Source organism: Cervus canadensis, chromosome 6 (assembly GCF_019320065.1).
Source record: "Cervus canadensis isolate Bull #8, Minnesota chromosome 6, ASM1932006v1, whole genome shotgun sequence".
Lineage (NCBI taxonomy): Eukaryota > Metazoa > Chordata > Mammalia > Artiodactyla > Cervidae > Cervus > Cervus canadensis.
Genome location: NC_057391.1, coordinates 21,345,804 through 21,417,892, shown reverse-complemented (window position 1 = coordinate 21,417,892; position 72,089 = coordinate 21,345,804). Strand labels below are relative to the sequence as shown.

The window sequence follows — 72,089 nt, the reverse complement described above, 5'->3', positions numbered from 1 at the left end:
GTTCTTCACATCAGGTGGCCAAAATATTGGAACTTATAGTTTCAGCATCAGTCTTTCCAAGGAAGGTTCAGGGTTGATATCCTTTAGGATAGATTGCGTTGACCACCTTGCAGTCCAAGAGATTCTCAAGAATCTTCTCCAAAACCACAGCTCAAAAGCATCAACTCTTCAGCGCTCAGCCTTCTTTATGGTCCAACTTTCACATTCATACATGATTACTGGGTAAACCATAGCTCTGACTATAGGGACCTTTGTTGGCAAAGTAATGTCTCTGCTTTTTAATACACTGTCTAGGTTTGTCATATCTTTTCTCCCAAAGATCAAGAGTCTTTTAATTTTATGAATGCAGTCACCATCTGCAGTGACTTTGGAAACCAAGAAAATAAAATCTGTCATTGTTTCCACTTTTTCCCCATCTATTTGCCATCAAGTGATGGGACCAGATGTCATAATCTCACATTTTTGAATGTTGAGTTTTACTCCAGTTTTTTCACTCTCCTCTTTCACCCTCATCAAGAGGCTCTTTAGCTTCTCTTTGCTTTCTGCCATTAGAGTGGTATCATCTGCATATATGAAGTTGTTGATATTTCTCCTGGCAATCTTGATTCCAGCTTGTGAATCATCCAGCCCAGAATTTGGCATGCTGTACTCTGCATATAAGTTAAATAAGCAGGGTAACAATATATAGCCTTGACATATTCCTTTTCCAAGTTTGAACCAGTCCATTGTTCCATGTGCAGTACTAACTCTTGCTTCTTGTCCTGCATACAGGTTTCTTGGGTATTCCCATCTCTTTAAGAATTTTCCACAGTTTGTCATGATCCACACAGTCAAAGGATTTAGCATAGTCAGTGAAGCAGAAGTAGACATTTTTTAATTCCCTTGCTTTTTCCTGTGATCCAGTGGCTGTTGGTAATTTGATCTCTGGTTCCTCTGCCTTTTTTAAACTCCGCTTGTACATCTGAAGTTCTTCATTCATGTACTGCTGAAGCATAGCTTGAAGGATTTTGAGCATAATCTTGCTAGCATGTGATATGAGTGCAATTGTATGGTAAGTTGAACATTCTTTGGCATTCATTTCCCTGAGTTGAGGTTATTAGCAAGAGAATATCCTGTACCCAGTTTCAACACAAACAATACACACAACACCTGCAGTATTTACAGAGTTGTCTGCTCTGATCCACAGGACCATCAATAGAAGGAATATCTTTTCAGGAAGTTCTCCTCCTGGAACTTGCTTAGGTAGCAGCATTTCTGGAGCAACTAGAAGGGATGGAAAAGTACAGGAAAGAGAGAATAAAGCTCCAGTCACTGAAGATGGAGTGTCTGCAGGTGAAACTCAGCAGAATACACAATCTTGGCCTGAATTTTAAAAACCAGAGACTAGCTTCCAGGTCGCACAGCCATCCATCAACAATGTGCCTTGGAATTTTCATTAACACATTGTAAAACATTTCAGCATATTTCTGAATTGTCATCAAAGAGTTAATGTCACTTCAAGGGATTCTATGCGATCTGCGGGATTGTGGGTGGGCTGAAAACAGGCATTTCTGGAGAAAAGCTCTTAGGTTCCTTTTTGAACTGTCCTGCCCCCAGATTCCTCTCTGTAAGGCAACCCAAGAATTCCTAGGTCCAATTGGCTCTGAGGAGCAGACCTGGAAGAGCTTTGACAAGACCTCTAGCATAGCACACTGGAGAGAGAAACAACACCCCCTTCGGGTCTGCCCATGGCTGGAGCCCCATCTGCATCTGGGTTTGTGCTCAGCTCCCCCTGCAGCCCTCCATCACTGTGTCCCTCAGAGCACAGTAGTACACAGCCGAGTCTGATGCTTGCACTGCCCGTTTCTGCAGGTGGAAGGAGCTGTCCTTCTTCACAAGAGTGGCCTGAAAACCTTCATGCTCTACCTTCTTGTCTGCTGTGAAGCCCTTCAGGAGGAGTTGAGGAGCTTTGTTGTGATGCTGGACATACCAGAAAAGATAGGGAGCTGAACCAGCAGTCTGGTAAGTGCAGTTCAGAGTCATGAGAGCCCCCTCTGAGACAGTCACTGGGCCTTCTGTCTGGTTCACTGAGTCACCATTGGTCCCTCCTACAAGAAAATCACTTTGTTATGATAGAAATGCACAGGAGAGGAGTTTTCAGCCAGAGAAGAAAAACAAAACTTACCTACAGTTATAAGAAAGTGAAAAATCATTAAGTTTTAGAATAAAATGTTACTTACTGAATATTAAGATGATCAGAAGAACTGAGTGAGTGACTGAATGCCTGAATGCAAAAGAAAACGGTCCTTGTTCTCTGGAATACGCCAGTCTAACGAATCTAGTCTCCATCTGGATGTTCCAGAAGCTCCTCACTCAGAAACGGAGAGCCCCTTTCTGCACAGCAGCAATATTCTGTCTTCTGGCTGCAAAGTAGGCAAGTGAATCCAGCTCCTGAACACAAGGAGGAACCGCATCTGAAGGAAGCCCCGCCCTCTGGTGGTGATTGTGAGAATTGCACCACAGTCGAGTCTGACCTCTTCCTCCTGATAACAGCTTGTGGGGTTACATACAGGAGAATGGGACAGGACCCTAAGAAGAGAGTCCTAAACATAAGCGTGCTTAGGGAAATATTCTATTATTACTTCCATAATTTTTTTTGGCACAGGTGTCTCTAGTTTCACAAGAAACCCCAGTTACAATTTCTAGATGGAATAGTCAGAGGTTTCTCCCTTGCGTATGTCTCCGATTCCCGTGGGTCAGAGAAGGATCCCTCTGTGTGGAAAGTGCTTCCTTCTCTCCCCAAGTCATTTCTCTGAAGTAGTTATATTCATGTTGACTCTGTCAACATGCCATGGAGAAAATTTTATCTAAGGCAGGTGTCAAATAACGTGTAGTTAAACGATAAGGTTATTATCCTTTTATCATTGAATGACAGATTTGTAAAACACAATAAAAATAAAATACATGACTTCCTTTTCACTGATAACGGTAGAGTTGATCTTCCAACTACAAAACTATTTTTGGACCTTGAACATCAGGTAGCACCGAGATAAGGAAAACAGATGATATGACCACAAACATTGCCCAGCTTACTTCATGGAGGCAGTTTCTAGGCACCAGTGCATGAGGGATTTACCACAAATAGTGCAGCTGTCTCACTGTGGGATTGAGACAGAATAGGAAAACAGAGATCCTGAAATACCTAAAATTTGTGGACCTCTGTACCAAAGGGGAGGAATGTTGACAAAAAAGAGAGAAAGAGAGAAATAAGCGCAAGGCAGGGTTTGGGGGAGAGAGTCCCGGGGTAGGGGTGGGGACGGGAGTTGGACCATCCTGGATGACAGCAACCTTACACCTTTAGCCTCATGAGGCACAGGTGACCTTACTTCGGTAACCTGGTTCTTGAAACATCTTTTTACCTCTTGTCACATTCTTGCTTTAATTCAACTAAGTATTTTTTTTAGAATGTCAAGTTTAGATCCTTAATATATTAGCCAGGCACTCTTCATTCCAGAGGCATGTGTGTGGTATTTATCTGTCTTCTGTTTGTTTATTAGGGGTTCAGGAATCTCAATGGAAAGAACTGTTTGCTCAGTGTCTGTCAGCCTGTTTGTCTAGTTCCCTGTGCAATTATTTGTGCTAGTGAAGTGAACCCAGCAGAAGATTTAATGGGGTCATTTCATAGCTTGTTCTTTTCTCTAGGATTGAGTTTACTTTATGCAAAGTCTAACTGTAATATGGTAAAAAGTCAAAACATTGTTCTTTGGTGACATAAACCATTTTAAGGCTTGGGGACGTTGTGGCTGCAGACAGCTGTGAGGTTCCCTCACACGGGCTCTCAATGTTGTCAGTCCAGTAACAATGGCTGTGACTAAGTCAGTTGAACTCAGGAACAGTCTTCTTCAAATGTGCCTTTTTTCACTACTGAGATTTTCTCCCAAGTTAAAATGAACTTTGTTAGTTCTTACCAAAACTGGGATCATTTTTAATGCACATCTGATGCTGAGCTGTTCTTTTTGCTTGTTTTGTTCTTTTGTCTGTGCCAGGTTTAGTTTAGGCTTGTGGGATCTAGTTCCCTGACCAGGGATCGAACCTGGGCCTCCAGCAATGTGAGTGCAGAGAGTCCCAGCCACTGAACCAACGCTTTCCCTAAAATTAGAATCTTGAGTTGAAATTATCATGCTGGCAGGACTCTCTGGCTCTGCAGATCACCCACATTCTCTTAAACTCTTGTGCATTTTCAGGAATCCCTCCAGCATTCATTCTGGAAATTTACAGGGTTGTCTACAACGTGGAAACAAAAATGAGACACATTTCCTACCTCAAATTGCTTTCAGTTGATTGAGGAGCAAGTGAGAAAAAAAAAAAATCCTATGCCCTGTCTGTACTCCCACTAGCCTGGACCACAGTACGTGAAATGAGGGCTGAGACCGAAAGCAGAGAACTGAAGCAGTTACTACCAGGGAAATTAAACCTGCTAGAATACTTTTATTTTCCCACCGTTAAGATTTATTTTTGTTCCTTCATCTCCCTCTCCATTTCTATGGCCTCTTTATTAAGATGCTGAACCCCCAGGGCACAGGTGGCCAGCCCCCAGTGTGCAGGACTCTAGGATGTTAGGGAGGAAGGCAGTGCTCACCTTCAGGCGGGTGTCCAGACCCACCCTAAGTGACGATGGTGACTACATCTGCCAAGACCATAAAACTACTATAACTATTAAACTGCATTTGAGTAGTTGTGTCTATAAATTGAGCTTCCCAGGTGCTAAGTGATAAAGAATCTGCCTGCCAATTGAGGAGATGAGGGTTTGATCCCTAGGTGAGAAAGATCCCCAGGAGAAGGGAATAGCAACCCACTCCAGTATTCTTGCCTGGAAAATTCCATGGACAGAGGAGCCTGGTGGGCTACATTCCACGGGGTCACAAAGAGTCAGACAAAACTTAGCAAATCACGCACACCTATAAATTATGAAATGACAATGATTCAGTATTCTGGCCACAACTTCAGCTTCAGCATCAGTCCTTCCAATGAATATTCACAGTTGATATCCTTTAGGATGGACTGGTTTGATCTCCTTGCAGTCAAGGGACTCTCACGAGTCTTCTCCAACCCACAGCTAGAAAGCATCAATTCTTTGGCACTCAGCCTTCTTTATTGTCCAACTCTCACATCTGCTAGGGTCCAGCCTCAGCATGATCCAGAGGTACCCCTAGGATGAACTGCGTCGGAGGGAGGGAGAGAGAGAGAGAGAGAGAGAGAGACCAGACTGGGGTGTGTGCAGCAGGGTCTGGCATTGCTTTATATTTTATTGTAGCTTTTATACCCTAAGTTAGTACATTTCTAAGGGGAGGTGAAAGATAAGCATACAAAGTTTAGTTTAACGTTACCTCAGTTTGTCCTTCATGAAACCAGGGTGTTTTCTGCATGCTTCTTTCTTTATGAGAGTCTTCTTTCATAGTGGATCTTTGTAAATTATCTTCTGGCCTTGGGGCCTATTAACATTTTATGACCTAGGTGAAGGCAAAGCTGTTTTCCGTAGTCTATTCTTTATTGCTCTATTTTGCCTTGAGCTTAGCAGAAAACAGAAAAGTTGCAGTCTCATGGTATAGCAGGTTGCAACATAGTAGAAATACAATCCTGTTAACACAAAGGTCAGTCTTTTTGCAAAAGTTCTCAGCTAAATTTATCTAAAAAGTTTACCACACAAAGGCTCTGTGGTTCCAGTGAGGCAGCCTCTGTTTTAGCACTCTTGATTAAAATTAACAATCCTAAACTCTTATTTTTCTAAATCTTTAACCATAACCACATTTAGAATAATATTTTTGTGTTCTCTAATAGGGCCTCCTCACCCCCTGAAGGGCTCTGTGACCATTAGGGCCTTTTGTGATCAGGTTCTTTATGCTGTTTATGATTAAGGTGTTGTGAGCAGCCATGTGCATTAGTACGCATTTGCCAAACAAGCCAGAGTACCAGCAGAAGGGTTTTTACTTGAAACACTTCCTTCATTCCTGGCCCCTTCGTAGGGAACCCGCGTCCAGGAGATTTATTCATTAGGGTTCTATGTTGGTCTTTATTTAGTGAAAGAGGAGCAGGAGAGCTCTCGGCAGGCAACGCAAAGATCGGCAACAAGACGAACAAGGACAACAGCAAGAGGGGGAGGCTACAGGGTGGGGTAGAGGCCGGGGTCAACCTGGAGGGTCCCTTGTAGCCTGAACAGCCTTGCGTTTCAGGTCTTCTCCTCATGACCTTGTCATGGGTGGGATGTCCCATAATGGCTCCCGGCACACATCCATTCATGATTACTGGGAAAACCATAGCTCTGACTATATGGACCTTTGCTGGTAAAGTAATGTCTCTGCTTTTTAACATGCTGTCTAGGTTGATCATAGCTTTTCTTACAAGGAACAAGCATCTTTTAATTTCATGGCTACAGTCACCATTTGCAGTGATTTTGAAGACCAAGAAAATTAAATCTGTCACTGTTTCCACATTTTCCCCATCTATTTGCCTTAAAATAATGGGGTTGGATGCCGTAATCTTAGTTTTTTTTAATGTTGAGTTTTAATCCAGCTTTTTCACTCTCCTCTTTCACCTGCATCAAGATGTTCTTTATTTTCTTTTCACTTTCTGCCATCATGAAGAAGGAATTCATAGAGCCAGGACTCCATCTCAGGCCTATCTGTGCTGATCGTGCTCGGCTGCCTCTCCAGTGGACTCTGAACTCTCTGCTTAGTGCCTATGGGAACAACAATGGAAGGATAAGAGCCCCTCCGGACAGGGGAATCTTGAAGATCAATCCAGGTTACTCGTTGCCTAAGAGGAAACATACTGTAATCACCCCTGTCTCCGGACAGGTCATAAACATTTTCCGTATCTATCAGGATGTAATCACAGGCTTATCGATTATTAACTGGTTGGAACGTGACCACAAGCTTATTGATTATTAACTGTTTGGAATGTAACTGCAGGCTTATTGATTATTGACTGTTTGAACACATAACACGTGAATGATGGGGTTATTGTAGTTGTATTTACCCTACCTTTCTTTATGTAAGTCTCAAGGGAATTGGGGTACTGGGTTTGGACACGTACACATGGGGTATAAAAGATTTTCACAAATGCTGGTCGGGGTCCTTGGCTAGGAGGAGACTCTGCCTTGGACCCGCTGGTGTAATAAACTGTACTCCATTATCTGCATTGTCCTTCTGAGTGAGTTTGTTTCCTGGAAACCACGGCTATAACAATCAGAGTGGTGTCATCTGCATATCTGAGGTTGTTGATATTTCTCCTGGCAATCTTGATTCCAGCTTTTGAGTCATCCAGCCTTGCATTTCACCTGATGTACTCCACATATAAGTTAAATAAGCAGGGTGACAATATATAACCTTGATGTACTCCTTTCCCAACTTTGAACCAGTCCATTGTTCCATGTGCAGTACTAACTGTTGCTTCTTGTCCTGCATACAGGTTTCTTGGGTATCCCCATCTTTGTAAGAACTTTCCACAGTTTGTTGTGATCCACACAGTCAAAGGCTTTAGCGTTGTCAATGAAGCAGAAGTAGATTTTTTTTTTTTAATTCCCTTGCTTTTGCTGTGATCCAGCAGATATTGGATCTGCTCTGGTTCCTCTGCCTTTTCTAAACCCAGCTTCTACATCCGAAATTCTTGGTTCATGTACTGCTGAGGCTTAGCTTGAAGGATTTTGAGCATAATCATGCTAGCATGTGAAATGAGTGCAATTGTATGGTAATTTGAACATTCTTTGGCATTCATTTCCCTGAGATGAGGTTATTAACAAAGAGAATATCCTGCAGCCAGTATGAATACAAACAATACACACAGCACCTGCAATATTTACAGAGTGGGCTGCTCTGATCAACAGGGCCCTTGACAAAAGTAATACCTTGTCAGAAACTCCCCTCTTGGAATTTACTTAGGTAGCAGCATTTCTGGAGCAACCAGAAGGGATGGAAAAGTCAAGGAAAGAGAGAATGAAGCTCCAGTCACTGAAGATGGAGTGTCTGCAGGTGAAACTCAGCAGGATACACAATCTTGGCCTGAATTTTAAAAACCAGAGACTAGCTTCCTGATCACACAGTCATCCATCAACAGTGAGCCCTGGAATTTTCAAAACACATTGTAAAAATTTTCAGCATATATAATCTGAATTGTCATTGAAGAGTTAATGTCACTTTAAGGGATTCTATGCCATATGGGGGCATGTGGATGGGCTGAAAACAGGCATTTCTGGAGAAAAGCTCTTAGGTTCCTCTTTACACTGTCCTGCCCCAGATTCCTCTGTCGGGCAACCCAAGAATTCCAAGGTCCTTGGCTCAGAGTATCAGAGCTGGAAGTGCTTTGACAGCACCTCTGAGAGAGAAACATTACCCCCATCTGGGTCTGCCCATAGCCGGAGCCCCATCTGCATCTGGGTTTGTGCTCAGCTCCCCCTGCAGCCCTCCATCACTGTGTCACTCAGAGCACAGTAGTACACAGCCGAGTCTGATGCTTGCGCTGCCTGTTTCTGCAGGTGGAAGGAGCTGTCCTTCTTCACAAGAGTGGCCTGAAAACCTTCATGCTCTACCATCTTGTCTGCTGTTAGGCCCTTCAGGAGGAGTTGAGGAGCTTTGTTGTGATGCTGGACATACCAGAAAAGATAGGGATCTGAATATGAGGCCTGGTAAGTGCAGTTCAGGGTCATGAGAGCCCCCTCTAAGACAGTCACTGGGCCTTCTGTCTGGTTCACTGAGTCACCATTGGTCCCTCCTACAAGAGAATCACTTCATTATAGTAGGAATGTACAGGAGGAGAGTTTTCAGCCAGAGAAGAAAAATAAAACTGACCTGTTATCATAGGAAGATGAAAAATCATTTTAGGATAAAACGCTACTTACCAAGTATTAAGAAGATGACCAGAACTGAGTGAGGGGCAGAAAACATTCTGGCGACAGTCCTTGTTCCCTAGAAACATCAAATCTAGCAAAGTTAGTCTTCAGCTGGATGTTCCAGAAGCTCCTCACTCAGAAAATGGGGACCCCTTTCTGCACAGCAGCAGTCATCTGTCTTGTGGCTACAGAGTAGGCTAGTCAAACCAGCTCCTGAATACAAAAAGGAATCGCATTTGAAGGAAGCCCCGCCCTCTGGTGGTGATCTTAAAGATTACACCACAGTCATGTCTGACCTCAGTTCAGTTCAGCAGCTCAGTCGTGTCCAACTCTTTGCAACCCCATGGACAGCAGCAGGCCAGGCTTCCCTGTCCAACACCAGCTCCCGGAGCTTGCTCAGACCCATGTCCATTGAGTCAGTGATGCCATCTAACCATCTCATCTTCTGTCGTCCCTTTCTCCTCCTGCCTTCAATCTTTCCCAGCATCAGGGTCTTTTCTAATGAGTCGGCTCTTCGCATCAGGTGACCAAAGTATTGGAGCTTCAGCTTCAGCATCAGTCCTTCCAGTGAATATTCAGAACTGATTTCTTTTAGGACTGACTGGTTTGATCTCCTTGCAGTCCAAGGGGCTCTCAAGAGCCAAGGGGTTCTCTTTTGAACACCATATTTCAAAAGCATCAATTCTTCGGCTCTCAGCTTTCTTTTTTGGTCCAAGTCTCACATCCATACATGACTACAGGAAAAACAATAGGTTTGACTATATGGACCTTTGTCAGCAAAGTAACGTCTCTGCTTTTTAATATGCTGTCTAGGTTGGTCATAGCTTTTCTTCCAAGGAGCAAGTGTCTTTTAATTTCATGTCTGCAGTCACCATTCACAGTGATTTTGGAGCCCTAGAAAATAAAGTCTGTCACTGTTTCCATTGTTTCCCCATCTATTTGCCATGAAGTGATGGGACTGGATGCCGTGATCTTAGTTTTTGAATGCTTAGTTTAAAGCCAGCTTTTTCACTCTCCTCATCCTGACCTACTCCTGACCTAGTCCTCCTGATGAGAGTTTGTGGGGTACACACAGGAGAATGGAACAGGACTCTAAGAGGAGAGCCCTAAACCCAAACCTGCTTTGGGAAATGTTCCATTATTACATCCATTATTTTCTGTGTGGTATGATGTCACTAGCTTTGCAAAGAATGCCAGTTAACAATTTTTAGGAGGGATAGTCGGAAGGTTTCTTCTTTACATATGTCTCCATGATTCCCATGGGTCGGAACAGGACCTGTCTGCATGGAAAGTGCTCCCTCCTCTCCCCAAGACCTTCACCTGAATTAGCTCTATTCATCCCCAAGACACAGCCAACATGCTGCTGGAATGTTGGAATGTTACATAATGTTGGAAACATTATCTAAATCAGGTCTCAAACAATGTGTGGCTGAACGATCAGGTGAATGAATGATCCCTGTGCCCTGTGCTGGGCTCAGTCACTCAGTCGTGTCTGACTCTTTGTGGCTCTAGAGACCACAGCCTGCCAGGCTCCTCTGTCCATGGGATTTTTCAGGCAGGAATACTAGAGTGGCTTGCCATGCTCTCCTCTAGGGGATCTTCCCAACACAGGGAATGAGACAGAGTCTCCTGCATCTCCCTCATTGCAGGTGGATTCTTTCCATATCTGAGCCACCTGATCATTTAAGGCAGTTTTGATCTAATGTGTGGTTGAATGAGCAGGTTATTACTCCTATCCATCATAAATGTCATATTTGTAAAATTAAAAAATAAATTGCTGTTACTTCTTTTTACTGATAAAGGTAGAGTTGACCTTCCAACTAGAAAACTGGACAAAATATATGAGAGAAGTTGTGGATCTTGGACATCAGGTAGCACAGAGATAACAAAAACAGATGAGATGAGCCAGGACATCACCCAGATTTCTTCATGGAGGCAGCTTCTAGGCACCAGTGCATGAGGGATTTAACAAAAATGGCCCAACTGTCTCACTGTGAAATGGAATAATATTTTGGGGATCCTAAGGAACCTAGAAATTGGTGGACCAGTGTACCAGAGAGGAGGGACGTGGGCAAAAGAGAGAGAGGGAGAGAGATGAGCCTAAAGAGGTGGGGGGAGGAGTCACTGTGAATCTTGGACTGAATACTGATCTGTAAGTAAAGAGAGAAAACCCAATGAGCTTGGTAAACCTCCCAGAAGTGGCCCCCTTTGGGGCCTGTACCCTACTCGGATGACAGCCACCTCACACCTTTAACCTCATGAGGGACGGGTGACCTTACTTAGGAAACCTGGTTCCTGAAACAGCTTTTTACCTCTTGCCACATTCTTGCTTTAATCCAACTAAGCAGTTTATTTTTTAAATGTCAAGTTTAGATGCTTAATATATTAGCCAGGCACTCTTCATTCCAGAGGCATGTGTGTGGTATTTATCTGTCTTCTGTTTATTTATTAGGGATTCAGGAATCTCAATGGAAAGAACTGTTTGCTCACTGTCTGTCAGCCTGTTTGTCTAGTTCCCTTCGCAATTATTTGTGCTAGTGAAATGAATCCAGCAGAAGATTTAATGCGGTCATTTCATAGCTTGTTCTTTCCTCTAGGATAGGGTTTATTTTATGCAAAGTCTGACTATATTATGGTAAGAAGTCAAAATATTGTTCTTTGCTGACATAAACCATGTTGAGGCATGGAAACGCTGTGGCTGCAGACAGCTGTGAGGTCGCCTTACACGGGCTCTCAGGGCAGTGCTGTCAATCCAGGAACAATGGTTGTGACTAAGTCAGTTGAACTTAAGAACTGCTGCTGCTGCTGCTGCTGCTAAGTCGTTGCAGTCGTGTCCGACTCTATGTGACCCCATAGACGGCAGCCCACCAGGCTCCTCCGTCTGTGGGATTTTCCAGGCAAGAGTACTGGAGTGTGGAGCCAGTGCCTTCTCCGGAACTCAAGAACAGGCTTATTCAAATCTCTCCAGAGATTTTCTCACCAGTTAAAATGAATTTTGTTAGTTCTTACCAAAACTGGGATCATTTTTAATGCACAACTGTTTGCCGAGTTGTTCTTTTTGTTTGTTTTTTGTCTGCGCCAGGTCTTAGTTTAGGCTTGTGGGATCCAGTTCCCTGATTAGGGATCGAACCTGGGCCTCCAGCAATGTGAGTGCAGAGTCCTACTCACTGAGCCAACCCTCCAGCTAAAATTAGAATCTTGAGTTGAAGTTATCATGCTGGCAGGACTCTGGCTCAGCAGATCACCTAGATTGTCTTAAACTCTTGTGCATTTTCAGGAATCCCTAGCTTCCAGCATTCATTCTGGAAATTTACAGGGTTGTCTGCAATGTGGAAACCAAAATCAGATCCAATTCCTATCTCAAATTGCTTTCAGTTGATTGAGAAGCCTGTAAGCAAAAAAAAAAAAAAAAAAAAATTCTATGTCCTGTCTGTACTCCCATTAGGCTAGACCCCAATACATGAAATGAGGGATCAGACTGGAAGTAGAGAGCTGATGCAGTTACCACCAGGGAAATTAAACCTGCTAGAATACTTTTATTTCCGCACCGTTAAGATTTATTTTTGTTCCTTCATCTCCCTCTCCATTTCTAGGCCTGTTTATTAAGATGCTGAACCCTCAGGGCACAGGTGGCCAGCACCCAGTGTGCAGGCCTCTAGGATGTTAGGGAGGAAGGCAGTGCTCACCTTCAGGCAGGTGTCCAGACCCACCCTAAGTGATGACGGTGAGTGCATTTGCCAAGACCATAAAACTACTATAACTATTAAACTCTGCATTTGAGTAGTTGTGTCTATAAATTGGGTTTCCCCAGTAGCTCAGCAGTAAAGAATCTGTCTGCCAATTGAGGAGATGAGAGTTCGATCCCTGGATCAGGAAGATCCCCTGGAGGAGAAAATAGCAACCCACTCCAGTATTCTTGCCTGGAAAATTCCATGGACAGGGGAGCCTGGCAGCTACAGTCCACTGGATTGCAAAGTGTCAGACGCCACTTAGCAACTGAGCACCAGACACAATACACACAGGCCTGTAAATTATGAAATGACAAGGATTCAGTGTCCTGGCCACACCTCACAGACTGCCCAGCAGTAAAACATCCATCTCTGCCCACCTGCTGTGCCCACCACTGTCCTCCAGAAAGTCTGCTCCCAGAAGTTGCAGACAGGAGTTCAGCCTGAGAAGATGAGTGGCTCTCTGTGCAATGGGCTCGATTGTAGCAGGGACACAGAGCGGGGACCAGAGTGGCTCCGCATTCCGCTCAGAAGCCGAGGAGGGTGGAGATGCTCCTGCTCGCTGCGTGGGTGGTAATTTCTCCTAGTCTCCTGAGCAGGTGAAAAGCCCACTCCACTGTCAAGATAGCCTATTGTAAGAGAACATAAAGACATCCCCCACGTGTCTGAAGTATGACTGACTGATGGATCGATTTCCCCTGCTTGTGCTGTTGTTCAGTCCCTAGGCCATGTCTGACTCTTTACGACCCCAGGAACTGCAGCACATCAGGCTTCCCTGTCCTTCACTAGCTCCCAGAATTTGCTCAAACTCCTGTCCATTGAGTCAGTGATGCCATCCAACCATCTTATCCTCTGTCATCTCCTTATCCTCTTGCACTCAATCTTTCCCAGCATCAGGGTCTTCTCCAGTGAATCAGTTCTTCACACCAGGTGGCCAAAATATTGGAACTTCAGCTTCAGCATCAGTCCTTCCAAGGAACGTTCAGGGTTGATATCCTTTAGGATTGACTGCTTTAATCACCTTGCAGTCCAAGAGACTCTCAAGATTCTTATCCAAAACCACAGCTAAAAAGCATCAATTCTTCAGCACTCAGCCTTCTTTATGGTCCAACTTTCACATCCATCCATGATTACTGGGTAAATCATAGCTCTGACTATAGGGAACTTTGTCAGCAAAGTAATGTTTCTGTCTTTCAATACACTGTCCAGGTTTGTCATATCTTTTCTTCCAAAGATCAAGAGTCTTTTAATTTTATGAATGCAGTCACCATCTGCAGTGACTTTGGAGCCCAAGAAAATATAATGTATCATTGTTTCCACTTTTTCCCCATCTATTTGCCATGAAGTGATGGGACCAGATGCAATAATCTCACATTTTTGAATGCTGAGTTTTACTCCAGTTTTTTCACTCTCCTCTTTCACCCTCATCAAGAGGCTCTTTAGCTTCTCTTTGCTTTCTGCCATTAGAGTGGTATCATCTCCATATCTAAGGTTGTTGATATTTCTCCTGGCAATCTTGATTCCAGCTTGTAAGTTATCCAGCCCTGCATTTCACCTAATGTACTCCACATATAAGTTAAATAAACAGGCTGACAATATATAGCCTTGACATACTCCTTTTCCAAATTTGAACCAGTCCGTTGTTCCATGTGCAGTGCTAACTGTTGCTTCTTGTCCTGCATATAGGTTTCTTGGGTATTCCCATCTCTTTAAGAATTTTCCACAGTTTGTTGTGATCCACACAGTCAAAGGATTTAGCATAGTCAATGAAGCAGAAGTAGACTTTTTTTAAATTCACTTGCTTTTTCCTGTGATCCAGTGTCTGTCGGTAATTTGATCTCTGGTTCCTCTGCCTTTTCTAAACTCAGCTTGTACATCTGAAGTTCTTGGTTCATGTACTGCTGAAGCATAGCTTGAAGGATTTTGAGCATAATCTTGCTAATATGTGAAATGAGTGCAACTGTATGGTAATTTGAACATTCTTTGGCATTCATTGCCCTGAGATGAGGTTATTAGCAAAGAGAATATCCTGTACCCGGTTTGAATACAAACAATACACACAACACCTGCAATATTTACAGAGTGGGCTGCTCTGATCCACAGGGCCCTTGACAGAAGGAATATCTTTTCAGGAAGCTCTCCTCCTGGAACTTACTTAGGCAGCAGCATTTCTGGAGCAACCAGAAGGGATGGAAAATTAAGGAAAGAGAGAATAAAGTTCCAGTCACTGAAGATGGAGTGTCTGCAGGTGAAGCTCAGCAGGATACACAATCTTGGCCTGAATTTTAAAAACCAGAGACTAGCTTCCAGGTTGCACAGTCATCCATCAACAATGTGCCTTGGAATTTTCATTAACACATTGTAAAATATTTCAGCATATTTCTGAATTGTTATCGAAGAGTTAATGTCACTTTAAGGGATTCTATGCCATCTGGGGGCATGTGGATGGGCTGAAAACAGGCATTTCTGGAGAAAAGCGCTTAGGTTCCTTTTTGAACTTTCCTGCACAAGATTCCTCTCTGTAGGGCAAACCAAGAATTCCTAGGTCCAATTGGCTTTGAGGAGCAGACCTGGAAGAGCTTTGACAAGACCTCTAACATAGCACACTGGAGAGAGAAACAGCACCCCCTTCCGGGTCTGCCCACAGCCGGAGCCCCATCTGCATCTCGGTTTGCGCTCAGCTCCCCCTGCAGCCCTCCATCACTGTGTCACTCAGAGCACAGTAGTACACAGCCGAGTCTGATGCTTGCAATGCCTGTTTCTGCAGGTGGAAGGAGCTGTCCCTCTTCACAAGAGTGGCCTGAAAACCTTCATGCTCTACCTTCTTGTCTGCTGTGAAGCCCTTCAGGAGGAGTTGAGGAGCTTTGTTGAGATGCTGGACATACCAGAAAAGATAGGGAGCCAAATCAACAGTCTGGTAAGTGCAGTTCAGGGTCATGAGAGCCCCCTCTGAGACAGTCACTGGGCCTTCTGTCTGGTTCACTGAGTCACCATTGGTCCCTCCTACAAGAGAATCACTTTGTTATGATAGAAATGTACAGGAGAGGAGTTTTCAGTCAGAGAAGAAAAACAAAACTTACCTACAGTTATAGGAAAGTGAAAAATCATTAAGTTTTAGAATAAAATGTTACTTACTGAATATTAAGATGATCAGAAGAACTGAGTGAGTGACAGAATGCATGTTCGCAAAAGAAAACGGTCCTTGTTCCCTGGTATACACCAGTCTAACGAACCTAGTCTCCATCCGGATGTTCCAGAAGCTCCTCACTCAGAAACTGAGAGCCCCTTTCTGCACAGCAGCAATATTTTGTCTTGTGGCTGTAAAGTAGGCAAGTGAAACCAGCTCCTGAACACAACGAGGAACCGCATCTGAAGGAAGCCCCGCCCTCTGGTGGTGATCGTGAGAATTGCACCACAGTGGAGTCTGACCTATTCCTCCTGATAACAGCTTGTGGGATTACACACAGGATAATTGCATAGGACCCTAAGAAGAGAGTCCTAAGCATAAGCGTGCTTAGGGAAATATTCTATTATTACTTCCATAATTTTTTGCATGGCACAGGTATCTTTAGCTTCACAAGAAACCCCACTTACTGTTTCTAGATGGAATAGTCAGAGGTTTCTTCCTCGCGTCTGTCTCCTGATTCCCATGGGTCAGAGAAGGATCCCTCTGTATGGAAAGTGCTTCCTCCTCTCCCCAAGTCATTTCTCTGAAGTAGTTATATTCATGTTGACTCTGTCAACATGCCGTGGAGAAATTTTTTTTTTAAGGCAGGTGTCAAATAATGGGTAGTTAAATGATAAGGTTATTATCTTAATTTAGCATGGAATGACAGATTTGTAAAACACAATAAAAATAAAATACATGACTTCTTTTTCACTGATAACGGTAGAGTTGATCTTCCAACTACAAAACTATTTTTGGACCTTGAACATTAGGTAGCACAGAGATAAGGAAAAGAGATGAGATGACCACAAACATTGCCCAGCTTACTTCATGGAGGCAGTTTCTAGGTACCAGTGCATGAAGGATTTACCAAAAGCCCAAAATAGTGCAGCTGTCTCACTGTGGGATTGAGACAGAATAGGAGAATGGAGATCCTGAGATACCTAAAACTTGTGGACCTCTGTACCAGAGGGGAGGAATGTTGACAAAAAAGAGAGAAAGAGAGAGAAATAAGTGCAAGCCAGGGGTTGGGGGGGAGAGTCAGGAGGAGTTGGACCATCCTGGATGACATCAAACTTACACCTTTAGCCTCATGAGGCACAGGTGACCTTACTTCGGTAACCTGGTTCTTGAAACATCTTTTTACCTCTTGTCACATTCTTGCTTTAATTCAACTAAGTATTTTTTTTAGAATGTCAAGTTTAGATCCTTAATATATTAGCCAGACACTCTTCATTCCAGAGGCATGTGTGTGGTATTTATCTGTCTTCTGTTTGTTTATTAGGGATTCAGGAATCTCAATGGAAAGAACTGTTTGCTCAGTGTCTGTCAGCCTGTTTGTCTAGTTCCCTGTGCAATTATTTGTGCTAGTGAAGTGAACCCAGCAGAAGATTTAATGCGGTCATTTCATAGCTTGTTCTTTTCTCTAGGATTGGGTTTACTTTATGCAAAGTCTAGCTATAATATGGTAAGAAGTCAGAACATTGTTCTTTGGTGACATAAACCATTTTAAGGCTTGGGGACATCGTGGCTGCAGACAGCTGTGAGGGTGCCTTACACGGGCTCTCAATGTTGTCAGTCCAGTAACAACGGCTGTGACTAAGTCAGCTGAACTCAAGAACAGTCTTCTTCAAATGTGCCTTTTTCACTACTGAGATTTTCTCCCAAGTTAAAATGAACTTTGTTAGTTCTTCCCAAAACTGGGATCATTTTTAATGCACGTCTGATGCTGAGCTGTTCTTTTTGCTTGTTTTGTTCTTCTGTCTGCACAGGTCTTAGTTTAGGCTTGTGGGATCTAGTTCCCTGACCAGGGATCGAACCTGGGCCTCCAGCAATGTGAGTGCAGAGTCCCAGCCACTGAACCAACGCTTTCCCTAAAATTAGAATCTTGAGTTGAAGTTATCGTGTGGTAGGACTCTCTGGCTCAGCAGATCACCTAGATTCTCTTAAACTCTTGTGCATTTTCAGGAATCCCTCCAGCATTCATTCTGAACATTTACAGGGTTGTCTATAACGTGGAAACAAAAATGAGACACATTTCCTACGTCAAATTGTTTTCAGGTGATTGAGGAGCAGGTGAGTAAAAAAAAAAAAAAAAAAATCCTATGCCCTGTCTGTACTGTACTCCCACTACGTGGACCCCAGTACTTGAAATGAGGCATCAGACCGAAAGCAGAGAACTGAAGCAGTTACTACCAGGGAAATAAAACCTGCTAGAATACCTTTATTTTCCCACCATTAAGATTTATTTTTGTTCTTTCATCTCCCTCTCCATTTCTAGGCCTCTTTATTGAGATGTTGAACCCCCAGGGCACAGGGGGCCAGCCCCTGCGGGGAGCCGACCTGCTCAAAGCCCAAAAAGGTCCTGGGAAAGCCTTGAAAGAGGCCATTCCCTGTCCCGCCACCCCATGATAAAGTAGTAAAACATTTGCCGGGTCTCCTTTGTTCTTCCTTGAGAAAAACATAGTAGTGACCTTCACTTAGTAGTTTATCTTGGAATGCCAAAAACAAGATGTAAGCTTCTGTAATCACTTAAGACAAAGAATTGTATTGATGTGACAAACACCAGATGGCATTTTTATGAACTATGTTTTATGCTTGTACTAGTATAAAGGTAGCTGTTTTACTCAATAAAATCGCTGACTTGCCTCATGAGCATTCAGCCCTCTCGACCCCATTCTTTACTTTCAGTTCCTTTTTCTCAGGCTTCCGTGCTGTTGCGACCTTGACTTGTTCTCTTTGCCGGGTGGTCCCAGCAAGCACCCAGTGTGCGGGACTCTAGGATGTCAGGGAGGAAGGCAGTGCTTACCTTCAGGTGGGTGTCCAGACCCACCCTATGTGACGATGGTGAGTACATCTGCCAAGACCATAAAACTACTGTAACTATTACACTCTGCATTTAAGTAGTTGTGTCTATAAATTGAGCTTCCAGGTGCTAAGTGATACAGAATCTGCCTGCCAATTAAGGAGATGCAGGTTCGATCCTTGGGTCAGAAATATCCCCTGGAGAAGAGAATAGCAACCCACTCCATTATTCTTGCCTGGAAAATTCCATGGACAGAGGAGCCTGGTGGGCTACAGTCCACAAGGTCCCAAAGAGTCAGATGCCACTTAGCAACTCATACATGCCTATAAATTATGAAATGACAATGATTCAGTATTCTGGCCACATCTCACAGACTGCCCAGCAGGAAAACATCCATCTCTTCCCACCTGCTGTGCCCACCACTGTCCTTCCAGAAAGTCTGGTCCTCGAAGTTGCAGACGGCATGATTGTATCAGAGACACAGAGCAGGGACCACAGTGGCTCTGCATCCCGCTCATGAGCAGAGGAGTGTGGAGATGTTCCTGCTCTGGGAGTGGGTGATACTTGCTCCCAGTTTCTTGAGCAGGTGAAAAAGCTCACTCTGCTGCCAAGATAGCTCATTGCAAGAGTGCATAAACACTCTTTCCACGTGTCTGAAATATGACTGATTGATGAATTAATTTTCCCTGTTTTTGTTGCCATTCAGTCCCTAGGTCATGTCTGACTCTTTACGACCCCATGAACTGCAGCACGCCAGGAGCTTTATTCTCTCGTTCCTTGACTTTTCCATCCCTTCTGGTTGCTCCAGAAATGCTGCTACCTAAGTAAGTTCCCAGAGAGAGCTATTCCTTCTGAAGGGCCCTGTGGATCAGAGCAGCTCACTCTGTAAATATTGCAGGTGTTGTGTGTCCTTTCCTGTCCTTTACTATCTCCCAGAGTTTGCTAAACTCATGTCTATTGAGTCAGTGATGCCATCCACCCATCTTTTCCTCTGTCACCTCCTTATCCTCTTGCCCTCAATCTTTCCCAGCATCAGGGACTTCTCCAGTGAATCGATTCTTCACATCAGGTGGCCAAAATATTGGAACTTCAGCTTCAGCATCAGTCCTTCCAATGAATATTCAGGGTTGATATCCTTTAGGATGGACTGGTTTGATCTCCTTGCTGTCCAAGGGACTCTTGAGAGTCTTCTCCAACACCACATCTAGAAAGCATCAATTCTTTGGCACTCAGCCTTCTTTAGGGTCCAACTCTCACATCCATTCATGATTACTGGGAAAACCATAGCTCTGACTATATGGACATTTGCCAGTAAAGTAATGTCTCTACTTTTTAACATGCTGTCTAGGTTGGTTATAGCTTCTCTTCCAAGGAGCAAGCATCTTTTAATTTCATGGCTGCAGTCGCCATTTGCAGTGATTTTGAAGCCCAAGAAAATTAAATCTGTCACTGTTTCCACATTTTCCCCATCTATTTGCCATAAAATGATGGGACTGGATGCCATAATCTTAGTTTTTTTAAATGTTGAGTTTTAATCCAGCTTTTTCACTCTCCTCTTTCACCTGCATCAAGACATTCTTTAGTTTGTTTTCACTTTCTGCTATTAGAGTGGTGTCATCTGCATATCTGAGGTTGTTGATATTTCTTCTGGAAATCTTGATTCCAGCTTTTGAGTCATCCAGCCGTGCATTTCACCTGATGTACTCTGTATATCCGTTAAATAAGCAGGGTAACAATATATAGCCTTGATGTACTCCTTTCCCAATTTTGAACAGTCCATTGTTCCATGTGCAGTACTAACTGTTGCTTCTTGTCCTGCATACAGGTTTCTTGGGTATCCCCATCTCTTTAAGAATTTTCCACAGTTTGTTGTGATTCACACAGTCAAAGGCCTTAGTGTAGTTAATGAAGTAGAAGTAGATTTTTTTTTTAAATTCCCTTGCTTTTTCTATGATCCAGCAGATACTGGATCTGCTCTGGTTCCTCTGCCTTTTTTAACCCAGCTTCTACATCTGAAATTCTTGGTTCATGTACTGCTGAAGCATAGCTTGAAGAATTTTAACATAATCTTGCAGCATGTGAAATGAGTGCAATTGTATGGTAACTTGAACATTCTTTGGCATTCATTTCCCTGAGATGAGGTTATTAGCAAAGAGAATATCCTGTACCCAGTTTGAATACAAACAATACACACAACACCTGCAATATTTACAGAGTGGGCTGCTCTGATCCACAGGGCCCTTGACAGAAGGAATATCTTGTCAGAAACTCTCCTGGAACTTACTTAGGTAGCAGCATTTCTGGAGCAACTAGAAGGGATGGAAAAGTCAAGGAAAGAGAGAATAAAGTTCCAGTCACTGAAGATGGAGTGTCTGCAGATGAAACTCAGCAGGATACACAATCTTGGCCTGAATTTTAAAAACCAGAAACTAGCTTCCATCTCACAGTCATCCATCAACAATGTGCCTTGGAATTTTCATTAACACATTGTGAAATATTTCAGCATATATAATCTGAATTGTCGTTGAAGTGTTAATGTCACTTTAAGGGATTCTATGCCATATGGGGGCATGTGGATGGGCTGAAAACAGGCATTTCTGGAGAAAAGCTCTTAGGTTCCTTTTTGAACTGTCCTGCCCCCAGATTCCTCTGTAGGGCAAACCAAGAATTCCTAGGTCCAATTGGCTTTGAGGAGCAGACCTGGAAGAGCTTTGACAAGACCTCTAACATAGCACACTGGAGAGAGAAACATCACCCCCTTCCGGGTCTGCCCACAGCCGGAGCCCCATCTGCATCTTGGTTTGCGCTCAGCTCCCCCTGCCGCCCTCCATCACTGTGTCACTCACAGCACAGTGGTACACAGCCGAGTCTGATGCTTGCACAGCCCGTTTCTGCAGGTGGAAGGAGCTGTCCTTCTTAACAAGAGTGGCCTGAAAACCTTCATGCTCTACCTTCTTGTCTGCTGTGAAGCCCCTCAGAAGGATTTGAGGAGCTTTGTTGAGATGCTGGACATACCAGAAAAGATAGTGATTCGAATATGTGGTCCAGTAAGTGCAGTTCAGGTCATGAGAGCCCCCTCTGAGACAGTCACTGGGCCTTCTGTCTGGTTCACTGAGTCACATTGGTCCCTCCTACAAGAAAATCACATTGTTATGATAGAAAAGTACAGGAGGAGAGTTTTCGGCCAGAGAAGAAATAAAACTTACCTACAGTTATTAGAGAAGGCAATGGCACCCTTCTCCAGTACTCTTGCCTGGAAAATCCCATGGATGGACGAGCCTGGTAGGCTGTGGTCCATGGGGTCTCTAAGAGTCGGACACGACTGAGGGACTTCACTTTCACTTTTCACTTTCACACATTGGAGAAGGAAATGGCAACCCACTCCAGTGTTCTTGCCTGGAGAATCCCAGGGACGGGGGAGCCTGGTGGGCTACAGTCCATGGGGTCACAAGAGTCGGACACGACTGAGTGACTTTCACTACTACTACTTTACTACTTCACTATATAGAAAGTGAAAAATCATTAACATTTAGGATAAAATATTACTTACTGAATACTAAGATGATCAGAAGAACTGAGTGACAGAATGCATGTTCGCAAAAGAAAACGGTCCTTGTTCCCTGGAATACACCAGTCTAACGAATCTAGTCTCCATCTGGATGTTACAGAAGCTCCTCACTCAGAAACTGAGAGCCCCTTTCTGCACAGTGGCAATATTCTGATTGTGGCTACAAAGTAGGCAAGTGAAACCGGCTCCTGAACACAACGAGGAACCGCATCTGAAGGAAGCCCCCCCCTCCGGTGGTGATCGTGAGAATTGCACCACAGTCGAGTCTGACCTATTCCTCCTGATAACAGCTTGTGGGATTACATACAGGAGAATGGGACAGGACTCTAAGAAGAGAGTCCTAAGCATAAGCGTGCTTAGGGAAATATTCTATTATTACTTCCATATTTTTTTTTCATGGCACAGCTATCTCTAGCTTCGCAAGAAAGCCCAGTTACAATTTCTAGATGGAATAGTCAGAGGTTTCTTCCTCTCATATGTCTCCGATTTCCATGGGTCAGAGAAGGGTCCTTCTGTATGGAAAGTGCTTCCTCCTCTCCCCAAGTCATTTCTCTGAAGTAGTTATATTCATGTTGACTCTGTCAACATGCCGTGGAGAAAATTTTATCTAAGGCAGGTGTCAAATAATGTGTAGTTAAATGATAAGGTTATTATCTTGATTTAGCATGGAATGACAGATTTGTAAAACATAATAAAAGTAAAATATGTGACTTCTTTTTCACTGATAACGGTAGAGTTGATCTTCCAAGTAGAAAACTATTTTTGGACTTTGAACATCAGGTAGCACAGAGATAAGGAAAACAGGTGAGATGAGCTAACATTGCCCAGCTTTCTTCATGGAGGCAGTTTCTAGGCACCAGTGCATGAGGGATTTACCAAAAGTAGTGCAGCTGTCTCACTGTGGGATTGAGACAGAATAGGAGAACAGAGATCCTGAGATACCTAAAACTTGTGGACCTCTGTACCAGAGAGGAGGAATGTTAACAAAAAAGAGAGAGAGAGAGAGAGAGATAAGGGCAAGGGAGGGTTGGGGGGTAGAGTGGGGGTGGATTTGGACCGTCCTGGATGACAGCAACCTTACACCTTTAGTCTCATGAAGGACAGGTGACCTTAACTAGGTACCTTGGTTCTTGAAATACAATCACTATTGTCAGGAAGCATTTAACAGGAGGCTTCCTATGTGCTGTTTTGGATCTGTCAGGAATCCTCTGGTCTTTATTAATTCCTGAATATTCAGGAATTAAGAGGAGAGGCACACCTTTCCTGGGGCTGAGGAATCCAGGCATTTCCTTCATTAGTTTCTCAAGATGGTGATAAGTACCCTCTTCCTTCTTATGAACCATACGGTAAAACATGATTGTTTACAACTCTCTCTTTAATAGGGATCGCCTTATGTTTTGTAAGTCTGGAATTTTAATCTTTATCATTGCTGAGAATAAATATCTTGTAAGACAGTATATATGCCCACACCATGTTGATTAAAACACCTTTGCTCCATCAGAGCTTGGGTCCCCGTGTCTTTCTTTCTTTCTTTCCTTCTCTCTCTCTTTCAGGCTAATTCCTTGGAGTGCGGAGGCCCGCTGAGCTTACTCTTTTGCCCAGGCTTCTAAGACCTTCTCAGGTAGGCGCACTGGTTCTTCACCCACTCGAGAGGCGCCTGATGCCAATGTGCAGCAGCACAGGCTCTAGGAACAGAACTTTATTGGCTTTCCGCATAAACCAGGGATATCAGCCTCTTTCTCTCTCTTACTTTCTTATCATCGACTCCGGACCACCAGGTTCCAGTCCATTAAAGGACCAACACACTATCATTTACCTCTTGTCACATAGTTGTTTTAATTCAACTAAGTATTTTTTTTTAGAATGTCAAGTTTAGACGCTTAATATATTAGCCAGGCACTCTTCATTCCAGAGGCATGTGTGTGGTATTTATCTGTCTTCTGTTTATTTATTAGGGATTCAGGAATCTCAATGGAAAGAACTGTTTGCTCACTGTCTGTCAGCCTGTTTGTCTAGTTCCCTGTGCAATTATTTATGCTAGTGAAGTGAACCCAGCAGAAGATTTAATGGGATCATTTCATAGCTTGTTCTTTCCTCTAGGATAGGGTTTATTTTATGCCAAGTCTGACTATATTATGGTAAGAAGTCAAAACATTGTTCTTTGCTGACATAAACCATGTTGAGGCATGGAAACGCTGTGGCTGCAGACAGCTGTGAGGTCGCCTTACACAGGCTCTCAGGGCAGTGCTGTCAGTCCAGGAACAATGGTTCTGACTAAGTCAGTTGAACTCAAGAACTGCTGCTGCTGCTGCTGCTGCTAAGTCGCCTCAGTTGTGTCCGACTCTGTGTGACCCCATAGACCGCAACCCACCAGGCTCCCCGTCCCTGGGATTCTCCAGGCAAGAACACTGGAGTGGGTTGCCATTTCCTTCTCCAATGCATGAAAGTGAAAAGTGAAAGTGAAGTCACTCAATCGTGTCCGACTCTTAGCGACCCCATGGACTGCAGCCCACCAGTCTCCTCTGTCCATGGGATTTTCCAGGCAAGAACACTGGAGTGGGGAGCCACTGTCTTTTCCGGAACTCGAGAACAGGCTTATTCAAATCTCTCCAGAGATTTTCTCACCAGTTAAAATGAATTTTGTTAGTTCTTACCAAAACTGGGATCATTTTTAATGCACAACTGTTTGCCGAGTTGTTCTTTTTGTTTGTTTTTTGTCTGCGCCAGGTCTTAGTTTAGGCTTGTGGGATCCAGTTCCCTGACCAGGGATTGAACCTGGGCTTCCAGCAATGTGAGTACAGAGTCCTACTCACTGAACCAACCCTCCACCTAAAATGAGAATCTTGAGTTGAAGTTATCATGCTGGCAGGACTCTGGCTCAGCAGATCACCTAGATTGTCTTAAACTCTTGAGCATTTTCAGGAATCCCTAGCTTCCAGCATTCATTTTGGAAATTTACAGGGTTGTCTGCAATGTGGAAACCAAAATCAGATACAATTCCTATCTCAAATTGCTTTCAGTTGATTGAGAAGCAGGTAAGCAAAAAAAAAAAAAAAAATCCTATGCCCTGTACTCCCACTAGCCTTGACCCCAGTACATGAAGTGAGGGAACAGACTGGAATAGAGAGCTGATGCAGTTACCACCAGGGAAATTAAACTTGCTAGAATACATTTTTCCCCACCATTAAGATTTATTTTTGTTCTTTCATCTCCCTCTCCATTTCTAGGCCTCTTTATTAAGATGTTGAGCCCCCAGGGCACAGGCGGCCAGCCCCCAGTGAGCAGGACTCTAGGATGTCAGGGAGGAAGGCAGTGCTCACCTTCAGGTGGGTGTCCAGACCCACCCTAAGTGACGATGGTGAGTGCATCTGCCAAGACCATAAAACTACTATAACTATTAAACTCTGCATTTGAGTAGTTGTGTCTATAAATTGGGTTTCCCCAGTAGCTCAGCAGTAAAGAATCTGCCTGCCAATTGAGGAGATGAGAGTTCCATCCCTGGGTCAGGAAGATCCCCTGGAGGAGAAAATAGCAACCCACTCCAGTACTCTTGCCTGGAAAATTCCATGGACAGGGGAGCCTGGCAGCTACAGTCCACAGGATGGTAGAGAGTCAGATGCCACTTAGCAACTGAGCACCAGACACAGTACACACAGGCCTGTAAATTATGAAATGACAAGGATTCAGTGTCCTGGCCACACCTCACAGACTGCCCAGCAGTAAAACATCCATCTCTGCCCACCTGCTGTGCCCACCACTGTCCTTCCAGAAAGTCTGCTCCCGGAAGTTGCAGACAGGAGTTCAGCCTGAGAAGATGAGGGGACTCTGTGCAATGGGCACGACTGTAGCAGGGACACAGAGCAGGGACCAGAGTGGCTCCGCATCCCGCTCATGAGCAGAGGAGTGTGGAGATGCTCCTGCTCGCTGAGTGGGTGGTAATTTCTCCTAGTCTCCTGAGCAGGTGAAAAGCCCACTCCTCTGCAAGATAGCCTACTAAGAGAACATAAATACTTCCCCCATGTATCTGAAGGATGACTGACTGATGAATTAATTTCCCCTGCTTTTGCTGTTGTTCAGTCCCTAGGTCATGTCTGACTCTTTACAACCCCAGGAACTGCAGCACGTCAGGCTTCCCTGTCCTTCACTAGCTCCCAGAATTTGCTCAAACTCCTGTCCATTGAGTCAGTGATGCCATCCAACCATCTTATCCTCTGTCATCTCCTTATCCTCTTGCCCTCAATCTTTACCAGCATCAGGGTCTTCTCCAGTGAATCGGTTCTTCACATCAGGTGGCCAAAATATTGGAACTTCAGCTTCAGCATCAGTCTTTCCAAGGAAGGTTCAGGGTTGATATCCTTTAGGATTGACTGCTTTGACCACCTTGCAGTCCAAGAGACTCTGAAGAATCTTCTCCAAAACCACCGTTCAAAAGCATCAATTCTTCAGCGCTCAGCCTTCTTTATGGTCCAACTTTCACATCCATACATGATTACTGGGTAAACCATAGCTCTGACTATAGGGACCTTTGTTGGCAAAGTAATGTCTCTGCTTTTTAATACACTGTCTAGGTTTGTCATATCTTTTCTTCCAAAGATCAAGAGTCTTTTAATTTTATGAATGCAGTCACCATCTGCAGTGACTTTGGAGGCCAAGAAAGTAAAATCTGTCATTGTTTCCACTTTTTCCCCATCTATTTGCCATCAAGTGATGGGACCAGATGTCATAATCTCAGTTTTTTGAATGTTGAGTTTTACTCCAGTTTTTTCGCTCTCCTCTTTCACCCTCATCAAAAGGCTCTTTAGTTTCTCTTTGCTTTCTGCCATTAGAGTGGTATCATCTGCATATATGAGGTTGTCGATATTTCTCCTGGCAATCTTGATTCCAGCTTGTGAATCATCCAGCCCAGCATTTGGCATGCTGTACTCTGCATATAAGTTAAATAAGCAGGCTGACATTATATAGCCTTGAAGTACTCCTTTGCCAAATTTGAAGCAGTCCATTGTTCCATGTGCAGTACTAACTGTTGCTTCTTGTCCTGCATACAGGTTTCTTGGGTATCCCCATCTCTTTAAGAATTTTCCACAGTTTGTCATGATCCACACTGTCAAAGGATTTAGCGTAGTCAATGAAGCAGAAGTAGCCTTTTTTTAATTCCCTTGCTTTTTTCTGTAATCCAGTGGCTGTTGGTAATTTGATCTCTGGTTCCTCTGCCTTTTCTAAACTCAGCTTGTACATCTGAAGTTCTTCATTCATGTACTGCTGAAGCATACCTTCAAGGATTTTGGGCATAATCTTGCTAGCATGTGAAATGAGTGCAATTGTATGGTAAGTTGAACATTCTTTGGCATTCATTTCCCTGAGATGAGGTTATTAGCAAAGAGAATATCCTGTACCCAGTTTGAATACAAACAATACACACAACACCTGCAATATTTGCAGAGAGGGCTGCTCTCAACCACAGGACCATTGACAGAAGGAATATCTTTTCAGGAAGCTCTCCTCCTGGAACTTACTTAGGCAGCAGCATTTCTGGAGCAACCAGAAGGGATGGAAAAGTCAAGGAAAGAGAGAATAAAGCTCCAGTCACTGAAGATGGAGTGTCTGCAGGTGAAACTCAGCAGGATACACAATCTTGGCCTGAATTTTAAAAACCAGAGACTAGCTTTCAGATCACACAGTCATCCATTAACAATGTGCCTTGGAATTTTCATTAACACATTGTAAAATATTTCATGATATTTCTGAATTGTCATTGAAGAGCTAATGTCACTTCAAGGGATTCTATGCCATCTGGGGGATTTTGGATGGGCTAAAAACAGGCATTTCTGAAGAAAAGCTCTTAGGTTCCTTTTTGAACTGTCCTGCCCCCAGATTCCTCTCTGTAGGGCAACCCAAGAATTCCTAGGTCCAATTGGCTCTGAGGAGCAGACCTGGAAGAGCTTTGACAAGACCTCTAGCATAGCACACTGAAGAGAGAAACAACACCCCCTTCTGGGTCTGCCCACAGCCAGAACCCCATCTGCATCTGGGTTTGTGCTCAGCTCCCCCTGCAGCCCTCCATCACTGTGTCCCTCAGAGCACAGTAGTACACAGCCGAGTCTGATGCTTGCACTGCCCGTTTCTGCAGGTGGAAGGAGCTGTCCCTCTTCACAAGAGTGGCCTGAAAACCTTCATGCTCTACCTTCTTGTCTGCTGTTGAGCCCTTCAGGAGGAGTTGAGGAGGTTTGTTGAGATGTTGGACATACCAGAAAAGATAGGGAGCCGAACCAGCAGTCTGGTAAGTGCAGTTCAGAGTCATGAGAGCCCCCTCTGAGACAGTCACTGGGCCTTCTGTCTGGGTCACTGAGTCACCATTGGTCCCTTCTACAAGAGAATCACTTCGTTATAGTAGAAATGTACAGGAGGAGAGTTTTCAGTCAGAGAAGAAAAATAAAACTTACCTATAGTTATAGGAAAGTGAAAAATCATTAACATTTAGAATAAAATGCTACTTACTGAATATTAAGATGATCAGAAGAACTGAGTGAGTGGCAGAACGCATGCTGGCAAAAGAAAACGGTCGTTGTTCCCTGGAATACACCAGTCTAACGAATCTAATCTCCATCTGGATGTTACAGAAGCTCCTCACTCAGAAACTGAGAGCCCCTTACTGCACAGCGGCAATATTCTGTCTTGTGGCTATAAAACAGGCAAGTGAAACCAGCTCCTGAACACAACTAGGAACCGCATCTGAAGGAAGCCCCTCCCTCTCGTGGTGATAGTGAGAATTGCACCACAGTGGAGTCTGACCTATTCCTCCTGATAACAGCTTGTGGGATTACATACAGGAGAATGGGACAGGACCCTAAGAAGAGAGTCCTAAACATAAGCGTGCTTAGGGAAATATTCTATTATTACTTCCATAATTTTTTGCATGGTACAGGTATCTCTAGCTTCACAAGAAACCCCAGTTACAATTTCTAGATGGAACAGTCAGAGGTTTCTTCCTCACATATGTCTCCGATTTCCATGGGTCAGAGAAGGATTCCTCTGTAAAGAAAGTGCTTCCTTCTCTCCCCAAGTCATTTCTCTGAAGTAGTTATATTCATGTTGACTCTGTCAACATGCCGTGGAGAAATTTTTATCTAAGGCAGGTGTCAAATAATGTGTAGTTAAGTGATAACGTCGTTATCCTGATTTATCATGGAATGACAGATTTGTAAAACACAATAAAAATAAAATACATGACTTCTTTTTCACTGATAACGGTAGAGTTGATCTTCCAACTACAAAACTATTTTTGGACCTTGAACATCAGATAGCACAGAGATAAGGAAAACAGATGAGATGAGCACTAATATTGCCCAGCTTACTTCCTGGAGGCAGTTTCTAGGCACCAGTGCATGAGGGATTTACCACAAATAGTGCAGCTGTCTCACTGTGGGATTGAGACAGAATAGGAAAACGGAGATCCTGAGATACCTAAAACTTGTGGACCTCTGTACCAGAGGGGAGCAATGTTGACAAAAAAAGAAAGAGAGAGAAATAAGAGCAAGGCAGGGGTTGGGGGGTAGAGTGGGGGGAAATTGGACCATCCTGGATGACAGCAACCTCACAGCTTTAGCCTCATGAGGCACAGGTGACCTTACTTAGGTAATCTGGTTCTTGAAACATCTTTTTACCTCTTGTCACACTCTTGCTTTAATTCAACTAAGTATTTTTTTTAGAATGTCAAGTTTAGATCCTTAATATATTAGCCAGACACTCTTCATTCCAGAGGCATGTGTGTGGTATTTATCTGTCTTCTGTTTGTTTATTAGGGATTCAGGAATCTCAATGGAAAGAACTGTTTGCTCAGTGTCTGTCAGCCTGTTTGTCTAGTTCCCTGTGCAATTATTTGTGCTAGTGAAGTGAACCCAGCAGAAGATTTAATGCGGTCATTTCATAGCTTGTTCTTTTCTCTAGGATTGGGTTTACTTTATGCAAAGTCTAACTATAATATGGTAAGAAGTCAGAACATTGTTCTTTGATGACATAAACCATTTTAAGGCTTGGGGACATCGTGGCTGCAGACAGCTGTGAGGGTGCCTTACACGGGCTCTCAATGTTGTCAGTCCAGTAACAACGGCTGTGACTAAGTCAGCTGAACTCAAGAACAGTCTTCTTCAAATGTGCCTTTTTCAGCTACTGAGATTTTCTCACCAGTTATAATGAACTTTGTTAGTTCTTCCCAAAACTGGGATCATTGTTAATGCACATCTGATGCTTAGCTGTTCTTTTTGCTTGTTTTGTTCTTTTGTCTGCACAGGTCTTAGTTTAGGCTTGTGGGATCTAGTTCCCTGACCAGGGATCGAACCTGGGCCTCCAGCAATGTGAGTGCAGAGCCCCAGTCACTGAACCAACACTCTCCCTAAAATTAGAATCTTGAGTTGAAGCTATCATGCTGGCAGGACTCTCTGGCTCAGCAGATCACCTAGATTGTCTTAAACTCTTGTGCATTTTCAGGAATCCCTCCAGCATTCATTCTGGAAATTTGCAGGGTTGTCTACAATGTGGAAAACATTTCCTACCTCAAATGGCATTCAGTTGATTGAGGAGCAGGTGAGCAAAAAAAAAAAAAAAAAAATCCTATGCCCTGTCTGTACTCCCACTAGCCTGGCCCCCAGTACTTGAAATGAGGGATCAGACCGAAAGCAGAGAACTGAAGCAGTTACTACCAGGGAAATAAAATCAGCTAGAATACTTTTATTTTCCCACCGTTAAGATTTATTTTTGCTCTTTCATTTCCCTCTCCATTTCTGGGTCTGTTTATTAAGATGCTGAACCCCCAGGGCACAGGTGGCCAGCCCTCAGTGTGCAGGACTCTAGGATGTTAGGGAGGAAGGCAGTGCTCACCTTCAGGTGGGTGTCCAGATCCACCCTAAGTGACGACGGTGACTACATCTGCCAAGACCATAAAACTACTATAACTATTAAACTCTGCATTTAAGTAGTTGTGTCTATAAATTGAGCTTCCCAGGTGCTAAGTGATAAAGAATCTGCCTGCCAATTGGGGAGATGAGGGTTTGATCCCTGGGTGAGAAAGATCCCCAGGAGAAGGGAATAGCAACCCACTCCAGTATTCTTGCCTGTAAAATTCCAAGGACAGAGGAGCCTGGTGGGCTACAGTCCATGGGGTTGGAAAGAGTCAGACAAAACTTAGCAAATCACACATGCCTATAAATTATGAAATGACAATGATTCAGTATTCTGGCCACATCTCACAGACTGCCCAGTAGTAAAACATCCATCTCTTCCCACCTGTGTGCCCACCACTGTCCTGCCAGAAAGTCTAGTCCTCAAAGTTGCAGATGGCATGATTGTATCAGAGACGCAGAGCAGGGACCACAGTGGCTCCGCATCCCGCTCATGAGCAGAGGAGTGTGGAGATGTTCCTGCTTTGGGAGTGGGTGATACTTTCTCTGGTTTCCTGAGCAGGTGAAAAAGCTCACTCTGCTGCCAAGATAGCTCATTGTAAAAGTGCCATAAACACTCTTTCCACGTGTCTGAAATATGACTGATTGATGAATTAATTTTCCCTGTTTTTGTTGTCGTTGAGTCCCTAGGTCATGTCTGACTCTTTACGACCCCATGAACTGCAGCACGCCAGGAGCTTTATTCTCTCTTTCCTTGAATTTTCCATCCCTTCTTGTTGCTCCAGAAATGCTGCTGCCTAAGTAAGTTCCAAGAGGAGAGCTTCCGGACAAGATATTCCTTCTGAAGGGCCCTGTGGATCAGAGCAGCTCACTCTGTAAATGTTGCAGGTATGTGTCCTTCCCTGTCCTTCACTAGCTCCCAGAGTTTGCTAAACTCACGTCCATTGAGTCAGTGATGCCATCCAACCATCTTATCCTCTGTCACCTCCTTATCCTCTTGCCCTCAATCTTTCCCAGCATCAGGGTCTTCTCTAGTGAATTGGTTCTTCACATGAGGTGGCCAAAATATTGGAACTTCAGCTTCCCATCAGTCCTTCCAATGAACATTCACGGTTGATATCCTTTAGGATGGACTGGTTTGATCTCCTTGCTGTCCAAGGGACTCTTGAGAGTCTTCTCCAACACCACATCTAGAAAGCATCAATTCTTTGGCACTCAGCCTTCTTTAGGGTCCAACTCTCACATCCATTCATGATTACTGGGAAAACCATAGCTCTTACTACATGGACCTTTGCTGATAAAGTAATGTCTCTGCTTTTTAACATGCTGTCTAGGTTGGTCATATCTTTTCTTCCAAGGAGCAAGCATCTTTTAATTTCATGGCTGCAGTCGCCATTTGCAGTGATCTTGAAGCCCAAGAAAATTAAATCTGTCACTGTTTCCACATTTTCCCCATCTATTTGCCATAAAATGATGGGATTGAATACCGTAATCTTAGTTTTTTTTTTAATGTTGAGTTTTAATCCAGCTTTTTCACTCTCCTCTTTCACCTGCATCAAGATGTTCTTTAGTTTCTTTTCACTTTCTGCCATCAGAGTGGTGTCATCTGCATATCTGAGGCTGTTGATATTTCTCCTGGCAATCTTGATTCCAGCTTTTGAGTCATCCAGCCTTGCATTTCACCTGATGTACTCCACATATAAGTTAAATAAGCAGGGTGACAATATATAACCTTGATGTACTCCTTTCCCAACTTTGAACCAGTCCATTGTTCCATGTGCAGTACTAACTGTTGCTTCTTGTCCCGCATACAGCTTCCTTGGGTATCCCCATCTCTTTAAGAATTTTCCACAGTTTGTTGTGATCCACACAGTCAAAGGCTTTAGCGTAGTCAGTGAAGCAGAAGTAGATTTTTTTTTAATTCCCTTGCTTTTGCTGTGATCCAGCAGATATTGGATCTGCTCTGGTACCTCAGCCTTTTCTAAACCCAGCTTCTACATCTGAAATTCTTGGTTCATGTACTGCTGAAGCATAGCTTGAAGGATTTTGAGCATAATCTTGCTAACATGTGAAATAAGTGCAAGTGTATGGTAATTTGAACATTCTTTGGTATCTATTTCCCGACATGAGGTTATTAGCAAAGAGAATATCCTGCACCCAGTATGAATACAAACAATACACACAACACCTGTAATATTTACAGAGTGGGCTGCTCTGATCCACAGGGCCCTTGACAGAAGGAATACCTTGTCAGAAACTTGTCAGTAAATTCCTCTTGGAATTTACTTAGGCAGCAGCATTTCTGGAGCAACCAGAAGGGATGGAAAAGTCAAGGAAAGAGAGAATAAAGCTCCAGTCACTGAAGATGGAGTGTCTGCAGGTGAAACTCATCAGGATACACAATCTTGGCCTGAATTTTCAAAACCAGAGACTAGCTTCCAGATCACACAGTCGTCCATCAACAATGAGCCCTGGAATTTTCATTAACACATTGTGAAATATTTCAGCATATATAATCTGAATTGTTGTTGAAGAATTAATGTCACTTCAAGGGATTCTATGCCATCTGGGAGCATGTGGATGGGCTGAAAACAGGCATTTCTGGAGAAAAGCACTTAGGTTCCTCTTACACTGTCCTGCCCCAGATTCCTCTGTCGGGCAATCCAAGAATTCCAAGGTCCTTGGCTCAGAGTATCAGAGCTGGGAGTGCTTTGACAGTACCTCTGAAAGAGAAACAACACCCCCTTCCGGGGCTGCCCACAGTCGGAGCCCCATCTGCATCTGGGTTTGCGCTCAGCTCCCCCTGCAGCCCTCCATCACTGTGTCACTCAGAGCACAGTAGTACACAGCCGAGTCTGATGTTTGCACTGCCTGTTTCTGCAGGTGGAAGGAGCTGTCCCTCTTCACAAGAGTGGCCTGAAAACCTTCATGCTTGGGCCTCTGGTTTGTCGTCGAGCCCTTCAGGAGGAGTTGAGGAGCTTTGTTGAGATGCTTAACGTACCAGAACAGATAGAGAGCCGAACCAGCAGTCTGGTAAGTGCAGTTCAGGGTCATGAGAGCCCCCTCTGAGACAGTCACTGGGCCTTCTGTCTGGTTCACTGAGTCACCATTGGTCCCTCCTACAAGAAAATCACTTTGTTATGATAGAAATGCACAGGAGAGGAGTTTTCAGTCAGAGAAGAAAAACAAAACTTACCTACAGTTATAAGAAAGTGAAAAATCATTAAGCTTTAGAATAAAATGTTACTTACTGAATATTAAGATGATCAGAAGAACTGAGTGAGTGACAGAATGCATGTTCGCAGAAGAAAACGGTCCTTGTTCCCTGGAATACGCCAGTCTAACGAATCTAGTCTCCATCTGGATGTTACAGAAGCTCCTCACTCAGAAACGGAGAGCCCCTTTCTGCACCATAGCAGTATTCCGTCTTGTGGCTACAGAGTAAGCAAGTCAAACCGGCTCCTGAACACAAGAGGAATGGCATCTGAAGGAAACCTCGCCCTCTGGTGGTGATCGTGAAAATTGCACCACAGTCCGCTCTGACCTGTTTCTCCTGATAATCGCTTGTGGGGTACATACAGGAGAATGGGACAGGACCCTAAGAAGAGAGTCCTAAACATAACAGTGCTTAGGCAAACTATAATTACTTCCATAATTTTTTGCATGGTACAGGTACCTCTAGCTTCTCAAGAAACCCCACTTACAATTTCTAGATGGGATAGTCAGAGATTTCTTCCTTCAATGTGTCTCCAAGATACCCATGAATCAGAGAAGGTTCCTCCTGAATGGAAAGTGCTCCCTGCTCTCCTCAAGTTCTTCACCTGAATTAGCTCTGTTCATCCCCAAGACTCAGTCAACATGCCGTGGAAGAAACCTTATCTACAGCAGGTCTCAAATAATGTATGGTTGAATGATAAGGTTATTATTACATACCCTACCGTCATCAAATGACACATTTGTAAAAATACCAAAAAAAAAAAAAAAAAAAAATTACCATTACTCCTTTTTCAGAGTTAAAGGTAGAGTTGACCTTACAACTAGAAAACTGGACAAAATATATGAAACAAATTTTGGACCTTGGACATCAGGTAGCACAGAGATAAGGAAGACAGATGAGATGAGTGCTAACACTGCCCAGCTTACTTCATGGAAGCAGCTTCCAGGCACCAGTACTGGCGGGGTTTACCAAAACTATCTCACTGTGGGATTGAGATGGAACCTAGAAATGTGTGGACCACTGGACAAGAAAGGAGAGAGATAGGGGCAAGGGGGTAGCATGTGGAGGGCAGAGATCCAAGGTGAATCTTGGGCTGAGTAATAATCTTCAATAAAAGAGAGAAACCTCAGGGAGTTTGGTAAACCTCCCTGAAAAGGTCTCCTTTGGGGCCCCTGGACCATACTTAGATGATAGCACTTGTAACATTCTTGTTTTAATTCAACTAAGTAATTTTTTTTTTTTAGAAAGTCATTCTTTTACAAGTGGTTGACCAGTTTTCCCAGCACCACTTGTTAAAGAGGTTGTCTTTTTTCCACTGTATATTCTTGCCTCCTTTGTCGAAGATAAGGTGTCCATAGGTACGTGGATTTATCTCTGGGCTTTCTATTTTGTTCCATTGATCTATATTTCTGTCTTTGTGCCAGTACCATACTGTCTTGATGACTGTGGCTTTGTAGTAGAGCCTGAAGTCAGGCAGGTTGATTCCTCCAGTTCCATTCTTCTTTCTCAAGATTGCTTTGGCTGTTCAAGGTTTTTTGTATTTCCATACAAATTGTGAAATTATTTGTTCTGGTTCTGTGAAGAATACCATTGGTAGCTTGATAGGGATTGAGTTGAATCTATAGATTGCTTTGGGTAGTGTACTCATTTTCCCAATATTGATTCTTTCAATCCATGATCATGGTATATTTCTCCATCTATTTGTGTCCTCTTTGATTTCTTTCATCAGTGTTTTATAGTTTTTATGTATAGGTCTTTTGTTTCTTTAGGTAGATATACTTTGAAGTATTTTATTCTTTTTGTTGCAGTGGTGAATGGTATTGTTTCCTTAATTTCTCTTTCTGTTTTCTCATTGTTAGTGTATAGGAATGCAAGGGATTTCTCTGTGTTAATTTTATGTCCTGCAACTTTACTATATTCATTGATTAGCTCTAGTAATTTTCTGGTAGAGTCTTTAGAAAATCGAGTTCAGATGCTTAATATATTAACCAGGCTTGCTTCATTTCAAAGGCATGTGTGTGGTGTTTATCAGGCTCCTGTGTATTTATTTTATTAGAGATTCAGGGATCTCACTGGGAAGAACTGTCTGCTCAGTGTCTATCAGCCTGTTTGTCTAGGTTCCTGTGCAATTATTTGTGCAAGTGAAGTGAACCCAGCAGAAGATATAACAAAGTCATTTCACAGCTGCTTCTTTTTTCTAGGATTTATTTCATGGAAAGTATGGTTGTATTATGGTAAGAAGTCAAAACATTGTTCTTTGTTAACATAAACCATTTTAAGTCATGAAGACTTTGTGGCTACAGTCAGGTGTGAGGTTGCCTTACATGGGTTTTCAGGGCAGTGCTATCAATCCAGTAACATTTGTGTGTTGTTTTTCAAACTAGGCTTGATGCACCTGAGATCAGGAACTTAATCTTATTAATCTCAGTGGCCAACTTCTCAAAATACACGGAACACTAGTTCAGGGCAAATGGTTTAAAAATATTTGAAAAATGAATGAATAAGTGAATGAGTGGACATGTCCAGGTGTACAATGATCTGTTTATGAAGTATAGTCTCTACGAGAAATAGTTCTCAGGCCCGCGGTATGATAAGCTTCTTCCAGTGGCTTGTCTAGGGTCTGAACACAGGGCCATTAGGCATTTCTCAAACTAAGGCACAGTTCTTCATGTAAGAGACCACTCTCAAACTGACTATTTAAAAAATGCTATAGCAGTTTTATACATACAAAACTCAGGTTAAGTATAAATGTCTTCGGTTCACAGTTCTTAATCACCAAAGTGAAAGTTGCTTAGTCGAGTCTGACTCTTTGAGACCCCATGAACTACATGGGGCTCTCCAGGCCAGAATACTGGAGTGGGTAGCCTTTCCCTCCTCCAGGGATCTTCCCAATCCAGGGATCAAACCCAGATCCCGCATTGCAGATGGATTCTTTACCATTTGAGCCACAAGCAAAGCTCTAGAATATGGAATGGTAACCTATCCCTTCTCCAACAGATCTTCTCAATGTAGAAATTGAACCGGGGTCTCCTGCACTGCAGGTGGATTCTTTACCAACTGAGCTATCAGGGAAGCCCATGCATACAAAATACAAAGTTAATAAAATTCATATTAAAACATCAATGTGAGGAGTGATATTTTGCTGAAACTAAAGAGGTGGTGAAATCTCATTAGAAGAAAGCTATAGACTGTGTCATTCAACAATTCATCTGATTGAGATGATTTGGAGCTTAATGCACTATTTGCTGCTGCTGCTGCTAAGTTGCTTCAGTCGTGTCTGACTCTGTGTGACCCCATAGACAGCAGCCCACCAGGCTCCCCTGTCCCTGGGATTCTCCAGGCAAGAACACTGGAGTGGGTTGCCATTTTCTTCTCTAATGTATGAAAGTGCAAAGTGAAAGTGAAGACGCTCAGTCGTTTCTGACACTTAGCGAACCTATGGACTGCAGCCTACCAGGCTCCTCCTTCCATGGGATTGTCCAGGCAAGAGTACTGGAGAGGGTTGCCATTGCCTTCTCCAAACTGTTGTCTGAATTCCTGTGATTACTGATTTCCAGTATTTTTACTTCTATTCAAAAATATCCATTTAAGTCAGCATTATATAACTCTATTATTGAACAAAGCATCAAAAAATCAGCACTGAAAAAATAGTATGCATTTACTGCTACTCTTTTTTCTACTGAATTGCATGTTGATACGTTCAAACTTTTTAAATGTTTAAAAATATTCTTAAAACTTTTATCTATTTAAAGACCTATGATGCTTTTATTTGTAAAGTGTCATTATTCCATTTGTCTTTAATTAGATTAAAAAATGACATAACACAAAATCTTCAGAAAGATGGGGAGTATTCTAAATTGGCCCAACAGATGATTAGAAATATGCCTTTATTATTTAATTTGTTGTCATCAAACAAAAAAATCCAGATCGAAAAGTTCTAATGTAATTCCTACACCCTGTAGGTTGGCAGACATTTTTGTTCATAAAGGGTCAAATAGTAAATAGTTTAGGTTTTGAAGTCATACAGGCTCTGCTACAACCATGCTGGTATAGCACAAAGCATCCATGGTCAATGCATAAATAAATGAGCATGGCTGTCTTCCAACAAGACTTTATTTATAAACATAAATATCAAGCTACTTTGCCCTCTGGCTATCCTTTGCCAATCCCCCCAAGAATTTATCCATAAACCTCTAAAGATTACTTTTTTTCACTAAATATTATCATAGCTTTTTAAGGAGGTTTAAAATAAAGAACACATTAATGGATAGAAAAGAAGAGGGAAATTGAATGATGCTAATACCAAAGATACTTCCCGGGTGGCTCAGTGGTAAAGAATCCACCTGCCGATGTAGGAGATGTGGATTCAATCCCTGGGTCAGGAAGATCCCCTGGAGGAGGAAATGGCAACCCACTCCAGTATTCTCACCTGGAAATCCAATGGAGAGAGAAGTCTTGAGGCATTGGTTTTCTATGTAGAGGATCATGTCATCTGCAAACAGTGAGAGTTTCACTTCTTCTTTTCCTATCTGGATTCCTTTTATTTCTTTTTCTGCTCTGATTGCTGTGGCCAAAACTTCCAAAATCATGTTGAATAGTAGTGGTGAGAGTGGGCACCCTTATCTTGTTGCTGATTTTAGGGGAAATGCTTTCAGTTTTTCACCATTGAGGATAATGTTTGCTGTGGGTTTGTCATATATAGCTTTTATTTTGTTGAGGTATGTTCCTTCTATCCCTGCTTTCTGGAGAGTTTTTATCATAAATAGATGTTGAATTTTGTCAAAGGATTTTTTTGCATCTATTGAGATAATAGTATGGTTTTTATCTTTCAATTTGTTAATGTGGTGTATTACATTCATTGATTTGCAGATATTGCATAATGATTGATATTGCATTCCTGGGATAAAGCCCACTTGGTCATGATGTATGATCTTTTTAATATGTTGTTGGATTCTGTTTGCTAGAATTTTGTTAAGGATTTTTGCATCTATGTTTATCAGTGATACTGGCCTGCAGTTTTCTTTTTTTGTGGCATTTTTGTCTGGTTTTGGAATTAGGGTGATGGTGGCCTCATAGAATGAGTTTGGAAGTTTACCTTCTGCAACTTTCTGGAAGAGTATGAGTAAGACAGGTGTTACCTCTTCTCTAAATTTTTGGTAGAATTTAGCTGTGAAGCCATCTGGTCCCGGGCTTTTATTTGCTGGAAGATTTCTGATTACAGTTTCGATTTCCATGCTTGTGATGGGTCTGTTAAGATCTTCTATTTCTTCCTGGTTCAGTTTTGGAAAGTTATATTTTTCTATGAATTTGTCCATTTCCTCCAAGTTGTCCATTTTATTGGCATAGAGCTGCTGGTAGTAATCTCTTATGATCCTTTGTATTTCAGTGTTGCTGTTGTGATCTCTCCATTTTCATTTCTAATTTTGTTGATTTGGTTCTTCTCCCTTTGTTTCTAGTTATACTTTTCTAGGAATTTGTCCATTTCTTCCAAGTTGTCCATTTTATTGGCATAGAGCTGCTGGTAGTAATCTCTTATGATCCTTTGTATTTCAGTGTTGTGTGTTATGATCTCTCCATTTTCATTTCTAATTTTGTTGATTTGGTTCTTCTCCCTTTGTTTCTTAATGAATCTTGATAACAGTTAGTCAATTTTGTTTATTTTTTCATAAAACCAGCTTTTAGTTTTGTTGATTTTTGCTATGGTCTTTTTTGTTTCTTTTGCATTTATTTCTGCCTTAATTAAATCTGTTCTTCATGTCTGTGTCTCCTTTGCTGCCCTGCAAATAGGTCATCATCACCATCTTCCTAGATTCCATATATATGCATTAATACATAATATTTGTCTTTCTCTTTCTGGCTTACTTCACCCTGTGCAATAGGCTTTAAGTTCATCCACCTAATTAAAACTGACTCAAATGTGTTCCTTTTTATAGCTGAGTGATACTCCACTGTACATATGTACCACAACTTCCTTATCCATTCATCTGTCAATGGGTGTCTAGGTTGCTTCCTTGTCCTAGCCATTGTAAATAGTGCTTCAATAAACTGGGGTATACGTGTCTTTTTCAATTATGGTAGAAGCAAAATTTTGTCATGAGTGACAACATGCTGAAATTGAAAAGATCTTGATATCCCAACCTAGACAGCATATTAAAAAGCAGACACATTACTTTGCCAACAAAGGTCCATATAGTCAAACCTATGATTTTTCCAGTGGTCATGTATGATGTGAGAGTTGACCCATGAAGAAAGCTGAGCACCGAAGAATTGATGCTTTTGAACTGTGGTGTTGGAAAAGACTCTTGAGAGTCTCTTGGACAGCAAGGAGATCAAACCAGTCAATCCTGAAGGAAATCAGTCCTGAATATTCATTAGAAGGTTGATGCTGAAATTGAAACTCCAATACTTTGGCCACCTGATGTGAAGAACTCATTCACTGGAAGATACCCAGCTGCTGGGAAAGATTGAAGGCAGAAGGAGAGGGCGATGACAGAGGATGAGATGGTTAGATGGCATCACAGACTCAATGGACATCATTTTGAGCAAATTTTGGGAATTGGTGACGGACAAGGAAGCCTGGAGTGCTGCAGTCCATGGGATCGCAAAGAGTCAGACACAACTGAGCGACTGAACTGAATTGAACTGAGAACAACAATTTTGTTGTGAGCAACAACATGCAGAGACTGAAAAAATCCTGATATCCCGGGCTCCTTTGCAGATGTAAGAAATGTGGAGACACGGACTAACACTCGTGAATGAAATGTAAGTAGGAGCTGCAGGGTGAAGCTTCTGAAAATGGTTGACATGGCCAGCATGTGCTCAGTTGCCTCTTGACGTTCTTCCTGGAAGGTGGAAAAAATGGATAGACTTCTTGCTGTTTCGGCAAAGTATATAAACAAAAGTGACAATTTAAGGACAAGAGACAGCCAGAAAGAAGACCCTTGATTCCTCACAAAATTATGAAGCTAGTATACGAGCCCTGGACTGCACATGGTACATGTGATAGAGCTAGCTTCTTTATATGAGAGGGAAGTAAATTTCAGCTTGTTAAAAATGTTACCTGAGTTTTTTGTGATGTGAAGCTGAACCAATATCTGATATAAATGATGTTCATTAAAAATACATCACTGCATCAGTCTGATTGAGTAAGCTCCTAATAACCCAGTTCTTCAAAGGTGTTCTAGGTGATTCTGATATAGGTGATGGTGGTGGTTTAAGGTCTGCAATGTGGGAACCACAGTCCTACCAACCTTTCCCCTGCCATCTTACCTTTTCCACCAAGTGTCACATAAATACAAATGCCCTTTGTCCACAAACACATTTTCAGTAGCATCAAAACTGTATCAAGAAAACTACTCTTACCAGGAACAAGAATACAATGGATGGAAAACTGTTATATATGTGATAATAAACAGAAGTATCCACTTTCAAAAAACAATACTTTAGGGGCTGATAGCAGAAAACATACATCTGTCACTTGTAAGAGGAAAAATTCTGACTTTTGGATAAATTCCCATCTCTTTAATGGAGAAATTGAAGCTTAGAAATCATACAAATCATAAATGGCAGAATCAGATGCACATCTTTGTCTCTTTTACTCCAAAGACTGAGATCTTTCTGTCTATTATTACATAACATTTTTACTCCTCAGTTTTAAAGTGAAAAGTTTCATTGAAACAGTCCTAAATCCTTTTTATTTCTAATGCCTGATGAATCTACTGTTTCCTATAGAGGAATTAGAGAAATAGTAAAGTCATCTCAGGCATCTTAAAGCCCTCCCTGCTGCACATATAACAGATGAGCCCTTCTATACTGAGAAGTCTTTCTTCATCCTCCAGAGGTGACCTGGTAAAATTAGAACTTAAAGGGTCTTTAGGCTCATCCAGTCTAAATCCTTTGTTTAAACTGAGGAAACTGAAGGCTGCTACATCGATGATATGGCTAAAGACACAGCCAGGATGGGCAGAGCTGAATCTGGCATTTCAGTTTCCCGTTCTAAACCTCACGCCCTTTGCTATAGTTTGACATGCTACCGAAAACATCAGGAATTTGAGAGGAACTCCCTTTCGTGTTGCTAGCCGTTTGCAGACTCTCCTTTGTGGGAAGACAAAACCACCAACTCTGCACACTGTTGCGGCTTCTGAGAGACAGCTCTGGCAGGTTTGTGCTGGGGCTGTGGGTGCCTGCGGAGCACTGTGGGTCTGCAGCACAGAGGTAAGTAGCAGCGTCCTCAGCCTGGGAAGCCGTGATGGACAAGCAACTGCTTTTGATGGAGTTGTCAAGTGTGAAGTGTAGTCGTCCACTGTATTTCTGTCTCTCATTTGAACACATTAAAATCAGATGAACAAAGCCTCGCCTTGAATCCTGTCTGTACCACTGTAAGGCAGTTATAGTAATACTTTTATAACTGCAGTTCATGGTGACATTTTCACCCTCCTGGATGCTCAGGGTCTGAAGATTCTGTTCTCTTTGCTGGCTATTCACCTCTAGGCAGAAACACAAGGACAGAGGCCAGGAGTCAGTCACTGCATTTTCACTCATTAGAGTTTGCATTTCCTTCCATAAAATGAGGGTACATGTCCCAATTAACAGGCTTTCCTGGTGGCACAGTGGTAAAGAATCTGCCTCCAATGCAGGAGATGTGGGTTTGATCCCTGGGTCAGGAAGATCTCCTGGAGCAGGGAATGGCAACCCACACCAGTATTCTTGCCTGGAAAATTCCACGGACAGAGGAGCCTCGCAGGCTATAGTCCATTGGGTCGCAAAGAGTTAGACAGGACTGAGCAACTAACACTTTCACTTTTCACTTTTCCCAATTAAAGAGATTTTGCCCCTCAGTCTTGTGGGCTCTGAACTTTGGTCACCCTCTTCCCATCACCAAGAGCCCCAACTCACTGGCCAGCTGAAGCCACAGAATCACCAAAGACAGAGCCAGAAGCTTCTCCATTCTTCTTCTTTATGGGGAAGAAGACGCAGCTCTTGTCCTGAAATAAAGCCAGGTTCCTCAGTCTAGCTCTTTTTTTGGGTGTACTCATCTAGTCCCTCTGAGGCCCAGGGAGAGTCTCAGGTTTCTTACCCAGCCAATCAAAGGAAGCTTAATCTTCTGCTTTCAATACAAACATGCTGATTTCAAACAAAGTGAGTCTGAGGAGAGAGGCAATGCCATCTTGTGGGGGCAACATCATCCTGCAAAGAGAACCACTCGAGGAAGATGAAGTGTGTTAGGGCTGGGTCAGAGGAAATCGCAAAGCTGTTCTGTTATCTGCCTTTGTCAAACTCCAGTCCCAGCCTAGAGTGAGAACAGCTACAATTTCATGCACTAAAAACTCAATTAAGAAAGAACATTGATGCCCAGTATTTACAGAACACCTCTGAGGAGCACTGTTAGACTTCTTACAGTCACTTCTGATACCATGTCCTTCTTCTTTTTTCCTAACTTGCCTCATGCTGGAATGAGATTGTGTATCAGTCAAGGTTCTTATTTATGAGTAACAGAAACTGACTCTGGCTGAATTAAATAGAAAAGGAATAAGTTAATTAATATTGGGTTTGCCTCAGAATCTCCAATACGGTCAGAGAACTAGACTCCAAAGCTATAGAGTCAGTCTACCAAACATTTAAGGAAGAGTTAACACTGATCCTTCTCAAACTACTCTCAAAAGTTGCAGAGATTGCAGAGGAAGGAACATCTCAGTGCAACCTGCTTCATCACTTTGGTCTCATGACTTCATGATCCGGCCTTGCTAGCAGTCTGAAAGTTATGCCTGAGCTCGAAAGCACTGATTTGCACTTACCAAGTTTGACCTCGCTAATGCTATTGCTCAGGGCCTAATCTGTCAATGACACAAGACTCATACTGAGTCCCTGATGTGGTGTCATTCCCAGAGAGACTTCCCAGATGCCTGGTGACGACTGGATTACATTAGGTATCTCCTATGATGGAGACGGCTGAGATTTGTTCTCACTGGAATAGACACTTATACCTGCTGTTGTACTCTGCCAGCTGTACTCTGTACTCACAAACTCACAGGATGCCTAATTTCAGCAAGATATTCCCCACAGCATTTCTTCTGAGGAACAAACGATTTGCACAGCAAAAGATTACAGCCATGGGCACACGCCCACAGGATTGTTTTTCTTACCACATACCCTATCATCCAGGAATGGCTGGCCTGATTAAATTTAGAATGGCTTATTGATTCTATGGGCTTCCCAGGTGGCACAGTGATAAAGGATCCACCTGCCAATACAGGAGATGTAAGAAACACAGGTTTGAACCCTGGGTCAGTAAGATCCCCTGGGGTAGGAAATGGCAACCCACTCTAGTATTCTTGCCTGAAAAATCCCAGGGACAGAGGAGCCTGGTGGACCATAGTCCATGGGGTCACAGAGGAGACTGAATGACTGAGCACTCTCACACACATTTATTCTGTAAGAGCACCGGTTGAAAAACAACTCCGAGAAGACGGCATTCTGTCTCATCGGCTGCAGTGTGTGCTTTACAGCAGAGATAAGTAATGGTGTTGTCTCCCCCATCGCCAGAATGCGTGATTCCAGAAATCAAGGAGGTGGCACTGGGAGTGGATCCTTCACTGTTATTTTCAGTAACTCACTAGCAAGATTTTTGCATGTAATGTTTGTAACTTTGAGTTGTATTAGTCTTATTCTCTAAAAGAAATAATGCTTTCCCCAGGGAACACAGCAATGGTTTCACTGAACTGGAAGATAAGACTTCCATGTGGCTATCTGGGCTACATACGTCTCACAACCAATGAATAGAAAATGAGGTTACTCTACTGACTAGGGTGGTTGATACCAATTACCAAGGAGAAATGGGGTTGTTGCTACATATCAAATAAAAAGAGGACTATGTCTGGAACCCAGGAGATTTCCTAGGGGAGCCTCTTGGCACTTCCATGCCCAATACTAAAGGTCCTCTGCAGTCCTCTAGAGGTTAACAAATAAATTTGGACACCTACCTTAGCATCTGTTATTAAATAAATTCTAAATATAGATAATTAATATTTTAAGTAATAGCTATTTTTTGATAAATTTAGGATGGTCATGAATTTTCTAAGCATGAAAGCCAGAAAGAGTATAGGAAAATATTAGCAGATCAGACTTCACAGAAATTTAAGCTTCTGTATAGGTTTGTTAATGAAATGCTTAAGCATTACCATACCGAGTTATTTTCCATTCATCATCATTGATTCTGACCTTCCTCACACCAGAAATGGGCCGTTAGAATTTTAGATCTACAGTCTTTTTTTAAAATAGTTCATTAACAAAGTAACAAGCATTTGAACTAAAAAGAAGGCAATTCTAGAAAGAGTGTAGATTAAAAATGTTCCTGATCCCCTGTGTTTAGCCAAGGAGCTTTCTGTTGAAGCCAGCCAATGCTGTGCCAACAGAGCTCAAGTGAGTTTTTCCACTGGAGCTCGTAATAAATCTGGGGTCAGTAGCAAGGAACTTCAGGATGAAGAGCAGAAAACTATAGGTCGTAAAGAAAGCTTTGCATGATCAGTGGACCTCTAAGGAAGCTAGTTCTTTTGAGAAAGTCTTTTCTCTAGCTCCCAAATAGCTGAGAAGGAAGTAGCAGATTGAGTCCCATCTGTCCTAAATGGAGAGGAGTACAACGAGATCAGAGAGCAAAGACATGTCTTTCTAGTTTTTCAGCAAGATACTGGCATTGCTGCTAAGACCAGTGCCCTTCTGCCTAAGACATTGCTGATCACAGGTACAGAAGTATCTAGACATTTCACTGTCATGACATTGCTTCCACTTAAAGTGCCCCAGCAATCAGACAGGTCAGAAAGGAGTAAAGAAAGGGAGAGGATATGTCAGAGCAAAATAAGGGCTTCATCTAGGGAAAATAAAGTCTAAAAAATGATCAGGGTCAGTGACCCAATTCCCCTAGCCAAAAATCAGGACACAAAGTTTTCAGTGATTGAGAATTCATTTACAAGGAAGCTCTCACAAAGAAGGAATATCTCACTGAATGCATTGCTTATTTATTGAATCCTCTTGAGGGAATAAGTGCAATTAAATAAAATTAGGATAATTATGTAAACCTCAGATATAATTATCATGAAAAAAATACAGTGTCTCCAACAAGATTTTGATTGATGGAAGAAAAAGAGGACATGTACATGATGACCACCTGACCTCAATTCCACCGCCCTTCTGCTCCTATCCAGCACTTTCCCCACACACCTTGCAAGTGCATCTGACTGATTCTGCTCTGTGACTATGAAGTAGGGGCCACAATTCAAGTAACTGTCTCCTAGTTCTTTCTCCCCAATCTCTCTTTTCTCTTCTCTCTTTTCTGTGCACTACTTCTCTTCTGTTTCATCTTCTCATCTCCTTTTTACCTTTTTTTTTTTTTTTTGGTCTCTGAAAGAAATGGATGTGTAATAGAAGGTATAAATCATTGGAATAATTGTGAAATGACAGCAAGGCTCATATTTTAGAATTTTTAGTCATGAATATCAAAACTCTAGATAGGTAATGCATGTCTTTTCTTCTTGAACTTTTAGTTTTACCATGGCCCTAATCTGATGCTCAATTCTGTTGGGGAATCATCGATTTACACCACTCAAAGCAACAGATCTTCCTCACAGATGAGTATATGGAGATGCCCCAGTTCCCCACCTGACTAGTTCAGAGGTTTTCTAACTGCCAGAAACCCTCATTCTAATGTTCACCAAGATTCATCTCAAACCTTGAGAAAAAATTTCGTCATTTGGAGTAGCTTAGAGTGCCCCCTAGTGGTCTAAAATTGTTGGGTCAACTAGCTCATCAGCAGCCTCTAGCCCTCCGTTCTCTCCTGAGGACCATCTAGAAATTATCAGGAACAAAAGAACTGTCGGCTTGGGTGGGGATTTTTTAAGTAAACTTATTTCTTCTTCAAAATGTCAGTTAATGGAAACTACTATCTTAAACTATTTTGTCAAATTGCATCTTCAAAGCTGAATGTGATTTTTCCAATCTATTTCAGAATAAGTCCACAACAAATTATCAAAGGTTTTCTATGAGTGAGATCTTGTTCTAAGTCTTTAAAACTTAAAAACTGAATTCAGCTTTGTCTACTTACAAGACGTTGCAACATAATAGGAAAGACAAGGACATGTGTGTGTGTGTGTGTGTATTCATGTACAAAGTGGCACATGAGATAGTACAAAATGAATCCAGAAATAAAGAGAGATTTCTTATAACAGAGAACAGTCAAACAAAAATTAATGAGAACAAAATCGCCTTGTCTTTTTCCTGGAAATGATGGAAAGGAATGTTATCAGAGGTTAAGTAGAGATATTGGGTTGGGAGTAGACTGAAGACTACTCTTTCTAGATGAAAATGAAAGAGTAGGAGATGGACAGACAGGTGCAAGTAATGTGGGAGATATGAGGTAAAGTGTTCTATTCTATTGTGCATTTCAAAATTTTAAAGGACATATGGATATATTATTAACCTATCTCTCCTCTCTATATGTAATAGTATACAGTTTGCAACTTGAGTTATGGAACTCCGTTATACGTCCTGATGATCTATTGATGCTAACACCCCGCTTCATAATAATGAAGTCCCCTATATACGAACCTTCAAGTTTCAAACTTTCAAAGATGCAAACATGCATTCTCATGTCCAGTCACATAAGTTAGTTCACATATCTGGTGTAATTTTCAAGGTACTATAATTTTATTTTGTTTTCTTTATTTTTGTATTCATCTTTTATATGTCATTTGTGTGAAAAGTATTATAACCCTATTACAGTACAGTACTATATAACCAGCTGTGTTAGTAGGACAAAGCTAACTTTGTTGGACTTGCAAACAAATTGGAGTTGTGTACACGCTCTCAGAATGGAACTCACTTGTATGTAGGGGGCCTAATGTAGAATAGATTTGTAATACAGCTTTTGAACTCATTCTCTGAGAAACACTTTGTATTTCTTTTTTCCAACTATTACCACTCTCAAGTGCTGCAATAAATGTTTCAAGCATGTCTCTGAGCAGAGGCCAGAGTGAAGTGAGAGAGTAAGCTAGGTGGCTACCTGGAGGAAAAGCACTCAGGTCCAGGAAGAAGAGCTGCAGAAACCCCAGGGCAGGAAAGCAGGTATCAGGTCAGAGCAGCAGCAAATGTGGTGAAGGGGAGAGAGTGAGGAGGAGACAGTGCCTGACGGCAGAGAGGGGCAGGGAACCAGGTGGAGCAGTCTTACAGGTTGTAGTAAGAATCTGCTTTTCATCTCACTGAGATGAAAAACCACTGCAGAGTTGTGAGCACAGAAGCCACATGATCTGAGTTATGTTCTCAGAAGCTCACTCCCCTGGGTGGAGACCAGACTGAAGAGGGCAAGAAGGAAAGAAGAGAGATCAGCGAGGGTTAGTACTGCCACCCCCAGGCAGAGATGAGAGTGGCTTGGATCAGGTAAGAGCAGAGTAGGTGAAAAGTGATCAATTCTGGGCCTGCTTTGAAGAAAGATCTAATTGACTTTCCTAACAGATCAAATGGTGATATGAGAAAAATTGAGGAGATAAGGGCACCTTCAAGGTTTCTGACCAAGGTGATTAGAGAATTTCAGAGACAGAGCAGCCTTTTGCCTAAATGAGGATGAGTTCACAAAAAGCAGGTGAGAGGTCTGGAGGGTGAAGTAGCTGGAGTGGTGGAAATCAGGAGATCACCTGGAGATATACCAAGAAGAAGATACCCAAATACGGATGTCAGATAGAGCATTTAACATACAAGTTCAGAAATCAGAGGAACCATGTGGGTTTCAAATTAAATGGTGATATTTAAATAGTTTTTAAAACCAAGAGAATGGATACAATTAGCTGGAAATAAAATGTTGGTAGAAAGTAAAGAGTTCTAAGAATAAAGTCTTGAGGCATTCTAATGTTTAGAGATCAGGGGGATGAAGGAAAAACCCTCAAAAGAGACTGAGAAGGAGCAACTGATAACAGGATGAGAACCAAGAAAGTGCTCTGGCTCTAAATCTAAATAAAGAATTTCAAGAAGGGAGTGTTCTATAATCTTAAAATGTCATCATTATTTGCTATGAAATTCGTATGTTGAAACTCTAATCCCCCAATGTCATTGCATTTGAAGGTGGGGTCTTTGAGAGGAAATTAGGGTGGAGCCCTCACTGTGGGATTTGTGCCTTTATAAGAGATGCAAGACAGGCTGTTTCCCTCTCTGCTCTCCACGTGAAGATACAATAAGAGGTGAGCAGTCTGTAAACCACAGAAGGGATCTCACCAGCAACTCACCATGCTGGCACCCTGACCTCAGACTTCCAGCCTCCAGAATGGTGAGAAACAAATAAACCCATGTTGTTTATAATCCCCGGCGTATTGTACTTTGGTCCAAACAAAGACACTGCTTCAAATAGTTAAAAATACTAGTTGGAACAATAAATGCATGTAAACACAAATAGAAATAGGCAAATTCTCCTATTAAGTTACAGAGACAATCTGAATGATATTCAAATCTTGCTTAGGAGACATAAAAATAATGCAATGAAGTGACAGAAATGTTAAAAGTCTGTGATTGGGCTCCCTGCTGGACTCAGGTGGTTCAGCAAGCATCACATTCAAAAAAGGAAGGATGGATATGAGTGTCATAGCAGGTGGGGGATGGGGAGAGATTATTCCTCTGTTTGGTGCTAAAAGGGGAAGAGTAAATTAGATCAAAGACTTTTACTTAACATCAGAATGGAACATGTAACGTTAATTATTTAATCAATGCAAATTAATAAAAAAAACAAAGATTTTCTTTGTCAGTCAGAAAGTCTAAATATGACTCGGTCTCAGGTAAACAACTCTGATATTTGCTAAAGCCATGAAAAAAAAAATGACGTGGGCACCACATGTTTATGTGCAGAAAGGGAAAGTCCCATTCCAATTGTCGATGGTCAGAACAGACAGGTATCCTGCGCCAAATGAAGGGGACCTCACACTAAGGAGAATGTCAAGAGGCGTATCTGCAGAGAAACCTGAGCTACATTCTACCAGTAAAAATAAATGATTCTGGAAAGAACTGTGAGAAAAAGAAGAGTACACTTACATAAACTCAATAAAGCTGGAAGGAGTGAAACCAGGAGAGCAGAAATGAGAAGAACTTCTGTAGGTACAGAGGACACGGCAGTAAATTGACACAGACACTCAACATAGCAAAGCAATTAGCATCCCATGCGGGGAGGAGAGAGGGTCTGTTCACGGGACACTCCTTTGTGGTCTAATGATAAGATGCAACTCTAAAGGGAAAAGACTTCCATACCCAACTTATTTTAGCATAGATAACACTGAAACCTAATGTTGAAAATATTAAGCAGAGAAATCTCAGCTGAAATGAAAGTCTGGTCAGCGGGGGTCCTTTTGACAAGGTCAAATCAACTTCCTTCTTTCTGAGCACTCCATTGACTTGTACCAGTTTGAAATAAATTCTCCCTTGTGCTTCTATTTACTTCTTGATCCTGTTGATAGATTTTCTTTCACATGTAAGACCAAATCATATGGTCAGTTTGAAATTCTATATGATTCAAAATATCTGATCAAATACATGTACTCTCCTCCTTTCTCACCAAACTTCCCACTGGGATGAAATTTACAAGTATAAATAGGATGATACCAAATCCATAATGTGAAAATAATAAAAAGATGAAAGATATGAACAGTTCCCATAAGACAAAAAGTAGATGCAAGCATTCTGATGGGTGAAACAGAGGGAGAAAGCACAGCCCAGAATGAACTATGAGAAGATTTTATTGGACATGCAAGTGAAGGAAACTTACTCCCTAGGAACCTATAGAGATTCTGGACTGAGAAAAGATAAGTGTGATGGAGGGCAGGAGGGACAGCATGTGGGGACCAGTTGAAGGTCAATATGTGGAATAGTTATACTAGTCTCCCTGCTACTGGACTTGTATGTGAGAAGCATAGTAGGCTAGCCTGTATGTGGGCACCTGATGTTCACTAAAGTTGAAATAAAGCACCTGGAATGTTATTTTTTCCTATGAGCACTTAACAGAGCTAAGCCACCTTCAAACTGATATTAGGTGGAAAGGAGAGGAAGAAACAAGTTAATAACCAGTTCCCTGCTCATTCATCCTAAAAAGAAGCCTTCCAAGTAACACAGTAAGTCCACATGGCCAGAATATTGGCCAAGAATCCCATTCAGGAAGAAACTTTGTGGAGAACAGGGACACGATCATATAAGAAGTCCATTCCACTACCCAGTTCTTCATTCTTAAATATAAAGCAAGAATAAATTAACACTAGTCATTAATAAGTACAGATGGTATCTCTTTCTATATCTTGAAGCACCAAGTCATCAACTGTGAATAGAGAGTCATTATACCTAGAACCAAAGTGGTGGCAGAATGTCATGCTTTATGGTTTCATATGGAAATGCATATTTGGAGAATGACCAAAAGATCTAAGAGAATAATATAATGGCTCCTTGGTCACTACTCTCAAAAAATCTGGAGTCTTAGCTTTAAATAATAATTCTTTACATTTTTAAATTTTTCTCTTTTAAGTTCTTTACTGTACATTATTTTAATGTTTCCAGATTGGTAAGAAATAGAAAGGGCTTCCTGGTGGCTCAGATGGTAAAGAATCCACCTGCAATTTGGGAGACCTGGGTTCAATCCCTGCAATTTAGGAGACCTTGGGAAGATCCCCTGGAGAAGGGAATGGCTACCCACTGCAGTACTCTGACCTGGAGAATTCCATGAGCAGAGGAGCCTGGCAGGCTACAGTTCATGGGGTGGCAAAGAGTTGGACACAACTGAGCAGCTAACACTTTGACTTTTCACTTTTCCCAATTAACTGGAAGATTCTGGCCTGGAGAACTCCATGGGTTGTATAGTCCATGAGGTCACAAAGAGTTGGACATGACTGAGTGACTCACTTTCATTTTCAAGAAATAGAGAAAGAAATTAGCTTTTTAAATACAATAATTTTCAAGTCTACCATTTATTGAATGCACCCACATGACAAGAGAGTTCCATGCTAGTAGTAGACACTGCTGGTGCTCAACCTAAACCCCCTTTTCCAGGCCAGTGGACCCAATTCGCAGCTGCTGCAAGCATTGGCTATGCTTGGGTCATAGCTGCCCTCTTTCCCAGAAAACTGATCTACACCAATTAGCATCACCTTTCTCCAGTAGAGTATACCCATGCTCCAATGAGTGCCTTATTCTAAGATCAGCTGTATGACCCCCTTGGCTCAAGGTGGGAGGGACCAATTCTATGGGGCATTTCATGCTCCAGAGACCCCCATGAAGTCAGGCTGGATCGAGTTCAGCTCAGCCGCGTTCATTTTTACCCTCTTCCCCTCCCCACTTGCTTTTCTCAAAATAAGATGAGTGTCAGAAATCCCAACTGTGGCTTTGTTAAGGAAGTCAACCTAAGACAATATGCTACCTCACTTAACCATAAACATATCCTGAAATATATATGAGTATAGCCTGAAATCAAGTCACTCATTAGCAACAAAAGATAATCAGACCAGCACCACAAACCAGGTTCTTTCCAGTGGTACCAGAAGACACACAAGTGGAAAGAGAATTCAAGTATCTTGAGCTCAATACATTTCACGCTCTTTCTCACTGCCTTTCAAGTGCTTTTTCCATGATTTGGAAATATTTCTGAGTCATAAGTTTCCAGACTGAGAATTTGAAGCAAATTCCAATTCGATTACATCCTCCTTTGCATGCTAAGTTGCTTCAGTTGTGTCTGATTCTGTGCAACCTCCTGGATTGTAGCCTTTTATACTTTTACATCCTTTTAGTCAGTGACTATGTGAACAAAACTGAGTAAAAATCTTAACTAGTCATTCCCAGCTTTTCCTGCTCTTTGGACTAAACAAACAATGTCATGTCTAACAGACCACGACTCCAGCTTTGTGACGACTGTGACTTCTAATTTTTTCCCTGGATCTATTTGTTGTTGTTCAGTCACTCAGTCATGTCTGGCTCTTTGCAACCCCATGGACTGTAGCATACCAGGCTTCCCTGTCATTCACCATCTCCTGGATCTTGCACAAACTCATGTCTATTGAGTGGTGATGTCATCTGACCATCTCGTCTTCTGCCATCTCTTTCTCCCCTGCCTTCAATCTTTCCCAGCATCAGGGTCTTCCAATGAGTCAACTCTTTGCATCAGGTGACCAAAGTGTTGAAGCTTCAGCATAAGTCCTTCCAATGAATATTCAGGGTTAATTTCCTTTAGCATTGACTGGTTTAATCTCTTTGGAGTCCAAGGAACTCTCAAGAGTCTTCAACACCACAGTTCAAAAGCATCAATTGATTTCCATCAGATCACAAACATTTTTCCCGGACTTTGGCATAAGTTATAGGACAATTCCACAGCACCGGTGAGTCAGGTGAGGGTGGATATTCATATTCTTGTTGGTATTCCCAGCTCCCCTCACCAACATTTTCTAAAGCATCCTCAATACCATATGGTCTTTGACAACCGATCCATGTAGGTCTTTAATCACCATAACATTGGTTACTCAGAGATCCTTCTCAGGAAATCTATACCCCTACACCCTGCTGTGGGAATGGGACATTCTATGGCTGTAGTTTATTCTCTCTACCATCCCCAGCCACACTCAAATACATAGGAATCAATGCACTCTCCCACAAGGCTCACACCTGGAACTTTGAGTTCTACTCAGCCTTTACTAAAAAATGGTAACATAAACCTCTGATCTGAATTCCTGCAACTGTCTAGGCTTTTTGTTTCAACCAGTTCTCACCTTTTGATGCTAGTCCTTCCATCTATCCATCAAATGTATCCTTATCTAATCCATCAATGTGGTTGCAGTTGAAGGTGAAGATGAGGTGGCAGACCTATAACTAAAATAATTCATGACTTACAACATTTTCAAAATAGTTGCTTAAGACTCCTTTCTGGGACTTCCCTGGAGGTCCAGTGGTTAAGACCTGGGCTTCAAATGCAGGGGGACTTTCCAATTCTCATTCCACTTGTGTGCCTTCCAATCCCTGGTCTGGGGACTAAGATCCCACATGCTTCACAGCCAAAAAGCAAAAAACATAAAGTAGAAACAATATTGTAACAAATTCAATAAAGGCTTTAAAAATGGTCCACATTAAAAAAAAAAACTTAAAAAAAAGACTTCTGCATTTATGTTTTTCCATTATTTTCTAAAGCAATGCATATCAAACACCTTGAATAACTACCTGGGGAAAGATCAAATGTACCAGGAACTACGAGGGAGTATCTCAGTTATATTATAATATTGCTGTCATATATAAATGCATCATAATACCAATTCCAGTGAGTAAAGTTATGGTACAAAACTAGAGTACAATGAGAATATTGAAAAAATTTCAGTCATTCAGACCAAACTGTGTCTTTAATTTCCCTTCAGAATCAACTGTTTCAGAATTATGAAAATACTTCCCTAATCAATCAAACCTTCTTCACTGTTCAGTTCAGTTCAGTTCAGTTCAGCCACTCAGTCGTGTCCAACTCTTTGCGACCCAATGAATCGCAGCACACCAGGCCTCCCTGTCCATCACCAACTCCTGGAGTTTACTCAAACTCATGCCCATCAAGTTGGTAATGCCATCCAGCCATCTCATTTTCTGTTGTCCCCTTCTCTTCCTGCCCCCAATCCCTCCCAGCATCAGGGTGTTTTCCAATGAGTCAACTCTTCACATGAGGTGGCCAAAGTATTGGAGTTTCAGCTTCAGCATCAGTCCTTCCAGTGAACACTCAGGACTGATCTCCTTTAGTTACTCTACTCTTAACCTCATTTACATCTAGAGAGATAACAGGATGTCTGCGCCCTGCAGCCTCAGCTCTCCACGAGGCCCTGCTGGGGCCCCAGCAGGTTTGGGCACAGGCTGCAGGTGCCTGGGGAGCACTGTGTGCTCGCTGCACAGAGGTAGGTGGCTGAGTCGCTGGGCTCGGAGTCTCTGATAAGCAGGGAGACATGCTTGTTGGCTTTGTTGGCCTGCACTGTAAATTTTCCTTCCTCTTTGTCTTTGTCAGCATATACATACAGCAGAAACTCAGGGCCTTTCCCAGGGTACTGTCTGTACCATGCGAAGTACTGAGAAGCACTGTCAGAGTAAGTGCAGCTGAGAGAGGCGATGGCTCCCTCTGAGACCGGCAGAGATGCAGGACTCTGCTCCACTGTGTTCTGCGGGCTGCTCACCGCTGTGCAGAGAGACAGTGAATGGTCAGTCAAAGAAGATTGGTTAGGTAGTGGATGCTTCCTCTCCAGAATTCAAGTTATCTTTTCACAGACCTCCCACCTCTAGCATCCCTTATTTAAGGGAAATAGTGTTCATGTTTCTCCATGAGTCTAGAAGGGACAATGACTCCAAATACTATATTTTATGGTCCCATAGAAATGCCCCAAACTTACAGATTAACTGAAGCCACAGGATCACTAATAAAACTCTTGAGGATTTCATCATTCTTGCCTCCTCTGGTTCATTGAGGATTCAAATTTTAAGCCCTAAAAAAAAAAAAAAAAAAAAAGTCGAGCTCAGACATTTCAATTCTTCTGCTCTAGAAATCATAAAAAGAGCCTGTTCTACCAAAGAAAAAAGGGACTTTTTTCACTATGCATGCAACACACCACTGAGCTCCCCCTCTCTCCTCCCACTTTCTCCCTCCCTCTCTCGCTCTCACTCTCTCTCTCAGTCTCTTGCTCTCTCTCTCTCTGTCTCTCTCTCACTCTCTCTCTCTCTCTCTCTCTCTCTCTCTCTTTCCCTCTCTCTCTCTCTCTCACACACACACACACATAGGAAGGAATACATGAGTAGGGTCCCTGAGAAGACACTGCCATCTTGTGGACTCAAGACCCTGATCAAGGAAATATTCAAAACATAGATCCTTACTATGGGAACTGATGAAAATAAAAGTTTGCCACTTTAGTTAAATTAAAAATTTGAGAAGCATATGGTCCAAGTCAATGTGTGTGGGGATAGAGCGATGTGTACATGTGTGTTTTACATCAAATGGCAACACTTGTCTGATTAGAAGCAATTTTATCAAATGGCCACTCTCTCACACTGACAAAAAGGTATTCTAATGATAGAAGTCTGGGTGAGGCTCTCATGATTCAGGGGATCTGTGTAGTTCTTCTTCATATCAGGCCAGACACTTCCTATCTTATTTCCCCACCTCTATTTTTAAAGAAATCTAATCTAACTCAAAAGAATCCTCTTAAGACACAATGGGATAACAAACACAAGGAAAGATGTTCAACATTACTCATTATCAGAGAAATGCAAATCAAAACCACAATGAGGCACCATTACACGCCAATCAGAATGTCTGCTATCCAAAAGTCTACAAGCAATAAATGCTGGAGAGGGTGTGGAGAAAAGGAAACCCTCTTACACTGTTGGTGGGAATGCAAACTAGTACAGCCACTATGGAGAACAGTGTGGAGATTCCTTTTAAAACTGGAAATAGAACTGCCATATGAACCAGCAATCCCACTGCTGGGCATACACACTGAGGAAACCAGAACTGAAACAGACATGTGTACCCCAATGTTCATCGCAGCACTGTTTATAATTGCCAGGACATGGAAGCAACCAAATGCCCATCAGCAGACGAATGGATAAGTAAGCTGTGGTACATATACACAATGGAATATTACTCAGCATTAAAAAGAATTCATTTGAATCAGTTCTAATGAGATGGATAAAACTGGAGCCCATTATACAGAGTGAAGTAAGCCAGAAAGATAAAGACCAATACAGTATGCTAACGCATATATATGGAATTTAAAAAGATGGTAATGATAACCCTATATGCAAAACAGAAAAAGAGACACAGATGTACAGAACAGAATTTTGAACTCTGTGGGAGAAGGTGAGGGTGGGATGTTTTGAGAGAACAGCATGTATATTATCTATAGTGAAACAGATCACCAGCCCAGGTGGGATGCATGAGACAAGTGCTCGGGCCTGGTGCACTGGGAAGAACCAGAAGAATCGGGTGGAGAGGGAGGTGGGAGGGGGATCGGGATGGGGAATACATGTAACTCCATGGCTGATTCATGTCAATGTATGACAAAACCCACTGCAATGTTGTGAAGTAATTAGCCTCCAACTAATAAAAATAAATGAAAAGAAAAAAAAAAAAAGATGTAAAAGACGTGATGTGGCTCTCAGCATGATGGCAAAGGAGGAAGCCATATATCCCTCTCCTGCACAGACATGGATGCAACAACGGTATTAATGACAATATGCCTTGAAGGACAAGGCAGAACCAGCTAAAAGTAAACGCGCTCCCGGAAGAACAAGCTGAGAGCAGTCACATTTACAGGGGGGAGAAGAGCAACTTCACTTCATCCGCATCAGTCCCTCAGATGGGTTCAGCTCAGTACCAAGAAGATAGCCTGTGCCCATCATGTCCCCCGTGGGGGAGGGGAGTGATGGTGGAGCTTGCACTTGACCTTCAGTCCTCTCAGGGCACCCTTTGTGGGCTGGTTTTCTATCTTACCTCCCGCCCAGTATGACAGGCAGAGAGCAATCCCTTGGGACAGTGAGCAACAAAGGAAAATGCAGGACGTCTCTTTTGCTGCCAGTCCTGCTCTGTGAACTTGGGAGAGCAGAACTGAGGTTCTTCCACCAAAGGGGAAAAGAGAGCAAATGGTGGGAGGAGAAAGAGCTGGCCTTACTTCTAGCATTTCAGAGTAGGAGTGGTTTCTCTCTCCCCCTATTCAGGATGGAGCAGAGCCTGGTCCCTTGGGACAGTAAGGAACAAGGAAAGGGAGAGTGTGGTTCTCCAACTAGCACTGCCCTGCAAGACTGGGAATCAGTGCAGAACTGGTTTTAACCCCACACAGAGTGAAGGGGGCCTTATGCCAGATAATGCAAAGCACCCTCCACGGAGCCAGTTTCTACTTGCTTCAGGTCATACTTGGCACTGAATGACTGACAGGGCTTGGTCACTGGAACAGCTAGCAGCAAAGGGAGAAAGAATGGTGTGGTATTACAGCTAGTACTGATCTGCAGGGTGGAGGAAGGATAGAACTGAGGTGTTTCCTTCAAAGGAAAGGACTGGAAACCAACGGGTCCTTGTCCAAATTTACTCAGGAGTACACTCCCAAAGGGACTGGTCTCTATCTTGCCTCATATTTAGCACTGCTGACTGAGGAAGGTCTCTTCTAGTTAAGACCAAACCATAAATACTGGGAGAGGTACCTGCTGCTTCAAAAGCTCACACAACAAAGCAAATGTACAAGATGCATAAAGAATCAAGAAAACATGATACAATCAAAGGCAGGAAATAAATTTCCAGTAACCAACTGAAAGAAATGGAAATCTGTGAATTACCTTAAAAAGTGCTAAGTGTAGGAGCTTGTGAAAATTTTCTTATTGCTTCTATTTTCTCAGTGAAATAGAAAGCCAACCAACACTTGAGAATGTGGATATCTGAAGATTTATTCCAAACTTGAAATATAATGCCCAAAGATTTTGAAAGCAAAAGAATGGCAAAAGATATATCACATAAACACTTACCTTAAAAAGCTAACATATTATGCCCTTGTATAACAAACTAGGCCTTCAGAATAGGGTTATTAGAGATGAAGACACATGCACATTGAATTAATCCTATTGATTCTGTTTCTATGGGGAACCCTAATACAGAGAACTTTTAAAATTCATAAAGAAATTTCACAAGCAAAAAACCATAGTCTCAAATTTGTATGTACCTAAATAATATATATTGTGGGTTTTACATACTTTTGTGAACATTTGCTATATTTCACAATAAAATTATTTTTAAACATTGATGGCTCAAAGAAATGGTTGAGTAGAAATGCTTAATTCAGAGAAGGATGAAAACAGAATCAGTCCAGGAAAATCAAGAGCAGAAGAGCTGAGAGAAGACAAGAGAGGAGAGAGGCGAAGGGAGCAGGAGAGGAAGAAGAGAGAGAAGAGAAGAACCTTAGACCACAGAGCTGCCCATACCTGTTCTGCTTAAACTAGTGGCAAGATGTTTGAAATACAGTCATCAATTTTCAACTACACCCTCAACAGAAGCAAGGATAGTTACTAAAGTAAATTTTTACAAACTTCATCAAAAATCAATGTGGCAACAGAAAAAAAAGTTCAAAAATGTCCTACAAAGCAATGACAGAGTTCAAAACACTGAGGCAGCTGCAGATTTCAAATCATTTCAAGTAGATGTGACTCTAAATCCCAGTCCTCATTATTTAAATCCTCTTCTTCAAGAAGACAGATGACACAAGATTGTTCTTGTTCTCCAGTGTTGATTGTCCACCTCCCAGCCTTGTGTGGACTAATTGTGAACATGTTTTTAGCGACTTTGCCTGGGTCCCCAACTGACAGAGCTGGGAACACAGGTAGATAGTTTCCATTGCCTGAGATGACACTTCATACACATCTTTTGATGCAATGGAGTGGATTTATCTCTCTTTACTTCTCCAATGGCATCTCTCCCAGTCACATTTTTTTCTCTATATTTCTAGCACTGGCTTGAAGTTGACTGGACATGTATTCCTTATGTATCCAGTAAGCAACTGGCAAAAAGCATTGTGAATATTGAAATATAAATATTGAACAGAAAAGAATGCCTAGGTTGAAAATTTTAATAAGGAAAAATGAAAGAGATAGGAAAAAAGACAAATATAACATTTAAAAATCAGAAGAAAAATGAGCCATTTAAGATCAAAGACAAAACTAATCTGAGAGAAATTAAAGAAAATATGAGATAAAATTTTACCAGTTAAGGTGCTACATATTATGAAGCATGAAATATATAGCTCAGAATCCATAAAAGAAATTTTTCAAAAATTTACTACATACTATTTTTAAAATTCTGCATAGCAAACATGAACAAAGTCAAAAAGATTGTATTAAACTTTTTTAAAGACATATATATGACAGTTTTACGACAACTTTCTTAACAGACAATGTTCTTTCAAATCTATGTTTAAATGACTGTAACACAGGCGCTGTTTTAGTTGCTAAGTCACATCCGACTCTCTGGCACCCCGTGGACTGCAGCCCACCAGGCTCCTCTGTCCAGGCGTTTCCCAGGCAGGAATGTTGGAGTGGCCGCCATGTCCGTCTCCAGGGCCTCTTCTGGACTCAGAGACTGAGCCCTCATCTCCTTCCCACCTAACCAGCTGGGAAGCCCCATAACCCAGTAGGGAAGGGTAAGACACGTGAATAGAAAATTTACACGAAAACATATAAATGACTTTTAAATGAAATTAAGTTCTGCCTCATTCATAAACTTTAAATAATTAAAAAAAAATTTAAAGCCTAGCTGATAAGCAAAAGTCCAAAACCTCAGTAATACACAAAGTTTAGGAAAATAAGTATTCTGCCTAATCGTGACTATTGGTGGTAAAACTTATCTAGGAGAAAATTTAGTTGAATCATAAAGACTATGGGTATGTTACTATCTTCAATAATATTTTATTTCCCTAAAATGAATACTTAATTATTATATTTTAAATTTTTAATTATTTTGGCTTTCTTACTTACATGTGCCATTGCTCAATTCATCAATGGCTAACTTCCAATTTTCTGCTGGGTTCGGAAAGTGATCACTGCTTATTATACAGGCACTGGTAGAGAACATACGTAGTCTCTGCTTATATATTTTTAGTCTTCCTATTTTCAACCTTCACTCTCTGAATGACCTCGGAACACACAAACACACACAACGCTTCAATCCACCCTAATTATTCAAATGTAATTGATGTTTCTGGTCTCTAAATTTTTCCACAAGGGTACAGCAGCATCCCAATGCTTCTTGTTCGTTTTTTGAATGGCCCCCAAGTATCACTATTTATGTGACTTTACCCTGAAATTACTTTAATCCTGGACAAGGAACTATTGGTGTCATACTCTTTTGCCAAATTCACTAATGAGAGTTGGGTATGGGGAATCTTCACTTCTTGTTCTCATGCCCTACTCATTTGTATGACTTTTGTATCAGCCAGAGACAGAGTCAGAACACCACAGACTGTGCCCAGAGTGGATCAGTCAGGCGCTCCACATCCAAGCCCCGCTGCTGCTCAGAGTGAGCGTCAGCTCCCCCTGCAGTTCCCTTCTCTGTGTCTCTCAGAGCACAGTAGTACACAACCGCGTCTGACTCTTGGACTGAGGCTTTCTTCAAGTGGAAGGATGTTGATTTTCTGTGGTATGTGGCTTCAAACTCTTTGCTGATTTCCTTCTCCTTGTCCTTCGTGGCTTTCAGGAGGAGCTGTGGACCTTCTCTTAAATAGTGAACATATCAAAAAAGAGTCGGGTACCCGGTGGCTGAGTAAGTGCAACTGATGGTCAGAGCAGCCTTTTCTGGAAGAGTCACTTGGCCGCCTAACTGGGTCATTGAGTCTTCACGTGTTTGTCCTGGGGAAAAATAAAAGAGTTCTGTGTGATCTCAGGCATAAAGCTCTGGGATAAAATTATGATTAAAGGTTTTGTTGACATAACAGAAGAAAGAATCCACATTTTTAGAAGCATTTTGCTTACCCAGCAGGAAGAGTATTATGGTCACTAAGCCTGAAGAAGAGTTCATCTCTAGAGTATCTCCTGAATAACGTTCTTGACTCTGAAGATGAAGAAATGTTGAAGTCACAGTGAAATTTAGTTCCACGCAGAAAATGTGTCTGTGTTAGGAAGCTGCACCCTCTGGTGGACAGGGACAGAAAAATGATGCATGTATCCTGGTCTCTGCTGCAAATCAGAAAAATGTTATCCTTGACAGTATCCATAAGGCACATGTCAGTCTTCAGGTGAGGCTTGGAAATCTGATCAACAGCTGTCAACACCTCTCAGGTCTGTTTTGTTTTTAGGATACTACCTGACATGGAAGTTCTTTAACAGAGCATCCCAGGTATTTCTGTAGTTAAGAAGATAATCAATTTTCTTAAGCACTTTAACATAGTGCTTTATAGTCACATGCATCCATGTGGGCCAACCTATAATCCACTGACTGTCAGAAAAGGGTTTTGTGGCTGATTACAGAGAAAGTAATAAGAAGTCAAGTCAGTATTGAATGAATCTCTATTTCTCAGCATTATACCCCAATTTATAGAACAGTGACTTACATTTATTACATGCTCACTAAGTATTTGCTATACCAAACAAAAATAATGAATAAAGGGCCTTTGATTGAGGAATCACTACTACTTGAAATATAGTATTTTATCATTCCTAAAATAATACCATTTGTAAGAAATGCTAACTTTTTAATAAGTATTTTCAGGGGGGAAACTTCACACTATCCTATCAATAGTCAAATAACCTTGAATTTCAAAACCATTAAAATATGAAAACAAAAGAATTATCATAACTGAATTTATCAAATCCTTATAGAATGACCTGACATCAATATCTTATTCTACTATTTCCCTGATTTCAAGATAAGATGGCTAATCTATTTGAATCAGCCAAGATGAACCCCATACTCTTAATGAAAATCTAGCTTCAGGATTGATTCTCTCAACACCCATCTGCCACATTTTGTTGCCAAACTTTAATCAAATAGTTTTCCTCCATTGGGTTGGGAACCCTAAAAATGTGGATTTCTGTCAAAAGCCTGGAGCATGAGTTAGGACTCTGTTCTTTCCCAGCTTTTCAAATTATTAAAAACATAGCTGATATGTATACAACAGCAAATAGTAGAATCAATGTGTGACTGATCTTAAATGACAGTTTCAGGAATTCCAACTATAACTTCATGAATTGTACTTTTCAGGATTGAGACCAAGAAGTGTAATTTTTTCCTTGACCCCACTGCACAGCTTGTAGAATCTTAGTTCCCCACCCAGGGATGGAACCAGGGCCCTTGGCAGTGAAAGAACAGACTCCCAGCTGCTGGACAACCAGGGAATTCCCAGAAATTCATAACTTTTAAAACTCCCAGATGGTTTTGTTGCAGCTAGTTCAATACTGGTTTATAAGATTTCTTTTGTAATCAGTGTCCTAAAGCAAGATGGTCATCAATGATCAGGCAGAAATGCCATTTTTTAAACTGGTCTTTTGCTATGAAGTAAATGGCAACCCACTCCAGTGTTCTTGCCTGGAGAATCCCAGGGATGGGGGAGCCTGGTGGGCTGCTGTCTATGGGGTCGCACAGAGTCGGACACGGCTGAAGAGACTTAGCAGCAGAAGCAGCAGCAAAAACAAGCACTTCTTTAGCTTACTTTTTATGAATATTCATCTTTGAAAAAATAAAATAAACAAAACATCCTCAAGGATGAAGTTCTGGAGTGGAGCGCACCTTTTGTAAAACCCTGTAACCGTGCATCCCTAGACAAACGTGCATGGGTGCTCAGCCGCTTCAGTCATGTCCAATTCTTTGCAATTCTATGGACTGCAGCCTGCCAGGCTCCTCTGCCCATGACGTTCTCCAGGCAAGGGTTGTCATGCCCTCCTCAAAGGGACCTTCCTGACCCAGCAATCGAACCCACAACTCCTGAATCTCCTGCATCGCAGGAAGATTCTTTACCACTAAGCCACAGGGGAAGCCCCATGCTAGACTCAAAGATGGAAGTTTAGCTCAGCCTGATTCCTGGAGTTCACTCTCCACAGATTTGTATCAAGCAGCTTCATCAGTCCAAAGTAAACATACAGATAATTTCCCTGATCTAGATTTAAGTAATAAAATCAGGCTCAGATTCTCTTTTGGGTTCACATATTCCTTCCTTTCTCCTTTATTTTCCAACTCCGTTGTCAAAAATGGCCTCAAAACTATGCTAGGAAGGAATTCTGAAAAAATTTGACACATTAAACAGAAAGCGAAAAATAAGTTTGGATGATGCTGGGTTGAAAATAAATGTATAACACATGGACACAGAAAGCTACTATCCACACCTTTAAAAAACTATATAGGACAATGAGAACACAGAGGAGAAATATTTGGAGTTGGGGTCACATTAGAAGACTCATGCAACATTGAAGAAATACATTTGCTAAACTTGGATTTTTAATTGTTTTATAAATACACAACATTCACAAAACTATACTGCACTTATTTTAAATAAACAAATTAATAAGATTTGACATGTGTACACATTTGTGAAGCTATTATTCCAAGCAAGATAATGAACAGTGCATCACCCAAAAGAGTTTCCTCACATCTCTTTATAATCTTCTCTCAATCCTCTCCCCGACTCCTACTCCAATTTTCATGCAGCACTTCCATCATGAACTAGTTTGCATATTTTATATGATATAAATGGAATCATGTGTACTCTTTGGTCTATTTTCTTTCTCTCAGCATAATTAAGATTCTTTCATGGTTGTAAGTATCAATGGTTCATTCCTTTGTATTGATGAAATGTCTCCCGTTACATAGATATAAAACAATTTGTTAATCTAGTCACCTATTAGCAAACATTTCTGTTAGTTCTAGTTGGAGGCTGCTACAAACAAAGTTGCTTTGAGCTTTTTTGTGTCACATTTTTAGTAGACATGTGCTTTCATTTTTCTCTTGGGTGAATATCTGGAAGTGGAATCCCTGGAGCATATGGTAGGTGTTTATTTGACTTTAACTTTCTTATTTTTCTAGTGGTTTTTTATAGATTCCCTTGGATTTTATACTAAGATAACTATGCTGTCTGTGACTAAAGACAGGTTCATGTCTTCCTTTTCAAATTGTGTTTTTTTTGCTTCTTTCTCTTGCCTTTTTACACTGGCTAGAATCCCTAGTAAAACACTAAATACAAACAGTGAGAGCAAAAATTCTTCCCCTAGTGCTGAAATTAGGGGGGAAGCATTCATTCTTTCACCATCAAGTATGATGTTTGATGTAGTTTTTGTAGAGGCTTTTTATTAAGTTGAGGAAATTCCTTAGGTCCTAATTTTCTGGAAGTTTTTGAACAGGAATGGATGCTGAATTATCTCAAATGCTTTTTCTGCATCTATTGAGGTTATTCTCGTTAATTATCAACTGCTACTTGTCAGCCCCTGTAACTACATTATTGATAACTTGCCACAATAAAATATCAAAGAATATATCACTCTCCCATTTTATATAATAAAACAAGGCTCACAAGTGTCTAGAAAGTTTGTGGCCAAGCTAATAATTTTGAATAGAAATCTCATTGATAGCAAACCTGATTCCCTGTTTTTTATACTATTGATCATTTTCAGGGGCTTCCCTGGTGGCTCAGAGGTAAAGAACCCACCTGCAATGCAGAAGCTGCAGGTTGGATCCCCGAGTTGGGAAGATCCCCTGGAGGAGGAAATGGCAACCCACTGCAGTATTCTTGCCAGGATAATCCCCTGGACAGAGGAGCCTGGCAGGCTACAGTCCACGGGGCCACAGGGGGCTGGACGTGACTGAAGCAGCAGAGCACACACGCACACAATACAGTCTGTTAACCGCTTTCTTCTTTATTTCTGCACATTGAGCAATAAAAAGTGACTAAATCATCACAGATTTGACCCTTTCACCAAAAGAGGACAGCAACACATTGGAAAGAACATCCAAGCTGCAGTTCAGGAGCTGACCACCAGGTAATGGCTTGGCCACTCCTTTCAGATCAATTGTTAGGCACCTGAGGAGCAGTGCACTATGACAAAGATGACAAATTCTTCTAGGTTTACGTGAACCCCCAGAGTACCAAAACTTCCTTCACAGCTCCTGATCACTCGCTTTCTCTAGTCCTTGAAACTGGCTTGTGATAAAGTAGTCTAGAGGATGGCTGTTCAAATTAACTAAGATAAATATTTCTCAAAAATTTAAAAACAGAAGTGTCATATGATTCAAGAATTCCACTTCTAATTATGTCAAAAAATTGAAATTTTGGTATGTGCCCAAAACACTGAGATATTTATATATCTATGTTTCTGTCAAAAGGTGGAAGCAACCCAAATATCACCAAATGAATGGATAGATGAAATGTGATCTATACTTACCCTAGAATATTATTCAATCTTAAAAAGGAAAGAAATTCTAAAACATGTGACAACATAGATGAAACTTGAGTACATCATGATAAATGAAATAAGACACAAAATGACCTGTGGTGCATGATTCCACTTCTACAGGATGTCTAAAGTAGTCAAACTCAGAGAAAGTAGAAGAGTAGTGGTCAGGAGCTAGAGGAACAGGGGAATGGGGAGCTACTCTTTAATGAGCACAAATTTTCAGTTTTTCAACATGAAAAGAGTTCTAGAGATGAATAATGTTTCTGTTTAATGATAATGTAAATGTATTTAATATCACTATATTCAGTTCAGTTCAGTTCACTCAGTCGTATCCGACTCTTTGCGACCCCATGAATTGCAGCACGCCAAGCCTCCCTGTCCATCACCAACTCCCAGAGTTTACTCAAACTCATGTCCATCGAGTCAGTGACACCATCCAGCCATCTCATCCTCTGTCATCCCCTTCTCCTCCTGCCCCAAATCCCTCCCAGCATCAGGGTCTTTTCCAATGAGTCAACTCTTCGCATGAGGTGGCCAAAGTATTGGAGTTTCAGCTTTAGCATCAGTCCTTCCAATGAACAGCCAGGACTGATCTCCTTTAGAATGGACTGGTTGGACCTCCTTGCAGTCCAAGGGACTCTCAAGAGTCTTCTCCAGCACCACAGTTCAAAAGCATCAATTCTTTGGTGCTCGGCTTTCTTCACAGTCCAACTCTCACATCCATACATGACCACTGAAATGATCACTGTGTTATACACTTAAACTTATTAATATGGAAAAAAAAATATCTGTTAGGATGGTATGATTTTTTGAGTTAAACAAATTTAAGACTTTTTTAAATTAACTTTTACTGGAGTACAGTTGATTTACTGTGTCATTTTCCACTGTACAGCAAAGTGAATCAGTTGTGCACACACAGCACACCCAGTCTGTTTAGAATTATATTCCCATGTAGGTCCTTACAAAGTATTAAGCAGAGTTCCCTGTGCCCTTCAGTAGGTTTCTTATTAGTTATCTGTCTATATTATATATGTAGTAGTGTGTATATGACAATCCCAGCCTCCTAATTTATCCCTCCCCTACTTCCCCCTTGGTAACCATAAATTTGTTTCCTATATCTGTGGCTCTACTTCTGTTTTGGAATTAGGTTCATTTGTACCATTTTTTAAAATTCCACATATAAGTAATATATGATATTTGTCTTTGTTTGACTTCAGTCAGTGTGACAATCTCCAGGTCCATCCATGTTGCTGCAAATGGCATTACCTCATTGTTTTTATGGCTGAGTAATATTGCATAGTATACATGTACCACACCTTCTTTATCCATTCTTTCCATAGACATATAGGTTGCTTCCATGTCCTTGGTATTGTAAATAGTGCTGCAGTGAACATTAGGGTGCATGTATTTTTTCAAATTATGGTTTTCTCCAGATTTATGCCCAGGAGTGGAATCGCTGGGTCATATGGTAGCACTCTTTTTAGTTTTTTAAGGAGCTTCCATACTGTTCTCCATAGTGGCTATACCAATTTACATTTCCACCAACAGTGTAGGAGTGTTCCCTTTTCTTCTTTTCTCCACACCTTCTCCAGCATTTATTGCTTGTAGATTCTTTGATGATGGCCATTCTGATCAGTGTGAGTGAAAGTGAAAGTCACTCAGTCATGTCCGACATTTTGTGATCCCATGGACTATACAGTCCATGGAATTTTCCAGGCCAGAGTACTGGAGTGGGTAGCCTTTCACTTCTCCAGGGGATCTTCCCAATCCAGGAATCAAACCCAGGTTTCCCACATTGCAAGCAGATTTTTTGCCAGCTGAGCCACCAGGGAAGCCCAAGATTTTGTACCAACTGAGCCACCAGGGAAGCCCAAAGATCAGTGTGAAGTGACATCTCATTGTAGTTTTGATTTGCATTTGTCTAGTAATTAGTGGTGTTGAGCATCTTTTCATATGCCTCTTGGTCACCTGTACATGTTCTTTGGAGAAGTGTCTATTGGATCGTCCCCTCATTTTTATTTGAATTGTTTTGGTTTTTTTTTAATATGGATCTGCATGAGCTGTTTGTATATTTTGGAGACTAATCCCTTGTCAATTCGGTTGTGAATATTTTCTCTCTCTGTGAATTTTCTTTCTGTTTTGTTTATGATTTCCTTTGCTATGCAAAAGCTTTTAAGTTTAGTTAGGTTCCATTTGTTTCTTTTTATTTTTATTTTCATTACTCTAGGAGGTAGACCAAGGAAAGATTCTAGTGTGATTTATGTCAAAGAGTGTTCTGCCTATGTTATCCTCTAACAGTTTTATAGTATCCAGTCTTACATTTAGGCCTTTAAACCATTTTGAGTCTATTTTTGTGTATGATGTTAGAGAGTGTTCTGATTTCATTCTTTTACATTTAGCTGTCCAGTTTTTCCAGCCTCACTTATTCTACTCTACACAATTGCTTTCCAAATACAAAAATAAGAAGCAGCTACTATACAAGATCACTTAGCAACCACCCATTACCATTCAACTTTTAAAACACTGACAAAAATGGGATTCAAGTTAGAAGGAAGAAGTTGCAGAGAAGGAATATTTGGGATTGTGTAACAATGATTGAACGAGAGGGCCTAGAAGGGTGCAAAATCAGCCACATGATGGCAAAAATGCTTTTGGAAGAGCGTGCAGTGAAAGGCAAGACCAGAGACAGAACATAATTCATACAGTACTTTGCAAAATGTCCTTCTAAGAGCCACTAATTATTGATCTTTTTGTGGATAAGACTAAAGAGAGGCAGGAAAAACTTACATTATGGAAATTGAGCCATTCAATGATAGAGGTGTTAATAAGAAGCAATGAGTATTAGCACAAAGTAGGCACCTTAGAATGTAAATAAAGGTACTATTAACTCAGCTAACAAAACTAAAATGAATGAATTTATTAAATGGTGAAAAACAACATGATATTCAAAAGAAGGAAAATCACACAGAGATTTCATGACAAAACAATGCCTATAACATAACATATAGTCAATTAATATTTAATGATTTGCTAGGAAAATTAAATAACCAGTCTTGTTTAGGCTTCAGAGACAAAGCAGAACAGGCCTCTGACCTTGCTTCTAAACTTCCTGGACAGTGCCCTAACTGTGAGTAACTGCCTGCTGTGAGTGCAAGACTTCCAGCACAATGGATAAAATGGGGAAGGAATCTTGAGATTGTTGAGCTCCTAGAGGGATCCCCCAGCCTGAGCAACATTCCAAGTTTTACATGACTAAACGAACAGCATTAACATGAAACCAGAGCTGCAACTGGGTCACAGATTGATGATGATATCAGTTTGCAACTGCCCTGCGATTGTAAATGAGAGCCCTGAACTGTAATCTTTGAAGTCTTACCCATGGAAAGGACTCTTTTCATAACTGGGACTCCAGAAGTGCTGTGACCTGGGACTTCCCAGTGCTGGAAACTCTCAAGTCTGGATGTTGGTCAAAACCCAATTTGTTGATGTATCATCTACTCTTTCTATTTTCTTTTAATGTTAGTGTGTTTAATGCTAATATATTAAAAGTAAACTAGATAATTCTCCAATAAACATCTATATTATTTATTTGTATATAACAAGTGGCTTATTTTGTTAACAAATCCTTTGAACCTGAGACAAAAGTGAAAACTTTTGGTGAAACATGAATAAATTGAAATGAAAATCCAACAATTCACACATATTTTTACTGATTTATAATTCAGACATTTCTGAATTTCCTTAGTCAATTCTTCTAGCTCATATGAATCACTGCATGGCAAGGATTTTATGTGGCTAATTTCTGTCCTCAGTACATAATTTTACATTTTTAATAAATAAATAATTTAAACCTAAATTTTTAGGGATAAGGATTTTTTTTAATGAATGATAGCTCTGAATATGGCCTCTGAACCTAGAGAACTGTTTTCTTAGAATGAGTATCTTCTCTCTAACCCTATGCTTGTGCAACCATAATCACTTCCTGTCTGTGCTGGCAACTCCCTGCCCTGGTCCCTACGGCAGGTGGAGCAGGGCCCTGGGTTTTGGTGCAGGTCCCTCCTCCACACGTCTCACTGTGGGCTCTCTCAGCGCACAGAAATACACTGCAGAGTCCTCCAGCTGTGAAGCTGAGATGACAAGTGTGATAGATTTTCCTGCTTTCTGGAAATTCAATGAGTAGCGACCTTCTGTGGCATTTTGCTGGTTATGAGAATCCTGACGAATAAGGAGAATCATCCCCCCACTGCTGGGCTGCTTGTACCAGAATAAACTATACTGTGATTCCCTGGTGTCATACTTGCAGTCCAGGGTCACAGCTTCCTTCTCCTGCACTGATACTTGTGGTGGTTGTTCTTGAGTTACCTTCTGGGCAATAATGGATCACAAAGAAAAAAAAAAAAAGAATCAGAACTTTAGGAATAAGTGGTGTGGAATAAAGAAATCCTATCTTAGACCCTACTACCCCTTCTTCCCAGGGTTCCCATAAGACTGCCTGTTCCCCCAGTCCTTAGGTCACAGAGGAGGCACAGTTCCATTGGGACCATCCTTACCTAAACACAGTGAAGCCACGACCACCTTCAGAAGGCTGGAGAGAAGCATGTTTCAGCTCTCCGCTAGATGGAAAATATCTTCTTCTTCAATGTCAAGACTTTGCAAGGTGAGATGAGCCTGACAGGGTGAGGGAAGGATTGCTGGGTGTGTGCTGCTGCTGCCTCACAACAGGAAACAGGGGTTTCCTGGAGTAGCAAGTTGATGTGGCTCATGTCAACATCTCTATGGACCAGGTGAGTGTCTCACTCACCCCAAACTTCCTTTTGTATTAACCAGCTCTTCAGTTCAGTTCGGTTCAGTTCAGTCACTCAGTTGGGTCCAATTCTATGTGACCCCATGAACCACAGCACGCCCGGCTTCCCTGTCCATCACCAACTCCCGGAGTCCACCCAAACCCATTTTCAGTTGATACCAATTACATCTGAAAATAAACACAAGTCAAATTTGATATTGAAAGGAAGAGTGATAATTTGACTAACTACTGTGTTCAGTTGTTGCATCTATGATGGGACTTGTTTCAAGATACTGCATGTAATGGATTATGGAAACAACATAAGATGTAGTGATCAGTTTCACCCTAGATAATATACATGTTTCAATGCTGTTCTCTTGAAACATCCCACCCTCGCCTTCTCCCACAGAGTCAGGAAAAACAATAAAGAATAATAGTGGTAATAATTCTTCAGAGATCTGAAAGGTGTCCAAGAAGATCAAAACTACTTACAATAGAAATTCCAGAAGAATGATAAAAAAGCAAAAATCAATGAAATCAATCTCCCCAAATTTATTAAATACCTGAGAATATATTAACAGGTTTAAATGCTCAGGATCTCCCCAAAATGAAACAATAGAGAGTAACATTTTTAACACAGTAAGTTTTTTGAATTTCAAGGTGAAAGGAAAATCTCTCCACTTATCTATGGTTGAAATAAAGAGGTTTACCTAAAATAAAAAAAAAAGAAAAAAAAAAAAGATGTAATGATCTTTTATCCTCATACCTACATATGCTTTCTTTCATTTAAGATAGAAATAAATTGCTTTATGAAAAGAAGACAAATCCGTTTGTGTTAATTACTGCAGCTTTCTCAACCTACATATCAATATAGCAATCACTATAATTCTTCACCACCACATCTGCTCAGTTACCTAACTTGGGACCTAATAGTAGGAGAAAAGATAATCCCCCTTTACAGAAAGCTAGAATGAATCTCACAGACATGGAGTCCTGTCACAGTGGTCCCTTTCTCTTCTCTATTTGTTCTGACAGCCCAGGTCTGTTCAGAGAGGTCAAATAGATGCTAGATAATTGGTCATCAGGTTATCAAACTTTTGAATTTATGTTGTTCCCATTAATTCATTTGGAACCCTCTCAGTCAGGT

General features: G+C 41.7%; 1 long non-coding RNA gene, 1 pseudogene and 6 gene segments (V, D, J or C); 1 reads left to right on the top strand and 7 right to left on the bottom strand.

Moving 5' to 3' along the window:
- LOC122443235 overlaps positions 1–9,255 on the bottom strand; it is a 24,727-nt gene extending 15,472 nt beyond the window's left edge. Inside the window, 2 exon segments of the V gene segment in view lie at positions 1,970–2,087; positions 8,873–9,255. Coding sequence covers positions 1,970–2,087; positions 8,873–8,918 — 164 coding nt within the window.
- Positions 6,370–32,645, top strand: LOC122443271. The gene is made up of 3 exons (XR_006269955.1): positions 6,370–6,583; positions 26,925–26,932; positions 32,597–32,645. It is a non-coding gene; the product is annotated as an uncharacterized LOC122443271 (long non-coding RNA).
- Positions 15,048–15,798, bottom strand: LOC122443236 (annotated as a pseudogene).
- Positions 28,156–28,753, bottom strand: LOC122443245. The segment is given in 2 exon segments: positions 28,156–28,494; positions 28,627–28,753. Coding segments are annotated over 2 exon segments (435 nt in total).
- A 1,166-nt stretch (positions 32,646–33,811) lies between the features above and the next one.
- Positions 33,812–34,427, bottom strand: LOC122443244. The segment is given in 2 exon segments: positions 33,812–34,144; positions 34,277–34,427. Coding segments are annotated over 2 exon segments (435 nt in total).
- Positions 34,428–42,237: 7,810 nt separating this feature from the next.
- LOC122444181 lies at positions 42,238–43,392 on the bottom strand. The segment is given in 3 exon segments: positions 42,238–42,728; positions 43,138–43,226; positions 43,319–43,392. Coding segments are annotated over 2 exon segments (543 nt in total).
- Positions 43,393–54,914: 11,522 nt separating this feature from the next.
- LOC122443247 lies at positions 54,915–55,968 on the bottom strand. The segment is given in 3 exon segments: positions 54,915–55,432; positions 55,644–55,736; positions 55,959–55,968. Coding segments are annotated over 2 exon segments (417 nt in total).
- A 14,175-nt stretch (positions 55,969–70,143) lies between these two features.
- On the bottom strand, positions 70,144–70,822 carry LOC122443252. The segment is given in 2 exon segments: positions 70,144–70,534; positions 70,703–70,822. Coding segments are annotated over 2 exon segments (417 nt in total).
- Between the last annotated feature and the right edge of the window lie 1,267 nt (positions 70,823–72,089).